The 67,270-nt window shown below is 48.2% G+C and overlaps 3 protein-coding genes across 5 annotated transcripts in view; all 3 read left to right on the top strand.

Moving 5' to 3' along the window:
• The window catches only part of LOC111158764 (purinergic receptor P2X 1), a 22,754-nt gene extending 12,225 nt beyond the window's left edge, over positions 1–10,529 (top strand). Inside the window, exons 2-12 of one of the 2 annotated variants that reach the window (XM_022521020.1) lie at positions 3,681–3,828; positions 4,129–4,200; positions 4,636–4,705; positions 4,957–5,053; positions 5,386–5,466; positions 5,754–5,895; positions 7,616–7,743; positions 8,150–8,240; positions 8,670–8,735; positions 9,078–9,179; positions 9,294–10,529. In XM_022521020.1, coding sequence (XP_022376728.1) covers positions 3,681–3,828; positions 4,129–4,200; positions 4,636–4,705; positions 4,957–5,053; positions 5,386–5,466; positions 5,754–5,895; positions 7,616–7,743; positions 8,150–8,240; positions 8,670–8,735; positions 9,078–9,179; positions 9,294–9,359 — 1,063 coding nt within the window. In that variant the 3' untranslated portion in view covers positions 9,360–10,529. Of the gene's footprint in view, positions 1–3,680; positions 3,829–4,128; positions 4,201–4,635; positions 4,706–4,956; positions 5,054–5,385; positions 5,467–5,753; positions 5,896–7,615; positions 7,992–8,149; positions 8,241–8,669; positions 8,736–9,077; positions 9,180–9,293 lie in introns of those variants that run through there. The other variant, XM_022521021.1, reaches the window with a different exon arrangement.
• Positions 10,530–14,167: 3,638 nt separating this feature from the next.
• LOC111158800 (calcium/calmodulin dependent protein kinase kinase 1) lies at positions 14,168–41,169 on the top strand. The gene is made up of 16 exons (XM_022521060.1): positions 14,168–14,246; positions 20,788–21,185; positions 22,158–22,205; positions 22,638–22,691; positions 23,106–23,157; positions 23,419–23,552; positions 24,218–24,254; positions 25,021–25,042; positions 26,222–26,310; positions 29,482–29,681; positions 31,617–31,670; positions 32,389–32,462; positions 34,233–34,320; positions 34,550–34,678; positions 36,819–36,922; positions 39,116–41,169. Exons 2-16 carry the CDS (start codon positions 20,826–20,828, stop codon positions 39,186–39,188), a joined length of 1,518 nt encoding a protein of 505 aa, XP_022376768.1. The 5' UTR covers positions 14,168–14,246; positions 20,788–20,825; the 3' UTR covers positions 39,189–41,169.
• A 7,953-nt stretch (positions 41,170–49,122) lies between these two features.
• Positions 49,123–67,270, top strand: part of LOC111158756 (nuclear cap binding subunit 3) — a 34,341-nt gene continuing 16,193 nt past the window's right edge. For both annotated transcript variants that reach the window (XM_022521012.1, XM_022521011.1), the window contains exons 1-6: positions 49,123–49,305; positions 51,219–51,284; positions 53,170–53,275; positions 64,160–64,285; positions 66,221–66,349; positions 66,571–66,647. In XM_022521012.1, coding sequence (XP_022376720.1) covers positions 49,123–49,305; positions 51,219–51,284; positions 53,170–53,275; positions 64,160–64,285; positions 66,221–66,349; positions 66,571–66,647 — 687 coding nt within the window. The remainder of the gene's footprint in view (positions 49,306–51,218; positions 51,285–53,169; positions 53,276–64,159; positions 64,286–66,220; positions 66,350–66,570; positions 66,648–67,270) is intronic.

Genomic DNA, 67,270 nt, shown 5'->3' with positions numbered 1-67,270 from the left:
AGTGGTAATTCCATACTTAACTTTTTGAGGAATTGCCAGGTTGTTTTGCAAGGGTTTGAGCTGAATTTGAGGTACCTGTATGATGTCTGCGGTGAGGGACCAGGGGAGGGAGAAGGAATGGGTATCACAAAACATTGTGTCATATAAACATGTATGTAAGACTGTTGAGTGCAGAATTTTGGTTGGCTTTGTTCACTTCTGTATTTTTAGTGCCTAGAACACTGCTTGGCACATAATAAGGACTCAATCAATAAATACTTGTTGAGTGGTAATTCCATACTTAACTTTTTGAGGAATTGCCAGGTTGTTTTGCAAGGGTTTGAGCTGAATTTGAGGTACCTGTATGATGTCTGCGGTGAGGGACCAGGGGAGGGAGAAGGAATGGGTATCACAAAACATTGTGTCATATAAACATGTATGTAAGACTGTTGAGTGCAGAATTTTGGTTGGCTTTGTTCACTTCTGTATTTTTAGTGCCTAGAACACTGCTTGGCACATAATAAGGACTCAATCAATAAATACTTGTTGAATCACCAAATGAATGTGTGGAATTAGATCTCCAGGGAGAGTGCAGAAGTGGAGATAAAAATCTGGGGCTGAGAAGCCAGGGGGATGAGGGCAGGTGAACATATTAAGAGGAATTACAGACTCAAGACAGTGAAAATAAGAGGATTATTTATTATGTGCCTACTGCATGCTAATTTCCTTAATGAGAACTCATGGGAAATCCTCCAGTCATTTAGACTTGCTTTCTTCCTGCGACCCAGCCCATAGCTCAGTACATAGGAGGGTCTTGCTCATTTTTATTGAATGAAAAGCAGCATTTTTGAGGTAAGTGCCATCACATCTGTTTTATTGAGAAAGCCAGGACTCAGAGAGGTTTAGCCTTTAGCCTGGTGAGGCTAAAGTCACACAGGTGGTGAGTGGCAGTGCTGATAACTGAATCATGGCTTCTGTTACACTTTGGGGGCCACACTCTTGGTTACTCCACTATTTAGAGGGGTTCAGAACATGGAGAAGCTCCCCAGAGTCCCCAACAGCTCCTCTGAGCTTGGGCATGGAGTCAGGATCCTCCTTGGAGGAAGGAGGCTGAGGAGGGTAGGGGTAGGTGATGCGCCCAGTCTCCCTGATAAGGCTGGAAGCACTTAGGACTGGAAGCCTTTGTCCTGCCTTACCTGGTGCCATCTGGGACCTGCAGGGGGCAGCAGTGACCATGTTCAGGCTTGGGAAGGGCGCCTCCTGGTCCAAGCTGGGGGATATGCCTGGAGAAGATAAAGTGGAGACCGTGGTGGGGGAGAGGAAAATCTGGGTAGGCTGACTTCCTGGAGCCCGGGGCTGGGAGACCACCCCCAGAGACCTAGCACTGACTCTGAGATTAAGATGTCCAGAGAACTGCAATGAGACCTGAGCTCTGGGACACAGGCGAGGGTCTTTGAACTCTGCTTGGGCAGTCAGAGCCACAGATTTCCCCCAGAGATACAGAGCTACACACTCTGATGGGTACCACAAATGGTCACACACACTCAAACACAGTGACACTGCATCTCCATTCAGTCTTTCCTTTTTTTTTTTTTTTTTATTAACATTTAATGTATTATTTGCTTCAGGGGTACAGGTCTGTGAATCATCAGGCTTACACAATTCACAGCACTCACCATAGCACATACTCTCCCCAATGTCCATAACCCAACCACCCTATCCCTCCCCCTACCCCCCAGCAACCCTCTGTTTCCTGAGATTAAGAGTGTCTTATGTTTGGTCTCCCTTCCCCATCCCATCTTGTTTCATCTTTTCCCTCCCTACCCCGCATGACCCCCCTGCCCTGCCTTTCAAATTCCTCATATCAGAGAGATCATATGATAATTGTCTTCCTCTGATTGACTTATTTCTCCTAGCATAATACCCTCTAGTTCCATCCACATCATTGCAAATGGCAGGGTTTCAGGGTTTTTGATGGCTGCATAGTATTCCATTGTGTGTGTGTGTGTGTGTGTGTGTGTGTGTGTGTGTGTGTATCTCACATCTTCTTTATCCATTCATCTGTTGATGGACATCTAGGCTCTTTCCATAGTTTGGCTATCGTGGACATCATGCAGTCTTTCCTGAAGGAAATGGACCATACCCAGGACTCTCAGTTGTTAACAACAAAAACCAAACCCAAACTGCCTTAAATAAAGAAAGGGAATTTACTAGCTCGTGTAACAGGAAAGTCCAGAAGTAGATTTTTTTTTTTTTAACATGTGTCAGGCTTGACTAGATCCGGGTCCTCAACCATTGTCAGGAGACTGCCCTCTTCCATCTCCTGGCCTAACTTTCCTCTAAGTTGGCTACATTCTTAGACTTATCTCTCTGTGAGATAGCAAGATGACTAACCATAGTTTTGGTCTTATGGCTACCTTGCTTAGTTACCTAACAGAAAGGATTCTTTCCCAATAATTCCCAGAAAAATCCTAGCCTCATTGCTGAAACTCCCCAGGTTGTGTGTCCATCTTTGGACCTATCCCTGTTGCTAGGGCAATGGAACAGTGGTTGGCAAATCTTGGTAATGTGCCCCACCCTCCCTACACCCAAAGCTAGGAGGGAGGTTAATTTCATTGACCCTCCCAGACAGAAAATGGAGAACCCAAAGGAACAGGGGTTCTTCATGCTAGGAAGGGAAGGCCAGAATTTTCTAGGAAAGCTGGGAAGTGGGGCACCAGGGAGGCTCAGTGGGTTAAAGCTTCTGCCTTCGGCTCAGGTCATGATCCCAGGGTCCTGGGATGGAGCCCCACATCAGGCTCTCTGCTCAGCAGGGAGCCTGCTTCCCCGTCTCTCTCTGCTTGCCTTTCTGCCTACTTGTGATCTCTGTCTGTCAAATAAATAAATAAAATCTTTAAAAAAAAAAAAAAAAGAAAGAAAGAAAGCTGGGAGGCCTCCATCCTGAGTCACTCCACAAGGGCCTCAACTGGGGCCACATAATGCAGAGGCCACTTACCCCTCTGTTTCCTTCCTGTCCCCCTTGCCAGGAGCTCCCAGCATGGCTGAGATGATCATAGCTAATCTCTATGTAGTGCTTACTGCATGCCAGTCCCCGTTCTAAGTGATTTACATGCAGTAAATCACAGCAAGTACAAATAGTACTATTATTGTTATTCTCATTTTACAGATGAGGAAACTGAGGCAGAGAGGGATTGAATAGTTTATCCAAAATCACGCAGCCCATGAGTAGTGTAGCTGGGATTCCAATCCATCCTCTCAGGAAACAAAGGCCAGGTTTTCGGCCATCATGCTCTGCTAGTTCTCAATGGAAGAATCTCAAGAAGGAAGGAGCACTCTGGACATGAGGATTATGGTCCAAGAAGCTTGGTCTCTAGGCCTCAGCAAATCCTGCTCTTGGAAAAGGATCTGAAAGAGTCCTTCAGTGGATCTCCTCTCCAGGAATTAGTATTTTCCTAGTAAAAAGAGGGGGGGGGACATTAGGTACAGGCCAGCCCGGGGAAGCAGGTGAGGCTCTCCTGCCCCCAGCCCAAGATGTAGCTTTAGAAGCAAAGAATGGCTCAGAGACACATCTGGAGAAGGGAAGGGAAAATATTTGAAATGTCTAGCTGGTGCCAGAAAGGGCAGCAGCCCATACAGCCTCATGCCATCTTTGAATGGCCTGGCCCAGCTCTGACTCCTTTAATCCCCAAAACACCTAACAGGTGGGTGTTTGTCTACGAGAAGGGCTATCAGACCTCAAGTGGCCTCATCAGCAGCGTGTCTGTGAAACTCAAGGGTCTGGCTGTGACGCAGCTCCCTGGCCTGGGCCCCCAGGTCTGGGATGTAGCTGACTACGTCTTCCCCGCCCAGGTAAGCTTACTCAGGGGTATACATTCCACCCACAGGGCCTGGCTCAGAGTAGGGGTTGGACTCTGTCCAATCTCCATATTGGACTAGTGCAGCTCCCTTCTCCCTCTGGGCCTCAGCTTCCCTGACTATGAATGAGGGGCAAAAATAGGTTGTAATATCAACCCATTCTGATGTCACGGGGTATGGAGGCTGCTGGGTACCATGTGGATTTCAGGGGCTTGTTGGGCCAGTGTTTGTGTTCTTGGAGCTGTTCTCCCAACTCAGAACTCCGCGCTTCCCTCCCCTACTCCTCATTTCCAGGGGGACAGCTCCTTCGTGATCATGACCAATTTCATTGCGACCCCCCACCAGGTTCAAGGCTACTGTGCAGAGGTGAGGACTGCTATCCATCCCCTCTCCCTACTCCTTACAGGGGAAAATATCATGGAAGAGGAAATCGCCTTGGGCACTGAAGATAGGCTTTCTCAGGGCAAAGCTATGGTGGAATTTTAGGCATAGATTCACACAAAGTAACAGTCTGCTTTGACAGTGATGCTTCCCTCCCAGCTCTGTGTCAAGCAAGATGCTGAGCCACGGTTCCCACCCAATCCACAAGCCCTAACGTCTCTGGTCCCTGCCAGGTGACACTGGCATAGCTTGGCATGAGCCCAGAGGGGTCCTGGGAGGGTACTGGGGAAGAAAGCTGTAAGCAAAGTTCACCCCAAAGCTAACACTGCCTCATGATTTCCCTAGGGCTCTGGTGGTGGGAGGGGCTCTCCTTAGGACACTACTGAGAGGCCTGGGATCAGCCACTCTCCCTTCCCCTAGCACCCAGAAGGGGGTACATGCACAGATGACAGTGGCTGCACTCCAGGGAAGGCAGAAAGGAAGGCCCAAGGTAAGGTTGGCCTCCTCCTGTCCCCCTGCACAAGCTCTGTTCTGCTCCAGGCTTCCTCCACCAGGAAGTCCTTCCTGCTCTCTCCCTTCCTGCCATTCTAACCTTGGCCTGCCCTGTCCCAGACCCAGCCACATTTCTGTCCTCAGGCTTCTGCTCTTTGTTGTCCCGTCACTGGGGGCTCTCAGGGATGAGGGGCCTCCTCTCTATCCCCAGCTTGGAGTGGACACCCACGGGCTCCTCCTTTGCTCCAGGCATACGCACAGGCAAGTGTGTGGCCTTCAATGACACTGTGCAGACATGTGAGATCTTTGGCTGGTGTCCTGTGGAGGTGGATGACAATGTCCCACGGTAATGCCTTATCCATCCAGGTAGCTGGGAGCAGGTTCCCCCGCCCAGACAAAGGGGCATCTGGATCCATGTTCTGGAAAGGATCTGTCCTCCCTTCTTCCAGCCCCACCCTTACTCCATCTGTATGGCCCAAGCCAATGATCCCTCTGGCCCCTGGTCAAGGGACCTGAGAGTCCATCATTACAGCACACCCATCGCCCCCCACCCCCGCCACCACTCCAGGGCACCAGGAAGATCCCATAGGTTCTCATACCCCCATACCCATGACAAACACTGTTGGGCACATGGGGGACTCCTGAGGAGAGACAGTAAGTGAGTACGGTGTCCTCCAGCCCTGCCCTTCTCCAAGAGGCCGAGAACTTCACACTCTTCATCAAGAACAGCATCAGCTTTCCACGCTTCAAGGTCAACAGGTTTGTGGGAAAAGGGGGCAGAAACGCAGGCACCCACCTCCCCTCTCCAAGCCGGCTGCTCCAGCTGGTCTCAACTGTCTCTGTCACCTTCCACTTCAACTGATTTCACTTTGGGGGAAGAAGCCTGAGCCGGGCTCCTGGGATGGGCCACCTTTAGTCTCAAGGGCTGTGGAAGGGGGGGGTTTGTGGAGCTTGTGAGGAATCTCCAGAGCTTTGGGACATGGTGGTCCCCCCAACCCCGCCCCGCTGGCATCCTGCCGCTACCGATGTTCTCCACCCCTATGTAGGCGCAACCTGGTGGAAGAGGTGGATGCAGCCTACATGAAGACCTGCCTCTATCACAAGATCTCGCACCCACTGTGCCCCGTGTTCAAGCTCGGCTATGTGGTACAGGAGTCAGGACAGAATTTTAGCACCCTGGCTGAGAAGGTACAGTGCCAGGTTAATGAGGAGGGCTAGGTCCTGGAATCAGGAGGTCAAAGAAGGCTTTTCCATCCCAGGTAATGCCCCCTCAAGCCTCTCAGGTATGGGCTGAGTATATATGTGGATTTATTCCCTAATACGGGGGAGTCTGAGGGTCAGGCCTGAGTCCTCAGCAGAGCCTGGTTGGTATGGATCTGACACAGAGGAAGTTTCCAGAATGAATGGTTATGGGCAGACATTTTCACCTGGATGTTTGCTGAGGTCACACTGTTTTTTAAATATGGGATGAAAGCAGCTTGGATTCCATGCTCTATGGCCCTGAGAAGGCCTGTGCCCTGCTCGGGAATCTCGAAAATTCCAGAATCTGGGATCTGTACAGTCACCTGGGGTTCCAAGAGAAGCAGTACCTTGTAAGGAGCACAGACCTGTCTGACTGGGTTCAAATCCTGGCTCTGCTCCTAATGAACAATGTGGTCTCAGACTAGTTAGTCTCTTACCTTGAGTGTGTCTGAGCTTTTGCACCTACATAGTGGGAATAAAAATAGTACCAGGCTTGTGCGGTTGTCTCGAAGATCGAGTGGGTTCGTGCATAGGATGGCACTTCAGTACCGCCCGGCCGTGTGGTGACTCTGGGTACATGTTCCCACATGATCATCATCAGCCTTTTCTTATAGTTGCCTATTTAGGGATGGAAATCAGCTTCTTTTCTGTGATATCACACATACACACAAAACTTGCTCACAAAACATTTATCTAAAACAGGGATCAGCAAAGTTTTTCTTTAAAGAGCTAGAGGTTTCAGTTTTGCAGGCCATATGGACTCTGTTCCAACCTTATTCAAGTCAGCTGTTAGAGAGCAAAAGCAGCCACAGAAAATATGTAAACAAGTTCTGCCCTTTGGCCTCAGTTTCCCAAACCCTGGAGGCGGTTTATACTGGAGCAACACTTACACAACCAGAAAGCTGAATGTTAGACTTCCCTGTTCCTAAAATCTCCCTGCCACCGGTACTAGGAACTTCTCACCCCTCACTATCATCCAGACCCTTGCATACCTACCTCCTGCCTAGTCGCCCAGCTCCACTCCTGCTCTGACCACTTCCCAGCTCTCCTGTTGCTCAGCCTACCCCGACCTGTCCCCGATCCTCACCTTGCTCAGAGAAGCTTCACTTTCTCAAGTTTTCTCTTCCTAACCCAGGTCCTTACAGACTCACTCTTTAATTCAACATTATTTAATTGCCTTCCACACTGTAACTTTCACTAGGAACTCAGGAGTCAGTGACAAATGAGACAGACAGCCCCACTCTCGCAGAGTTTATAGTCTTAGAAGAGATGGGTTAATAATCACACAAAATGAATATATGATTTCAAAGTGACAAATGTTCCAGGAGAAAACAGAGGGTCTAACAGGCACACATTTTTAGACTAGAGGCGGTCATTAGGGAAGGCCTCTCAGGGAAAGTGACCAAAGGATAAGAAAGGGTCAGCCTCGTGGAGCTGTATATGCAAAGGCCCTGAGGTAGAAAGAACCTGGTATATTCTAGAAAGCACCAGAAAGTCAGCGTGTGATGGGTGGGAGGTGGGGCCAGAGGGGGCAACAGGACCTTGCCCTCAGTATCTCTTCTCAAACAAAAAAAATGCTCCCCACTTCAAGAGATTGCTGGCACCAGCATAAGACAGGAGTTTCTTGATCCTGAAGCCTGGGTTTTAAACACCGGTTTCCCTGCAGGGTGGGGTGGTCGGCATCACCATTGACTGGAACTGTGACCTGGACTGGCATGTGCACCACTGCAAACCCATCTACGAGTTCCATGGACTGTATGAGGACAAAAACCTGTCTCCAGGCTTCAATTTTAGGTGCCTGCCAGGACCCCACCGGTCCACCCTTCCTTGGGCTCCCAGAAGGTTGAGGGTTTTCATGTGGGTCTTCTACTCCCAGAACCCCTTGAGGCCCAATAAGTGTCCCCAGGAAGAAAGCAGAGGAAGCTGGGCAACTCCCACTGCAGGGAGCCTGCAGGGAACAAGACCTTGGCACCCTGAGCCCCACCCTTTGAGGCCCACCTGGCCAGGACTGGCAGGGGAAATCACTGACATCAAGAGTTAGGGTGAGGATTGAATACAGCATTCCTGGAATGAGGCCTGGGGTGTTGGGGGCATGGAATTGTCCTCATGGACCTCTAAGGGCTCCTGCTGAACTCCAAGAACACTGGACCCAAAACTGTTCTCCATCACCCTCTTCTGCAACCTCACCCTTTCCCCCAAGGTTTGCCAGGCACTTTGTGGAGAACGGGACTAACCACCGCCACCTCTTCAAGGTGTTTGGGATTCGCTTTGACATTCTTGTGGATGGCAAGGTGGGTGTCCAGTGTGAAGGACAGCAAGAGACATGTTCTTAGTTCCTGTGAGTGCTTATCGGGTGTCCATGGTTATAGACAACAGGAAGTTGACTGGGTTTCATTCAGCAGTTTTACTGCTGATAACCAATGGGCCTGATAACCATAGAGGGCAGGTCTTTCCAGCCAGTGACCTCACCTCCTCCACTACCTCCCTCTGTCCAGGGAAGCAGAGCCAAGGTCAAAACCAAGGACTTCTAACCAGCAGCTGAGACCCCACATAGAGCCAGAGCTGTGCGGAGCAGGCTGTGGAGCCGGCTAATGGTGGGGGTAGAGGGTAGAAAGGGGGAGTTCCTTGACCCAAGTCTGGCCTTGGGGTTTCTGAGGAAGGCCTTTTCTACCTGGCTCCTTCTGACTGTTAATCCTTCTTTCCCTGGACCCTGCCACCAGGCTGGAAAGTTTGACATCATCCCTACAATGACAACCATTGGCTCTGGGATTGGCATCTTTGGGGTGGTAAGTGCTAGGGTCACAGGGTCACTGTACTAAGGTCAGTCCCTCCCCTTCCACATCTCAGTGGCAGCTTACCCCATCCTTACTGAGCCCAGCCCACCACCCCAGACCCACAGTATGTCTGAAGAAACTGAGGCCCAGAGCTGGGGCAGGACCGAAGTGGGATGGGGTGGTCTTGCTCTCCCAAGGGACATGCAGTGCCTCATCCCCCCTTCCAGAATCTAAGGTCTAGATAGAGCAGGGTTGAGCCAGGCCCCCCAGCCAGAAAGGATTGAAGTGGGACATGGAGGGTTCTGTCCCTGCCCCAAGACTCCCATGCTCTATCTGTCCCTTCCTTGCCCTCAGGCCACGGTTCTCTGTGACCTGTTGCTGCTCCACATCCTGCCCAAAAGGCACTACTACAAGCAGAAGAAGTTCAAGTATGCAGAGCACATGGGGTCAGGGGCGGTAAGAGATTTCCCTGAGTTGGGGCCTTTCTGAGGCCTTAGGTCCACATGTCTGTGTTGGGGGGTCAGCTGCTTCCCTGAGGCTGACTTTTTGTTCCCTCCAATGCTTACACAGGGCGAGCGTGACCCCGCAGCCACCAGCTCCACCCTGAGCCTGCAGGAGAACATGAAGACATCCTGACCCTCACCCCCTGACTCCTGACTGGACACAGCATGAGGCTTCAGGCAGGGGCCCTGGAGGGGTCCCAACCAGGACAGAATGGTCTCTGCAGGAGCTCTCCACCCTCTTAGCCAGGCAGACACTAGGGTCTTATCAGCTCAGTGGGGACACTGGGAGGGACCTGTTCAAGTCTGGGCTCTGGCCCCAACTCCACAAGCCCCAAGGGAGCTTTGCTCCAGCCTCAGCCACTCTTAGTCTAGAGAGCCTGGGGTTGGGCCAGGCTCCTCTCACACTCCTCTATCAGAGCTGTGTGCTTCTCACTCTGGGCCCTCAGCACTGCACTGCCTCGTGTCTCTAGATTCATGCTTTCCCATATGGCAGACACTAGTCACGATGAGATGACCATTTAAATTTATATTAATTTAAACTGAATAAAATAAAACAATTCAGTTCCTAAAACTAGCCGGCCACATTACAACTGCTAAATAGATACGTGTGCCTAATAGCCGCCATATTGGACCACACAGAATATTGCAGAGAGTTCTACTGGGTGGCTCTGCTTGAGCCCTGTTTCTTACTGGCCCCAGATTTTCCTAGGGAGCTTGTCAACACTGCAGGCACCTGGGCCGACCTCAGATCTCCCGAACCAGAATCTCTAGGGCTGGCCATGGAGATGCAAGGATGGCAAACACTCCAGGCCATTGTAAAGGCTAAAGTTTAAGAACTGCTCCCGATTGGGTATCAGATTTTGCCTGGGCCTGCCTGACCTGGCAGGTGCAGGCTTTGAGTAGGTGTGTGGTGTATTTACAAGCCACATGGTCTCATGTACACACCCCCATGGACACTCTCATCTACATGCACAACCCCCTCCCATCCACACTCCGGCTTTGAACAGCTGGGGCCCTGCAAACACAGCCATCTGGACAGACCTATGCCCTCAAGTACAGACACATGGTCCACGCAACAGCACCTCCACAGAGCTAGGCTTCTTCCTAAGTGTGTCAGGCCAGGACAGTCCCTTCTAGCCATGAATCCTCACTCAGCTACCTCGGGTTGGGGTGGAGCCCTGGCCAAATCCTGCGCTCCCTGCTTATGACCCAGCCTCAGCACCTAAGGCCTGACCAATTCTATCTGAACACAAGGTCTGGGGAAAGTGAGGGGTGGAGTACAATAAAAGGAATGAGGACAAACTTCCGCCTTCTGTACTTTTCCCTCTCTGAAACTAGGTGTCCCCATCTGTGGAATGCAGGGTTGAGCTGAGAGATCTTTGAGGTCCTCTGGATCTCTTGTTAGACAGTGGTGAGTCGACACTTAGGCCCTGAGCCCAGCAGAGTCAGTGTTGGCGGTCAGCTCACCTCTGTCCATGGGCCACTGTACCCAAACACTGGAGCTCCTTCTGGTCCTCCATGTACCCCTAACACAGCTTTGGGAGGCCTGGCACTCAGACAAGCAGATATTCTCTGGAGTGGCCTCAGGAAATCAGGAATAAGAACGGGGCTGGCTGCTCCAGGAGAGAGACTTGAGGGAATCCCAAAGAGGGGAGGAAGGTCTTGAATGGAGATAATGTGGAAGGATTCTCCAGGGGCCCTGAGTGGGCAAGACCTGCAGTCTGGACCTGTGGCCAGTTAGGGTCTCTGGGAACCCCCCCATCACCAAATTCCATTTAGACCAGTGCTCCCCAATAGCAGTGATGGAAACATTCTCTATCTGTGCTTTCCAAAATAGTAGTCACTAGCCACATGTGGCCACTAAATGTTTAAAATGTGGCTAGTGAAACCAAGGAACGGAATTTTTAATTTTATTTACTTTTAATTAATTTAAATCACCACACATGGCTAGTGGCAGTAAGAAATGATATTGAACAGCACAGGCCAGCCCTCTCCCTGTCCTTCAGGCCCTTGACTTTCTACCCTCTTCCCCAGCTAAGAATCATCCTTCAGATTTTACAAGACGGGAACTCCTTCTTTTTCCCTCCCTTTGTTCTCCAGTCCTACGTGCTTTTGCACCTCCTGCCCCCTTCCTTCCTGAATGATCAAAGGATTCCTCCTTTGTATCCAACACTTCTATCTGGCCCAGAAGCCTCCTAGCAGAGGCTGCCTCTCCTCTCCAATACCTGCATTTGCTCCTCTCTTCTGCCCCTCCTGGCCCTTGTTCCTCTGCAGCTCTTCCTGCTCTACCTTCCTGTCACCATTCCAGAAAGACCTACACTTCTATACTTCCCTCTGCATCCCACCCTTTGCAGCTGGCTGCCAGCCCCCACCGCCACTTCTCCTAAATGCCCTTGTCAGGGTTACCAACAGTGTCCTTGCTGCTAGATCCAAGCAGATATTTCAGCCCATATCCTGCTTGGCCTGTCAGCCTCTGACACTGTTGACCAAGCCCTCCTTTGTTGAAAGATTTCCTTCCAACAGCTCCTAGAACCCACCCTCTCCTGATTTTCCAGCCAGACCAGTATATAGGGAAAAGAGTTTTCAACTGCAGCTCTGCCAAGGGTCACTGTATGTCCGTAGGCAAGTTGCCTAACTCTTCAAGCTTCTTGAGGAGTCAGGGATAATAACAGCCTCTACTCAGATTGGGATAAGATACGTATATGTAAAGTGCCTGGCATACCAGTAGCACTCTCTCTGCCTCTTCATCCAGCCTCCCTTTCAATGGTGGAGTCAGCTGGTTGTCCCTGGGTATCTATCCTCTCTGTAGTGATGCAACCCTTGGTTCTTCACTGGGTATGTGGCTGCCTAGCATGGAAACTGCATTTCCCAGCCTCCTCTCCCTGCTGGGTCTGGCCATGTGACTAAGTCTTAGCTAATGGGATATATGTGGAAGTATCATGTGACACCTTTTGGGAACTTTCCTTAAAGGAGAGCTGCTGCAGATCCTTTGCTCTCTTCTTCATCCTTGTCTTTATCCACTGCCTGGAATGCATATGTAATGGTTGCAGCTCTAGCCACCACCCTGAACCATGAAGACGAGAGTCACACCCAGAGGTTGCTGGCGTAGTAAGTGGAAAGAGCCACATCTGGAAGGTCCTTGTGGAGCAGAGCTGACCTACTTACCTTGGGTTGTCTTCTCTGAGGCTCTTATGTGGAATTTCTGTTACCTGAGTCAAAATTGATCCTACTTGATACAGAAATCTTTCCACCTTAAAAGCAAGTGTTCTGTCCTTGGTCTCTGCTTTAGTTGCTCTGAGTTATCTCACCCTTTCCCATGGCTATACTTATAATTATGGGTCTTTTCTGACAACTTCCAAAACTGTCTCTCTGGCCCAGCCCTCTTTCCTGAACTCTAATCCCACATATCCAACCCGAATGCCGTATCTAATTATTCATTAGACAAACCTCTTTTGAGCTCCTACTTGCTCATGATGTGTCAGACTGTATGTTGGGTGCATTAGACACAGACCCTGTCCAGAGGGGGAACACACAGGTAAACGGATGCTAAGTACATGGAAATCCCTAGGAGGGGCTGTTAACCCATGCTGGGCACTGAGGACATCATAGGGAAGGACTCCTGGCAGAGGGACATTGAACCAAAACTTGAAAGGAGTTAGGTAAGGTGGTTAGGACTGAGATCATGGAGGGCTTGTTTGGACCTATTCTCAGGGTACTGATGAGCCACAGAAGATTCCTAAGCAGGAGCTGACTTAGTTAGACTTGGGTTTCTGAAAGATTGCTCTGGCTTAAAAACAACAACAACAACAACAACAACAACAACAAACATTGCTCTGGCTGCCAAGTGGAGAAAGGCCAGTAGGAGGAGTGAGACTGGGTGGGGATGGGAGGCCAGTGAAGAGGCTGCTGCACAATCAATCAAGGTACACAATGATGGTGGCCTGAGCTAAGAGAGAGGCAGAGAGCTGGAGAGAAATGAATGGATTCCAGCGATATTGAAGAGCCAGCATGAGTAGGGCTGGTTGGGGCTAGAGTGACTCCTAGTTTTCTGGTCTCAGACTAGCTTTCTGGTCCCAGACAGGGACACAAGAGGCCAGGTCTGGGGAATGATATGGAACTCAGTTTTGGGCAAGTGGTGGGGTGAGGTGCCAAAGGGTTCACAAGTGAACTTAGCATAATTGAACCAAGAGTTGGTGAGCAATCCAGAGAAAAGGTACGGGGATGGGCAGAGTCCCCAGGAATTGCCACCGTGAAGGTCAAGATGTCCTGACCTCTGTCCCAGCTAGGCCATTCCTGCTTCCTGTTTCATAGAGCTCTTCCCCAAACATGAATCCGCTATGACCCCAGCACTCTGTGATAAACCCCTTCCTCTTTCCCCCACCCCCCCCCCGCCCCCAGCAGAAGGCTAAACTCCCGAGTCTACCATTCCTGGCCTTTCTCCCTGGCGCTCAGCCTCTACCTCATCCTAGCCGCGGATCTCACTTTGCCCCCCTCCTAGCAGGCACCGCGCATCTCCACCCCCGCCCCCAAACCCTCACCCACGTTGCCACCTTGCCCCAGCCAGGCCCAGATGGAAGGAGACAAAGGATTTTGGGGAGACAAAGGATTTTGGAGAGTAAGCACTCTCCAGCTCCGGCTAAAAGGCCCAGGCCGAGGGTTGGAGGGATTTGGGGGGAGCCCAGGTAGCCTTCTAATTGGGGCGTCGGGGGCGTGACAAAGTCCAGACCCGCCACAGAGGGAGGGGCCCCTCCTGAGCCACTGCCCGCCGTGGCCCCTCCCCTCCAGGAGCCGGGCGGGAGTGCTGGGCACTGATTGGGCGGCGTCGCGGGCCGCGCAGCACGACCGATGAACGAGGGCGGGGCGCGGCGGCCGGCGAGGGAGGGAGAGCTCCCGGGAGCCGCGGCGCCTGCGGTCTGAGCTCTGAGATCCCAACCAGAGAGAGGCGGGTGGGGCGGGGCGCGAACCTCGGGAGCGAGCCTGACCGCTCGCCGGGCTGCGGAGACTGTCGCCAGGCGCCGAGGTAGGGGTCGGTGGGGAGGAGACCTGGGGCGGGGAGCGGGAGCGGAGGAACGGTCTGCTCGGAGCCTGTAGGGAAGAGGGATGGTCTACGAGGCCGCGTCTAACGAGGGCCTCTGGGACCGCATTGGTGCGGGGATCCTCCCCCTTTTTGGGGGGCCGGATCTACGAGGTGCCTGCCGGAGCCCGCTTCTGTCTGCGCCGGCTGCTGGAACCACATCTGTACCGGCGCTCAGCCATCTGCGTCGCTTCCCCAGCTCTAGTCTTCGGGACTGCTTTCATACCCGGCGCACTTCCCACGCCCTCCCCAGCCGTGGGTGGGAGGCCGTGTCTCTGCAGAGTGGGCCCAGACCTGTGCACCCACGTGTGGATCAGCGCAGAGTGCTCCTCCTACACGGCTCTCCGCTGAGTCTTCCTGCAAATACTGGAGATGGCGGGGGGGGGGGTGGATGAATGGGACAGATGTGTCGTGTGGCTTTAGCTGCGCAGTTGGTCCCCTGGATGGGGCCTGGGTGGAGGGGTTGGAAGGAGCGGACACTGCGGCTTCAGGGGCCTAATTATTAGGCACAGAATTGGTGGCTCAACGGGAGCACACGTGCGCGGGGACCTGTGTGTGGTGTTTGGAGGTGGGTGTGCGTGTCACGTGGACAAAGGAGTGTGCCTATGTGTGTGAGGAGAGTGCATGACTGGATGGAGTGGCGTGTGAGGGCCGATCACATGGACGTCTGCGTGCGACGTTGGCGTGCGTCTCTGGGAGGGGTGCGTGTGTGTCTCGAGGGTGCAGAGGTGTAGAAAAGGTTATGTTCCAGGCACAGGACAGTGCCTTTGTGCGTGTGTATGAGGCTGTGTATCTGCCAAGTGGGCTAGGGCCTCGGGGATCACACAGCTTGTGTCCTTGAGGATGCACTGGCGCCCAAACAACCCTCACTCCTTCATTCAGCAGGTACAGACTGAACACCCACTGTATGTCGGACCGTGTCCTAGGCTCACAGACTCTGGGACCCTTGCCTCCTCCTTGGTCTCTCACCCTCAGTCCCCACAGTGGGCAGGGGGATAATTTTTAAACCTCATCCAACTGGTCATTGCCCTGCTCAAAACCATCCTCTGGCTTTTGAGGCCTCATGGTCTCTGTCCACAAACCCCTCCAAGGCCAGGCCCTGAGTCCCAGCTTGAAAATGGCTCTCTGTCATGCACAGTGAGAGCTTCCATCCTCTCCCCCTCTAAAATCCTTACTCAGTGGTCATGAAAGAACTTACATACCACCTCCTCCAGGAAGCCATCCCTTGGGCCAGGCAGAGCGAATGGCTGGGCCTTCTCATCCTGGAGTAACTCTGCTTGCCTGGGTACCTCTCACATGCAGAGCCCCACTCCAGCAACAATTATCCTCTTGCTCTTCCTCAGACAGTGTGAGCACTATCCCTCCTCACAGCCTTTGCAGATGCTGGTTCCTCTGTCTGAAATGCCCTTCCCAGATGTGCACACTGCTTGCCTCCTCACTTCCTTCAGATTCTTCTCACATTCTATAGAAAGACCTTTCTGACCACACTGTAAATAGTACTCCCAGCCCCTCACTCTTGATTCCCTTTACATGGCTCCATAAAAATACATGACTGTATTTTTCTCCATAGCACATAACCACTCCACAAATATCATCTGTTAATTACTGCCTTTCTTGTTTGTCACTTCTTGCCCCTACTAGAGATTAAACTGCATGGAAGCAGGGACTTTGTCACTGTTTTATTTCCTAGCACCTAACACAGGCGGTGCTTATGGACTATTTGTTGCATGAATGAGTGACTCTGGATTTGCCTTCCAGCAGTCTGTGTCTCTGGCTGCTCCCTACCCTGTGAGCCCCCCAGTCTGGGGCTAGGTCTCCTCTTCTTTTGTCCTCCAGATTCCAAGTTCCTGGAAGGCCAGGTGTGGGAGAATTGTGACCACATTTGCATGTTCGAAATATTCCCTCTAGCAACTGGTATGGAGGAGGACATGGGGTGGGGTCGGGGTAGGAGGCTGGAGGTGGGGGTGCTGTGTGGCAGAAGCAGTGGGAAAGAAAAGTAGAGGTCTAAATCCTGACTTCGTAAGGATTCCCCAGCAGTGGGGAGATCAAGGAGGGCTCCCAGAGGAAGAGATATCTGAGCTATCCTCCAGCAGCAAAACAGAAGGAGGTGTGTCCCTGGCAGAAGGCACAGCTTGTGCAGAGGCCTTTCAGCAGAACAGAGTCTGCAGTTTGGGAAGCTGCGAGTGGTGTGATACAGCCAGAGTAGAGAGTAAGTGTGGGGCTAGGGGAGCAAGGATGGGTGAAAGGAAGAAGATGGGCTCCTGGGTTTCTGAAGAATTGGGATGAGGACAGTACCTAGCTCTGCAACAGGCAGAGGAGGAAGGGCAGACTTGGGTGAAATGCTAAGTTGAATGAGAACCCTGTGGGTCTGAGCTGCCTGGGGACATGGTGGGGAGGAGGCAGCTGGCTAGAAGGAATCCGGCTGGAAGTGCAGACCTGGTATGGAAGATGAGGAGGGGCAGAAAAAGGAGGCAATGCCTGGAGCTCGTCAGCCAAGATGTTCTGAAGATGCACTGAGGGTTGCCATGCCAAATTGGGCACAGAGCCCACTGCAGTGCTTGGGGCCTTTCCAGGGATGACGGGAGGGGGCGTCCTCACAGTAGGCATCCTCAAGCATGACTTGGCACTAGATGCCTGGGCCTCCCTCAAGGAGAACTGAGTCATCCTGGGCAAAGGCAGGAGCTGCAGAGGGTACCCGTTGCCAGGGCTGTCCAGACACTTGTCAGGAGCATAAACACGGCTCTGGTCAGGCAGCCTGGCGATGTCAGGGCCACCTTCTGTGTCTGGCCTGGATGGCTAGACTGCCTCCTTGCAGCTTTTCCTTCTGGCCAGTTTTTGGATGGCCAGGCCATGTCCTCTTACCCTGCGTGGTAGCTGCTCAGCCTGGCCCTGGGAGTCACAGCAACCTTCCAGAACTCAGAATGAGGTCTGAGTGGTACCTGAAGTCATTCCAGGAGGGGTTCCTTGAACATCTGGTATCTCTCCTGCTCTGGGCCTCCTCTGAGTGACCCAGGTGGATGGGGGCATATCCTGAGGCCAGGACAAAGAGGCATCTGGAGCCAGGGTCTGTATGTTGGAAGTAGTCAAACACCTTGGGGAGAGGGGCATAGCCTGAGGGGGTTAGTGTGCCAGGCCATCCTGGAACCAGGGGGCAGATATGGGGTTGTACATTGTACATCAAGGCTCTCTCTTGGTGGCTTCTAGATATAGATACACCCTAGCCCTACATCACTCAGGCACAAACTGTTTTTCTGTCCTCGATCTCACCTACTTCCCTCTGTAGCTCTGGGAGTTGGCAGGATGGCAGCCTCCTGTTTGATTCACATAGGAGAAAACTGAGGATCCAAGAGTCCCAGTACTTTTCTAAGGCAACACGGCCCAAGTCTGGGAGGACAGAATTAGGATGGCTTTTCCCAGTGAGAGAGGGCCTGAGTCTGGTCATCTTGGCTACAAGACTAGGCTGGTCCCTGGGAGGCTCTCTATGCCCATAGAGTCCATGCTAGGCCCTGAGGCTGGGTCCTAGCCTCTCTGTCTGTCCTTCTATTTGCCCATGTAGTCCCTAGTTGCCTACCCAGGCACTAGGTGTCTACTGAGGCCTCGGCGTGGGGAGGACCTTGAGAGCCCCCCTGGGTGATCCCTCAGAGAGGGGTAGCACCTGCCCAGGACACACAGCCCATCCTGGTGGACAGGTGTCCAGTGGGAGTTCAGACTTGACCTTCTGAGATCAGGCTTCCGTGGTCCCCACGCAGACCCCACCCCCCCCATCCTGGAGCACACGTACATGAAGACCTAAAGGCACCCCAGTGTACATTAACACATTTACATGTCTGTGTTGACCACACCACTAGAGTTCTGTCTCCATGCAGATGACCTTCTCTGTGTGGACTCTTTTCCCCCCTGCCCCCACATAGACACACACCATGACCCCAGTCCACATCCCTGCTCGCACACATTCTCTTATGTGTGGACACAGGCCCTCAGATGCATAGCCTCAAGTGTTGGGCCCTGTCGCCTGGACATGAGGCTGGAACTTGGGGCCTCCCTGCTGCCTCCCTCGCAGACATGCTTAGTCACCTGAATTTGATCCAGGCAGAAGGGAGGGTGGAGGGCCTGACGTCAGCCTTCATAGCCGCCTTATGCCGCCCGCACATCCATCTGGGCCACAGCGTGTCCTAGGCAATCGCAACAACAACAGCACAACAAGTCACTTTTACGGAGCTTCCCCAGTGGCAGACTCAGTTCTGAGCCCAGTATGGGTAGTGTTCACACCTTTACGCCCCATGACTACCCAGTGAGGTGAAACTCCTATTAGCCCCATTCCATAGATGAGGAAAACTGAGGCACAAAGGTGAAGTCACCTGCCCGTGGGCCCACACCTGGAAGAGATGGAGCCTGCAGCCTGGCTTCAGAGCCTGGGCCCTTAACCAGGGAACAGGACCCCAGGTTGGAGGAGAAAGACTTCTGCCTTGACTTACTGTATAAGCCTGGGCCCATCCCTGGCCCTTGCTGGGCCTCGCTTTCCCATCTGAGAAAAGGGAAAGAAGGGAATTAGAGGAGGATGGCTTCTCCCTGGGATAATAGCCTCAGGGAAATCATATGCAAATTGTATGAGCCAGGGCCATACAAGGGGGCTATAGGCGGTGAGAGTGAGGTGCAGCAGAGTGGTACATCTACAGGGGATAGTGGGATGGGCCAGCCAGGCTTGGAAGGCTCCCTTCAGCCTTGGCCTCTCCTTTTGCAAGTGGCCTGATTTCTAAAGCCTCCCTGATACATCAGCTACATTCACTGTCCCTGCCCCCCCCATCTGTTTTATGAAGGACTCCTTGATGCTCCAGCCCTACTCACGCTCCTCCTCTCCTTTAGAGAGGCCCTCCTGTTGTTCTAGCCCTACCTGCCTCCCTCACCTCCTCCAGGGAGGTCTCCCTGGTGTTGCAGTCCTACTCATTCTCTCACTTCCTCCAAGGAGGCTTCCTTGATGCTCTAGGCTCACCAACTGCCCCGTCATTCCTCTAGGTCCAGCCTTCATGTCTTCTATTGCCAGTCTGAATTCCCTTCCCCCTTCCTTTCTCCATATCAATATCAGCTCTACTACCTCTAGGTTTTCCCTCATTTAACACCGTGTGTGCCAAGCACAAGGGTTCTGGATGATGACCTTGCCCACTATCCCTCTCTAAGCCTTGTGGCCCTAGGGAATCTGCATCCATGGTACAGATGGAGAGACTGAGGCTCAGAGTCAGGAAGGAGCCTGCCTCAGCAACCCCACAGTAGGTTGGCAGGCAGGATTGGAACCCAGTCCAGGATCCTGTGTTCTTTGACAGAACCCCAGTGGGTTCTATCAAAGCAAGGTGATGGGGGAACAAGGGCTATGTTCTTAAAGTCACTGTGTGAGTACAGAGGAAGTTAGCACCAGACAGGAAGGGCATAGAGTCAGGAGTCCACTCACTTCCTTTTCCTTAGAAGATGCGGAGTCTGGCCCAGGAAGGAGGAAGGACATTGGGCTGGGGTGGGGCCAGTGCTCGGCCTCCAGCAAAGGTGGAGTCCCAGTCTGATACCAGGATTCAGCCTGGAGTCAGGGTTCAGCCCAGGGTTGTGGTGGAAGGTGAAGGCTGGGGCTGGAGTTGGACGGTGGTTTGGGATTCAAGCTGGGCTCAGTCCTTAGCCTGGGGCCTGGTTTGGAACTCAGAATGCAGTAGGGTCCAGGGGTGTATAAGGCCTGGCCATGGGGAGCATTTCAGCCTGAACAACTGTGACAAATATTTTGGGCACACAAATAAACTGGAAGGAAAAACAGGAAAAATAAGGGATGACCTTTTAGTTTAGTGGTTTGTCCTAACACCCGCCAAAGCATCAGCCCCTCCCCTAATGAACACTGTCCTAAGCTACAGTCTCTGCTGAGGCAGGAAAGGGAGTAATGGGAGATAGCAAACTTGCTTTGTGGTCCTGGAGAGGTCTTCCTGGAGGAGTAAGTGACTGGCTTGAAGTATCCAGGAGACCTCTGCATGACCAGCGCCCAGCTCAGCTTCCAGGCAGCAGCATTGGAATGCTCTGCAGTCAAGGGTGGGGCTGGTGAGTCACTGGGCTGTCTCCTGGATGGGGCCTGAGTTGACCCTGGACTCTCTTTCTCCCAGTGCTGCTGGGCCTCCAGGAGTCTGCCCATGTCTGTCTGTCCTGACTCCAGAATATCAGCTTCTTGCTGCTTCCCTGTGAAGCCGGCAAGGCAAATGTGACCATACCTGTTTTATAGATGGGGAGACTCGGGTCTAAGGCCTGCTCTGCAGCAGAGCCAGATGTGTTTCTAGAATTCCTTTAGTTAGTAGGGACAGACTTGACTTTGGATGCTGGCAACTCAGGCAGAGGAAACAGGTAGGGCAAAGTCATGAAGGTAGGACCTAAAGATTGTGGCTGCAATCAATAGGAAAAGGGCCTGGAAATCTGACTTCCATACTCCATTGCCAGGATTGAAGCCTTCTCTGTCCTCTTTTCTCAGGTTCCCAATAAGGCTGAGGACCCATTGAAACTGTGGCAATGGAGGGGGGCCCAGCAGTCTGCTGCCAGGATCCTCGGGCAGAGTTGGTGGAGCGAGTGGCAGCCATTGATGTGACCCACTTGGAGGAGGCTGGAGGTAGCCCAGAGCCTGCCAGAAATGGTGTGGACCCTCCTCCAAGGACCAGAGCTGCCTCTGTGATCCCCAGTGGTTCTTCAAGACCCTCCCTAGCCCGGCCCAGCCTTTCAGCCAGGAAGTTCTCCCTGCAAGAGCGACCAGCAGGAAGCTGCCTGGAGGCCCAGGCTGCTCCTTATGCCACAGGGCCATCCAGCCACATCTCCCCTCGGGCCTGGCGGAGGCCCACCATTGAGTCCCACCATGTGGCCATCTCAGATGCAGAGGTTGGTGGGGCAGAGCTAGGGGGTCCTCCTGAGCTTTTCTGTAGTCCTCAATGAAGATGCTTTTCTGTCCCAGCCCCTGCTACACAGCTGCCCAGCCTTTGCTTCTGCATACTCTCAGAGTTGAGGAGCTTGCTGTCTCATAATATGGCTCTTCCTACCAGGGAAGCTCCGTCTGAGCCGATCACGGGAGCCAGTCACTGCCTCCTGGAAGTCCCACCATTCCTGCCCTCAGGCCAGGCCTCAGAAATAGGCCTCTCCCTGGTCCCCCAAGAAGTCCTCTTAGAGAGTTGAAGATAGATAGTATGTCTGCCCTCCCCACCATAAGTCTAACAGAGCTTTAGCCCCTGCTTCTAATCCTGCTCCTTAGAATCTGCTCTGACTCAGAAGCTGCCAGCATGCTTCCAGCCTCTGGTCTTGCTTCTGTTCTCTGTCCCAAAGGCTCTGTCCTTGCCACTTAGATCCGAAAGTGAATCCTAGTCCTGAGCAAGCAATCTACCAATTGCGGAGACTGGGCTTTTCATGGGCTTTTTCATGCCTGAGCCAGGGCTCTGGTCTCCTGTCCCTAAGGCTCTCCTCAGCTTTCTTGTCCATTCAGCCAAGACCTTGCATATAGCTGGTTCTAGAAATACTTGCTCATGTGTTTCTCACAGATGTAGGTCTCCCAGACGCCCGCGTTCAGGCAGGAGTCAGTGCATTTTTCCTTCACCACTTCCTAGGGAGTAAAGTACAGCCATGGCTCACCATTCATGTTTGCAGACACTGTCTAAGGCCTCTTGTCACTTTTGGTGGCATGGACACTGCCACGTTTCTCCCCATCCAAACTTGAAAGGTTGATGAAATGTGGGGTTTGAGAGTGAGGGGCCCAGAGCCAGGATTGGGCCCTGACCAGGCTCCTGGGGTGGGATCAGTACTGCCTCTGGGTCAAGTTTTACCTGATGCTCCCCTCTTTACCCCCTCCCCCTCCACCCCCAGGACTGCATACAGCTGAACCAATACAAGCTGCAGAGTGAGATTGGCAAGGTAGGACTGGGACAGGCCGAGGGGACTTTTCTCTCGAGGCTTTGTGGCGGCAGCCTGTCAGGACCCTCTGCTTGACAGTTCCTTCTCACCTGGGAGTGTGAGGCAGAGCGAGAAGGGCCCCAGCTTAGAAGTGAAGAAAGTTTGTCCTCTAGGAAATACCCATGGAGGGGTGGGAAATGACTCACCAGTCCTGATTCCTTCATTTTTGATAGAAAACAAAGAGGGACTGAGGGAGCATAGAGCTGTGTTGAGCCAGATAGAGGCAGTGACCAGGGCACAGGAGTCCTCTCCCTGTCTTCCAGAAATGTATGCCTGCTGGGGGCCAGCTGGTGGTGGGGGTGGAGATGGGCTGTTGGGGGAGACAGCTGGAACTGTTCAGGGTGGGGTGGGCATTGCCCTGTGCAGGTGGGGCTGACCGGTGCCTATTTCCAGGGTGCCTACGGTGTGGTGAGGCTGGCCTACAATGAAAGTGAAGACAGGCACTATGTAAGTCTGGGAATGGGAGGGAGGTGTTGTGCCAGCCAGGCCCCAGAAGCCCGGGAAATGGGCAGTGGCTGTGCTGGGAAGACAGAGGACAAGGCTGCCTCTAGAGGGAGTGAGTTCCTGTCCCTAAGGATACGCTTAGTAAAAAGAGTAAGCTTCTTGACCTTGAGAATATCCCAGCAGAGGCTGGACCCCTCTGAGGGGAGAGCTCCAGAAAGGCTTATCGGGGAAATAGGGCTGAAGCCTAGACTCAGATATGGTCACTTCCTAACCCAGCTTACCCACACACCTAGGCCATACCTTCAGTTCTGGTGGCCATCACAAGTGTTTCTTTCCGGACCTCTATCCACATATAACCAACCTGTTCTAGCTTCTGGTAGCTGCATTCAAGTGACATTTCTGCCCCTCCCTCCTCAGGCAATGAAAGTTCTTTCCAAAAAGAAGTTACTGAAGCAGTATGGCTTTCCACGTATGTATCTGCTGGGTCCTGTGCTTGGGAACTCCTTGCCTGGGGGCAAAGGAAGAAGGGACCTTGGTCTCTAGCTAGTTTTTTTTTAGGACACGGGTAGAAGTGGGGACAGCATGAGCAAAGGCCTGGTGGTGGGAATGCGCTTGGTGGGTTAGGGACAAGACCATGGTCTTACAAGGTTCTTGCTTGAGGCTGAGTGCAGGGCCATGGTGAGGCCCAGCCTCTTGCAACAGGGGGCTTGACTCACCTTCCTGGTCACAGGTCGCCCTCCCCCAAGAGGGTCCCAAGCCACCCAAGGAGGACCAGCCAAGCAGCTGCTGCCCCTGGAGCGAGTGTACCAGGAGATTGCCATACTAAAGAAGCTGGACCATGTGAATGTGGTCAAGCTGATTGAGGTAGGAAGCAGTGGTGAGTGGGTGAGAACTTGTGCCCAAGTCCTGTGCTTAGGAACACTCAGCACAGACCTAGGGTTCTCACAGTAAATGTGGCTAAGGCCTCCAAAGACAGAGCTAGACTTGGGGTGGGGGCTATAGGGAGGTTTCAGGGGTCCGTTTAGGCTGGTTTGGGATGTTCTCAAGGTCTCAGTGAGGGTGAAGGGCTACCTGGAAGCAAGAAGTGAGTCCCTCATCATAGCAGGAGGGGAAAAGAGCTGGGTGTCACTTGGCAGGCCAGGGTTGAGGATCAGTGATTATTTTTTTTTAAGATTTTATTTATTTATTTGACAGACAGAGATCACAAGTAGGCAGAGAGGCAGGCAGAGAGAGAGGAGGAAGCAGGCTCCCTGCTGAGCAGAGAGCCCCATGTGGGGTTCCATCCCAGGACCCTGGGATCATGACCTGAGCCAAAGGCAGAGGCTTTAACCCACTGAGCCACCCAGGTGCCCCGCGGGTCAGTGATTTTTGAGGCCTCTTCTATCTGGTGCCTGCACAGTTCCTGGTCCATTGTCTGGGGTCACTGCAGAGCAAACCAGGGGTCCTGGGGCTGGTGAGTACAAAGAAGTCTGGGACTCCAACCCCGTGCCTCCCCCACCCCTTTTCCCATGTCTGTTTCCTCTGACTAGGTTTTGGATGACCCAGCTGAGGACAATCTCTATTTGGGTAAGTGACCCAGCTTGTTCCCAAAGCAGCTTACCGGAGTCAGTCCAAGGGCTCCCCAGGAACACACATGACCTTCAGATGGGCTGTGTGAACATGTTCTCAAGCCCTGGATTCCTTTGCCCATCCCTGCCAATGCAAGCTTGGAATATCCAGTTAACTAGATTGAACAAATGTTCCTAGGCCCCCTCTCCACTAATCAGACAGACAGTGGATCAGGTAGATGCAAGAAGCAGGCTGTGTGATGCGGGTTCCCAGATCCTATCTGATAGTTCTCTGCCTCAGTTTCCTCACCTGTAAAATGGGGACAATGTATCTACCTCATAGGGCTGATATGAGGGGTAAATGAGTCATTATATACAAGATGATTGGGTTGTTAATGTTAATTTTATGGCTGGGTTTAGAGGCCCTGAAACGGCAGAAAGAACACTGGCTTAGCAATTAAGGCTGAGGCTTTAGTCTTCCCTCCCTGTCCTACCTGCCTATCTGCTATGATGTTTAGGAAAATTCCTGCCCCTTTTCCAAGCCTCTGTCACCCACCTTCTTCCCAGAAAAGGAACCCATGCTGAATCAGATGAGGCAGATCCATAGGAAAACTACTCTTACCCATTTACTTCCTCTGATACCCTGGAGCCCTGACCCATGCCTCCCAAAGGTATGCTTGGATGCCTGACCCTCTCCTACCTTCCAGAATAGGGAGGGACCTTGGCACCACCTGCTTTGCTAGCCTGGCTGCACCTTACTTACTTTTTCTTTTCTTTTCTTTCAGTGTTTGACCTCCTGAGAAAGGGGTGAGTTCCCCTTCCCAGTCAGGCAGGCCAAATCTAATCCAGGCCTTCTTTTCCCTCCCTGTGTCCCTAGTCCCAGGATTGGCTACTGTAGGAGAAAGCAGAGGCCAAGGCCCTGCCCTTGGGGACAGGGCAGGTGGTCTTGGGGAAAACAAGAGAACAAGAGGGCAATTCTTAGAAGTCTGGTGGGGGTCAGTGAGGCTAGAACATTCAGACAGTCCTCTGGAAGAGGTTTTGAGCCAGGTCTTAAAGACCTGGAAAGATTATGAGGGAGGAGAGGGAGAAGAAAGGAGTGTTTTTCAAGCAAATATGTAGAGATGGGGCCCTTATGTGGATTCAAATCACAAATAGTTCTTTCAGCTTTTGAAGTTTATGAGTTGAGTGGGTGCGACTCCATTTGCTGCCATTTACAAGAGGGGAAGCTGAGGTTCAGAGTGGGTAAGTGGCTTGCTCAAGGTTACACAGTTCTAATTCATGTCTGCCCTATTTGGCCTTCCCAGGGTATTTGCAAAGCAGCAGACATGGGGTAGTGGGCATAGGCCGGGGTGGACCAGAGGCCCTAACTGTCCAGACCTTGAATATAGGCTACGTATGTCTTGTGATTTTTCTGTCTTCGGGGAGTGGGGTTGCTAAGAGTAGCATCCTTCTAAGATTCAGAGGCTTTCAAACATTTTTGACCTTTATTCAACTTAGTATGTTTTACATTGCCATCCATATCTGTAACTGAAACCAAAGTTTTACAGATCTTTATTACATGTGATACACTCTGATAAATTCTACTTCATTAGAAAAATAAAGCATTAGTCAACAACTGAATTGATTTCATGGCCCTCTATTTGGTTAGACCTAAAGTTTGAAAAAACACTGCTCTGAATGGCCTTTTTTGCAACAGTTTGATTATGGGTAATTAAATACTCAGGAGAAGGAATACTAAGACAATCAGAAATTAAGATAAAGCTAATTTGAAATTATAGTGATTGTAAAGGGATATTTGGGTCTGTGTTTTAAGTGTTTCATTATATGGGAGAAATAGCTAATGTCTTGATTTCTGGGGAGCAATTTGAGCATAGAGGGCTCCCCAGAAGTCCCGAGGGGCCTACATGGCCCAGCCCCTGTCCGCCTTCACGAGCTGTCTGCTTTTACTCATTCTGATTCACTGCTTCTCTACCTCCCTTCCTGTAGACCTGTCATGGAGGTACCCAGTGACAAGCCCCTCCCGGAGGAGCAAGCTCGTCTCTACCTGCGGGACATCATCCTAGGCCTTGAGTACTGTGAGTCGGGGTTGGGGGCGTGCTGCTTGCCGCCTGGAACGGGGGACAGGAGGGAGACACCAGAAAGGGTGGAGCCCAGACTGAGTTAGCTCTTTGTAGTTCTTGTCTGTCAGCGCTGATCTACCAATCAGTTTCATTTGGGGGGCGTGGCAGGGCTGTGGGCGGGGCTAAGTTCCGGTGGGAAGGGGAGGGGAGGGAGTGGTGGCTGCCTTCCCTGGATGCCTGCCAGTTGCTTCGTGGTGGCTAGTCACCATAGAGTCGGGCTGTACCTTGGGAGTTCTCTGCCTTTATCTCTTCTGATGAGTTCTTAGGCAAGGCTTAACCTGTCCACAGGGCCTTAAGAGATATAGGAAGAAAGAGATTTATGTCCAGCTGTCTTGTCCTGTCATGGGTCCTTTGGGTGAGGAAGGGTGTGTTTAACTGTGAGGACCCTAAGGTGATGAGAGCTCAGGAGGGAGGATGGTAGGGTAGCCTCTATCTCTGGAATTCACTTATTCACTCATTCATTTATTTCACTTACTTCATTCATATATAAATATCTGCTAAGTGACAGGTAGAGGCAAGGAGATGACAGACACAGATGTGAACTCAGGGAGGGACCTCACGGCCTAGTGAGAGGAACGAGAAACTAAGCAGGCAGATATAGTGCAGGGCCTGCTAAGGTCAGGGAGGCACAGGGCTGTCAAGAGTACTGAGAGGAGGTTTCCCAGCCCTGAGGGATGGGCGGGAGGAAGCATGCCAAGCAGAAAGAACTGTGGAGCAGAGGCACAGTGGGGAGTGGGCATATCCTGTTTGAGAATGGGAAGAAGTAAAATCTGGTTGAAGCATGGGGCTGAGGAGGGTGAAACATTCAGGCCACACGTGAAGGCTGGAGGTGCCTCCACAGAGGATTTTCCTGATTTTATCCTGTCAGCATCGTAAACCCCTGAGGGCTTTGAGAAGGGAGGGGCATGATAGGATTTGCATCTTAGAAAGCTCTTTCTGGCAACTGTGTGGTGGCTAAATAAAGGGCAAGAAGTGGCCAGCTGGTTAGGAAGGAGGCTTTTTCTACAGCCCAAGTGACAGATGGTGAGGCCTGGATTAGGACAGTGTCAGTGGGGAGGAGATATGAAGGAGGTGAGCAGGAACAGCACTGGATGACATACTGGTCGTGGGGACGGGAGGGCCCTCAGACACCTATGTTTCTGGCCTGGTTTGGGGAATAGAAGTGGTTCCCAGCTCTCTAAAATCTTAGCTTGGTTTATCAGGAGCATATTTTCTCCCTGGGTGAACAGAGTGAAGACCTAGCTGAGGTGACAGGAACCAGGGTTATCTTTATCTCATTTGAGTCACTCCAGTGCCCTCTAATTAATACTGTCTTTTACATATGGAGAAACTGAGGCACACAGAAAGGAGGGCTTTGCAGAAGGTCCCTGTCAAGGGTCTTAGACTTAGGGAAAGGAGGCATTTCACTCTGAGTGTGACAAGTGGCAGCCACAACCCTGTACCAGGTTGGCTTCCACCCCTTCCTGTCCTGGGCCTTTCCCTACAGCGAGGGCCTGTAGTCTCCCATCCTCTGTCCCCACCCCCACCGACCCAAAAACAAGCTAATCCCATCTGGCTTTTGACTAAAGCCTTATCAAGACCCAGTTAATCATAGTGAAGGCCTTCCGGGATCCCGTTGGTCAGAACCAGGGGCTGGACAGGCAGATGAATGGAGGCACCAGGCACTGAAGGTTTATTTCTGTTGGTGTGATTCTGGTCCTCAGAAGGGAAGACTTGGGGAAAGCTCTGTGATCAGGGAGCCCCAGGTCTGATTTTTAAAGATGGGGCAAGTGCAGCAATGCAGGTATAAGAAGCAGTCAGATCTGGAATATATCTTAGAGAAGCTGAACCCATGGGACTTACTGATGAATAGGATATGGTGTCTGAAAGAGAGAGACGTTGGGAATGATCCGGAGGTTTTTGGCCTGAGCAACCGATAATGGCCATTAACTGAATAGGAAAGACTAGAGGAGGAGCAGGGGTCTTCTGTTTTGTTTGCTTGGTGGGGGGGGGGGTACGTTGCTGACAGAAAAATCAAGTTCTGAATTAGATGTGTTATTGAGAAATATTGAGATCTACATTGAGATGTCTGCTGGATATCCACATGGATAAAGAACCCAAAGTTCAGGGGAAAGGTCAGATTTTGAGATAAGAATTTGAGACCACTTTCCATGGTCAAATACACAGCCCCTTGAGCCTCTGCACTCCAATGGGTGTGAGTTAAATCTCTCCTGTGCATCAGGCACATAGGAGGCAGTCACTATAGGACCAATGGTTTGGTTGTTACTGTGTGTGACACTCCCTTTGCCCCTAGCCTTCCTCTCTTCCACTCTCCTCTCCTCTTTCTTCTTGCGCTTTCCATCTTCCCATCCCAGCATCTTGGGATCTGTTGGTCCAGGGGAAGGTATTCGCTGAGTGGGGAGCCCATTAGTGGGTGGCTGGGGTAGAGTCAGTGCCTGCTGTCAGCTGGGACATCTCTGGCCATCTCAGCCTGAGACGCCCATTTTTCCTGGCAGTCCCAGAGCCAGGAAGCAAGGTGAGCTCTCAGCCTCCTGGAGTAGGCTGCTCCTTACCCCAGCCATGTTCATCCCAGCAGTCCCAAGGCCTGGAATGCCCTCTCTCTGAGTCCAGAGTCCCTAAACCTGAGGCAGTACTTCTGCAGGATACCTTACTATTCCACCCTATGTCCAAGAAGGAAGAAATCTCTGACCAGGCTGGGTGGGGGAAGAGACTGGAGATATGTTTTGATAGGCTTTGGGACTGCAGATAGCATGAGGGAAGGCTAGAGATGGCCAATGGAGAGCCTCCCTTCCTGATTTCCTCTGAAGGCCCCCTCAGCAACAGGTGTCTCGATTGCTACAGAGAGCACTCCATTTGGAGTCCAAAGAGTACTAAGAGTCCAGTCCTGGCTTTGCTTCTAACAGCCTGGGATGGCCTTGGTATCTCCACGGCATAGTGGAGCAGAGGGGCCTAAAGTCCCTTTTGAGGTCCTGAGAGGAGTGTGTGCATGGGCTGAGATGGCTCTGCTTCTTCTCACTAGAGTTTGAGATGGGCTTCCCTGGCCAGGTGAGGGCAGGTGGTGGTGGTGGGGGGGGGGCTCCAGGCATTGGTCCCCCATGCCAGCACTCAAGCTGCCTCTCTCTGCAGTGCACTGCCAGAAGATCGTCCACCGGGATATCAAGCCATCCAACCTGCTCCTGGGAGATGACGGGCATGTGAAAATTGCTGACTTTGGCGTTAGCAACCAGTTTGAGGGGAACGACGCTCAGCTGTCCAGCACAGCCGGGACTCCAGCGTTCATGGCTCCTGAAGCCATTTCTGATTCTGGCCAGAGCTTCAGTGGGAAGGTGGCTTCTAGGACCTAGGCTGAGTTGGGATTCAGGTGGAGGGGTGGGATAGCTTGCAGTGGGGCCTTTTTTCTAGCCTGAGGGTGTCAGGGTCCTTAATGTCTCAGAAGTGAATACTGAACATGGTCCTCTCCTTCCTGTTTGCCTCTTCCTGGAGTCTTGAAAAACTCCCCAACGTTGGCCGCCTCTCATTTTCCAGCAAAATGGCCCCAGGTCTCCCCTGCAGATATTTTCTGCCAGCTGCTCTGTGCTGAGTACAGGTCGGGCTGTGGAACAGACAGAGCCCAGACAGCCCAGCTCTCTGTCCTTCTGGAGATGGTGGAAAAGAGCAGGGGAGCTCATGTTTGGGAAGAAGTTGGATGCTCCCCTCAGACTCTTTGGAGATGGCAGGGTTTGAACTAGGCCTTGATGAACGGGGAAGATTTGAGCATGAGGTGGAGTCCAGAAAATGTATGAGGGCACTGAGGGGCACAGGGAAAGGGGGCGCGATGGGGCTTGAGCAGAGTTTAGAAGGCTTGGGGGCTTGTGGTTCCTCCTAACTGACAGAGGCAGTGGGCACGGCTTTCTGAGCAGGGGATTTCAGTGTAGTGTGTTCCCCTGGGCATGTGCCTGTTCTCACCTGCCAAGGAGGCTGTGGTCCAGAGGCATTTGGACATGTGTGGGTGTGGAGGAGCTCAAAAAAGAGGTCAGGGGTGTAGATAGAGTTTTTTTTAAGAACTTTTAATTTTGATATAATTCCACGTTTACAAAAAATTGCAAGAATAATACAAAAAAACTCCCATGTATCTTTTTACCGAGATTCACCAATTATTGACATTTTGTCCCATTTACCTTTTCACCATCTCTCCCTATATTTATGTAATTAATATTCATTTTTCTGAACCATTTGAGAAGTTAACTTGGAGACATTATCCTCCTTTATCACTAAATATTTTAGCAGATACTTTCTAAGAACAGGGACATTCTCTTACATAATCTCAGTACTATTATCAAAATTAGGAAATTTATCATTGATACATGACTATTATCTAAACGACCTTATTCACATTTCATCTGTGGTATGGATCCTGTCCTTTAATGCCCCCCCACCTTTTTGGCCCAAGATCTGATCCAGGGTTAGTTACAGCATTCAGTTGTCACATCTCCTTGGGGTCCTTTAATCTGGAAGATTTCCTCAGCCTTTCATTGTCTAGTCTGAACTTGACATTTTTTAAGAGAACAGTCCTGTTACTTTATAGAATGATGTCAGTTTGCATTTGCCTGGTGCTCTCTGGTTCCCTGGTTGGATTCAGGTGAAGCATCTATGGCAGGAATATGTAGACAGACGTTTGAGAATCATTCACATTCACTCACATTCACATGAGAGAAAGTGGAAACCAGGAGAGGAGATAGGATTCCAGAAGAGGAAAATGTAGAGAGAACACACATTAGAACCCAGGATTTGAGGGAGCTGTGAGCAGCTGTGGAGGTGACTGAAGGCCAGGGCCTTAGCACGGACAGGGTCCATTTCTAGTGTTAGAAGAAGATAGATGGTGACTTCTCCAGTAGATTATCAGGAAAAGGGATGAGGATCTGGTTTAGTGAGTCTAAGTTTAGTACATACCATGGTTTCTGGGGTGCGCCATGGGTACTACAGATGTGACCCTGAAGGTAAAGGTAGTTTTGCACCTGCTGAGTTAGAAATGTGTCCAGTTTGGGTCTGTTACAAGGGAACTTGGAATCCCTGAGAGGTAGGGGCCCTGTTCTGGTCATCCCTGTATCCCTAGTGCTCAGCACAGGGTCAGACAGAGAATAAGTGAGTGGGAGTATTTGTTGAGTGACTCCATGACTGAGGAAGGAGCTTCCCAGTATGCCTTCTCCCATAGCGCATGGGAGCTAGGTGAGTGAGGGGCGTTGGTTCTTTTTGAGGGACTGATATGAGCTGTTTCTTCATAGGCCTTGGATGTGTGGGCCACTGGGGTGACGTTATACTGCTTTGTCTATGGCAAGGTGAGTGCTGGGTGGGCTGGCGGAGCTGGGCAGGCCCAGACCCTTGGCACTGTGGGCTGGGCCAAACTGAACCAGGGTAAATGACAGCTACAGTCCCTTCCTTTGTGTCCTAAAGCCAAGTGACTTCTGAAAGGGCCCACCTGGCCCAGAGAAGACTAAAGGAAAAGCTTTTTTCTGTTTTCACCTAAGTCATGTGAAGAAGTCCGGGGACAGCAGACAGCCCCGGCGTTGCCACCTCTCCACCAGAGCACGCCCTGCCCTCTGGCCCTTGATGCCATCCATTCTTTCATTCATTCATTCCACAAATTGTCCTTGACTTTTGCTCTGGGGCAGGCTGGGCCTGGGGAATGCTCAACACTGACTTGGCGGAAGTCCCTGTCCACAGGTGCTCCCACTCTAGTGACTGCACTGAGAGGTGGGAGGGCATCTCAGTGAACGTGTTCGCAGACTCCAAGCCCTGGGAATGGAGGCCCTTCTGCAGGTGCCTGTTAAGCCAATGCGCAGCCTCATAGTTCCTTCAATGATTCATTTGTTCAGTCAGTGTCTCTTGAGTACCTGCTGTGTGCCAGGCCCTAAACAAGTTAGACAAGGTATCCCCCATCTGTTAAGGAGCCCAGAGCTGCCCCCCACTTCTGGCAGCACCAAGAGATGGGGTCAGTCCCCTAGGGGCAAGTTGAGGCCCTGGGCCTGCATCCTTTGTCTGCTTCTCCACCCACAGTGCCCATTCATCGATGATTACATCCTGGCCCTGCACAGGAAGATCAAGAATGAGGCCGTGGTGTTTCCTGAGGAGTGAGTTGCCCATGAAGGGGGCTCCTGCCCACCCCCAGGAAGTCGTGTCTGAGTTGTAGCAGAGCCTTTGCCCTTTGAAGGCCCCCTCTAGCCTGCAGATCTGGAGGTGGGGGTGCTGTTTCCTGGGAGGGGCCCCTGGTGGGACGGTAGAGCAAGGTTTCAAGGACTTCTGATTGGATTCTATTGTAAATGGAACTCTGAGACCAGGAGTTGGGCAGGAATGACCCCAAGTCACACATTTACACTGTTCCTTCTCTAGAGGCTTCCGTGGGGTTAATGGTGTCAATCTGACGCACACGCTGGAACCACAGGGAACCTCTACTTTCCTTACATGGAGTAGGAAGGCTTCAAGATAGCAGTGTGCTTCCCCATTTTGTAGATGGAAAAGAAGACTTCTAGAGGAGACTTATCAGTGGGATCTGGGATTTGAAACCACTCCCTCCTCCCTATCCCTTTGTGACTAAGGTCTCTGAGCCGAGAGGGACTATTTAGAGCAGTCTCCCTGCTCATCTGTGCTTCTTCTGATTATGATATTGGCTATCACAGCTTCTTACTTTAAAGGGCCCTTCTGCCATCTGATCAAAGTCCCCTGGACAGGTCAGAAACCAACCTGGGTATTGTCCTCAATGACTCCTGCTCCCTTATGCCCACTCCCAATCCGGTCCCCAAGCCCTATTGAATCTACCTCATATATCTCTTGACTCCACTGATACCTGTGCCCCTAACTGGTTCTGTCCTTGGCCTTGTCTAGCTACCTTTTCTGTGGTCTCCCTGCTGCCAACCTCCTTCCTGTCCAGCCACCACAATCAGGTCAGGTTGACCCTAATAAAGCACAGAGCAAGTTATAGGCAGTGGCAATGCTCCCCTTATCTCACCATGTCTCCTGCTTAAAGTTTTTCCAAGGCTTCATGGATCCCACATGAAGAGAGGCCCTTTCCTAACCCTGGCATTCAAGGACCTCTGCCCCCTCTAGCCAACTAGATTCCAGCCCTTCCCTATAATTGCCTGTCTTTGTGCCTTCCCTGCTGCTGTACCCCAATGCCAGAGGTCTCTTTCTTCCCAGCCCAGGAGTTGTAAAAGGGATTACATGTCTAGGACAGCGGAGGGATCCAAGGTCAACAGTCCCAAGAGTGAGTTCCTTCTCTGCAGGCTTGGACAGATGGGCTTCCCAAAATTCTTGGTAGCAAAGAAGTCTGGAGTTTGGGGAGAAATAGTCCAGGTTAATGTGGAGCTGAGAGTCCTGCTCCCCCTTCCCCTGAGTCTCTCATCCCTGCCCTCACTCCTCTGGTTAGCAATGTGTCAGCCCACTAACCTCTCTGGGCCTCAGCTTCCTCCTCTGTCAAATGAGAATCTTTCTTAGCTACCCCCCAGTCAGAGGAGAGGATAAGATGGCGAGTGGGGCAAAGGCTCCTAGCGTCCCATAAAATGCCTCTTCTCACATTATCCTCACCATTTCTGCCACCCGGGGGTGTTCAGTTACCCCTGGTACCCCTGGTATTGCATTTGTGTTTGTGGCCCCTGCCTCCTGAGGGAGATGGCTTTATTTCCTGTTCAGGAAAAAAGGATATCCATCTACTTGTTTTGAAACTCTCCCCTTCTGCCTTGGTACCTTGGGGTATCCCTCTTGCTCTTGAAGAAATGAGGGTTGGGTGTGTCTCTGCCCTGGCATGTTCTGTTGAGGGAATCCCAGAGCAGGGGGGATGGAGAGGTGAGTAGGAAAGAACCCTCACTAACTACCTCTCCTTCATCTTCTTCCTTCCCCCCTTTTAGGCCAAAGGTCAGTGAGGAGCTCAAGGACCTAATCCTGAAGATGCTGGACAAGAATCCTGAAACAAGGATTGGGGTGCCAGACATCAAGGTTGGGGAGCCAGAGGTCTTGGGCTGAGCTGGTCTTGGACACAACAAACAGGCCTCAGTTTCTCCCTCTAGAAAGCTCTACACCAAGATATATAAATCATATATTGGGTTTGGATTTGGGGTTTGTGGGCTTTGGGTCCCCTCAAGGCAATTGTGGGTTGAATGCCCATGGTCCTTTGCTGACTGGGTGTCTGTCTATCTGACCTCTCCCTGCCCTCCCAACTCCACAGTTACACCCCTGGGTGACCAAGAGTGGGGAGGAGCCCCTTCCCTCAGAGGAAGAGCATTGCAGTGTGGTGGAGGTGACGGAGGAGGAGGTGAAGAACTCAGTCAAGCTCATTCCCAGCTGGACCACGGTGGTAAGGGGCTGAGGGGCAGAAGGCTCCTTTGTCTTGGGAGGGCCTTAGGTGGGCATTGCCATTGCCTGAGACTTGCTGTGTGCTGGACCCTGTTGGGGGACAGAGGGCCATCTGGTCAGCCAGTCCCGAAGGTGATCTGTACTGAGACCCTGCTGGAGCGCAGTGGGAAAAGGGGTCATGTTATTTAGCCTCATGGCAGGGAGACCAGGAGGCCTGGTGAGGAGAGTGAATGATTTAAAGAAATATACTGCCCTCACTGAGTGTCAACATTCATCATGACTGGAAGAAGCATTTCGTCCCTCTCTCCCTCTCTTCCTCCCTCCTTCCCCCCTCCCTTCTTTCCTTCCTTCCTTCCCTTCTCCCCTCTCCTCTTCTCCCTCCTTCTTCCCACTCCTCTTCCCCCTCCTTCCCCCTCCCTCCCTGCTTCCAAGCATTCTAGTAGGTGCCAAGAACATGATGGTAAGAAGGCCTAGGAAGCTTTTGGATTGGAGATGTGGCCCTGTGCTCTTGGATCCCATCCATGTGCTCCCTGCACTTTCCTCTCACAGTTTAGTTTTTTTCATCTTCCTTTGGACAGGTTCCATATTAACTATTGGAAGTTATTCATGTAGCCCGTAGTGGCCACTTGGGATTTTGGGGGGACACTGAGAACCATGATCTGCCCTGCACTGAAGTATCACAGCAAGTTGGGGTAATTACAAGGCAAAAGGAGAGCTGGTACCTGTGCTGTAGGTGACATCAAGCCTGTGCACTTTGGCCCTCCCCACTGGGTCCAGGCCCAGCTAAAGCCAGTGGCCAAAGTCCTGCTCATTTCTATGATCTGTAGAGCTCCAGGACTCTTATGACGTCCCTGGAACCAGCCAGCTCCCACAGGGTCTCTACTGCTATCTCTACTGCTATCTCCTTGGTCTTAGCCACCAATGTCTCTCTCCTTAACCACTGGAATAGCCTCCCAAGTTGTCCCCTGCTTCCACCCTTACCCCCACTACGGTTGCTGCCCAATTCAGTAGGCAAGGTGGTCTTAGTGACTAATCATGTCCCATTTCAGCTGAGACCCTGCTCACTTAGGCTACCATGTCACTCAGAGGAAGAGCCCCAGCCTTAACCACCCTAGAAGGTGCCACACAGACTGCCCACCTCCCATCTTCCCACTGCCTTAACTCTCCCCTCCTCCCTCCATTTGCTCAGCTCTAACCACATAAGCTGCTGCTCCAGAACCTTCCTTCCTGGCAGATGCTCCTGCCCAAATATCTGCAGGGTTCACTTCCTCACTCCCTTCAGGCCTTTACTCCAAAGTCACCTCAGTGAGAAGTGAGCCTTCCCTGGCCCCTTATCTAAAATTCCTACCTCCTCTTTGCCATACTATATCCTGCTACCTTGTTTTCTTTTTCTCTCCTTAGCTCTTACCACTAAGTAGCATATGTTTTACTAATTTGTCTTATTTACTGCCTGCCCCCCGAACTAGAACACAGGCTCCATGAAGGCAAGAATTTTTGCCTCAGTGTGGTGCCTGTGCCTAGAATAGTGTCTGGCAAATGACCAGCACTCGATAAATAGTTGTTGGTCGCATTCAATGAATGAATAAATGAATGAGTAGAAGAAAAATTGAATGTAGCCCCACATTAGGCGTGTGTGTGTATAGGCAGGGGCCTAGAACTGTCCGTGTTGTGGGAGGAGGGGCGAAGTCAGCGAACCAGGGTACAGCATCTCCCCATCCAGGCATCTCCCCCAGGCCACTGTGCAGCTTCCTTGCTGCTCTGCCTGCCACAGCTCTCCTCCGCTCCACCCTTCCCTCCTCAGCTATAAGGCATTTCCTGATCCCACTCCTCATGTCCTCAGGATAAAGCCCCCGCTTTCAGCTTGGCATTCCAGACCCTTCACAATCTGCTTCTGGCCTCTGGGCACCGCCACACACCAGCTGTGCTGAGCTCTTCACCATTCCCAGAATTCACCCTTAACTATCACCCCTGTGCTCTTGCCATTTTCTCCGCTGGTAATACTCTTCTTTCCGCTGCTTACTGAAAGGGAGCCTCAGCAGGGCCCACCCAGGAGTCTTCCCCATAGGGAGTCAGAGAGGAGGCTGCCAGTGTGTCTTGGAGCCTGGCATCCTCTGTTCCTCACTCTGATGTGTCCTCCCCAGATCCTGGTTAAGTCCATGCTGAGAAAGCGTTCCTTTGGGAACCCATTTGAGCCCCAAGCTCGGAGGGAAGAGCGATCTATGTCTGCTCCAGGAAACTTACTGTCGTAAGTACCAGTGGGCTGAGGCCTATAAGGTGCTCCCTGGGGTGGCGTGGGGGCTGGGGTGTATCCCTGCAACTTTCACTGTCACTGGGCTGTGCAGGCTGAGCCTGGAGCCTGGGGACTCAGCCAGATCTCCGAGGAGGGCCCTGTTGGCACCTCTGTTCTCAGTGCATGGCAGCCTAGTAGAGGTTTGCAGGGCTTGTGTCTGCTCCTTGTAGAAGGTTGCCTGTCTGTGAAAAGAGAGGCACATCTACGGATTCTTCCTGGCCTGGGGGAGTGTTAGCTTTCCTGAGTAGCTTGATCCCTCCAGCCATTGCTGAGGCCATGTTCTCAGGCAACACTTTGGAAATGCTCATCCAGCGAGTAAGGAAGACAGGCTGGCTGGCTGATAGGGCCAGGGAAGAGAAATTCCCATTTGCCGAAGGCTCCCTACTGTGAACCAGGCCTGTGCATTCACCGCCTCCTAGGAGAGGTGGGAAAAGTAGTTCACCAAACCTCTGTGAACTTTGTCCTCCGCTTTTCCACCTTCTTCCATTAAAATAAAAGTGCGTTTGGGGTGCCAACAAGGCCTGCTGGAGTTTGTGCACTGACCCATAGAGAGAAAATCGTGGCGGGGGGGGTCCTGGACCAGAAGGTGGTCCTGGGACACTGGTTGCCTTCCTCCAGCCTGTGAAGGGTACTGCAGAGGGGAGACACTGCATACCTTTCCACACCTTCTGCCCCTCCCACCCGCTGTGTGGGAAAGGCGTGGTCCCTAGAGAGGGGGGTGCCAGACGTCCAGTATTTGAGCCTCTCCACATCACTTATTCGGTGCAGGGGCCCAGACATTGGTTTCGTGTGAGGCTACCCTTTGGTAAGTGGTCTCTTCAGAGCATCAGGTCCCATTCAGTAGACAAGCTGGTGTCTGCTCCAGCCAGAGGTTGCTTGCCCGTGGTGATGTCTACATATCAACTGCTTGCCCTCCATTTGACAAACTTCCTGGCCAGTGGAGGTTGAGGGATGGGTCTTTGGAGAGGCCTTGACAGTACTGAGCTTCTTTTTAGTTCTGTCTCTTCAGTGAGGTGGCCAGAGTGAGGAGAAGGAGTTCCCCAGGCTCCTCTAGGTCTGCAGGCCTCGATGATGGAATTGGGCTTAGTGTAGGGGATCACATATGTAGCACCCAAACAGAGCCAATTTTGAGAGTGAAAGAGGAAGCTGTTACTAAGGCATTACAGAAGGCATTAGGTAGGACCATGAGGATGAACAAACCTGGATGGCTGGTTAGTCCAGCTCATTGCCCATGACTCGGCGCCCCCTAGTGGTGGCACGGGGAAGTCACGATCTAAAGATACAGGTATCTGGCACAGAACGGGTCCCAAGAACACCGCTGAACAAAGTAGTCATTAATCACTGTCCTTTCATGGACATGTTAATGGGGAGAAAGGCCAGTTTACTCACCTGGACTGTGATAGAATTGGGCTTAACCCTTTTCAACTATAAAATTCTATAATTCTGTGACCCAAGTTTAATTTTGAAAAGCAGGTTTTACCTCATCAAAGTCCCAACATTTGTCCTAGATAGACTCTGTTTTTTATGCTTTGGGATAATTGGTGAAGCTCTACAGTAGAGTTAAATGGTACTGATTTTGTTTTTTGCACTGATTTTTTAGTAACAAAATCTACTCATTGGTCATTTTAAAAAGAAAAATCTTTGGGGAATAATCAAATACAGGAATGCATTAAATACAGGACGGAATTCCAAGACTGAGAGATAGACTCTGCCCTATGAACAAGGCAAAGAAAATACAAAACCAAAGCCTCTCTACCCAGGATGATGGGGGCTGAGCTAGGCCACCATGGAAGACCTGACCTAGCTGGTACTCAAGGATACAGGGGAGTCAGCTGGGTCAGCTTGTGAGCAGCTCTGGAAGCCAGGCTGGGAAGTCTAGACTTCATCTCCAGGCAACAGGGAACCACAGAGACTTGTGGACTGAGACCAGGGTTAGGGAGACCGGCCAGGGGCCACAACGCAAGGGGCAAGCCTGAGGGGAACTTGGGGAAATGGTGGTGGCAGGGTGCGGGGGGCAGTGGTTGAAAAATTGTGGAAAGGAATGGCTCTGTGTGTGTGTGAGAGAGAGCGAGAGAAAGAGTGTGTGTGTCTTCCTGAGTGCATGTGCTGACCCCTGAGGTCCCTCTGCCCCTGGTGTCCCCTGAACAGGAAAGACAGGTGTGGTGAAGGGGGCAAGAGCCTGGAGCTCCCCGGCGTCCAAGAAGATGAGGCTGCATCCTGAGCCCCTGCATGCGCCCAGGGCCACCGGCAGCACGCTCATCCCACGCCTCCAAAGGCCCACTGCCCTCATGCTGACAGCCGCCCCCGCAGGCAGGGGGCTGAGGACTGTGGCCCCTCTTCCGGCCCCCCTCCTTCTGTCATGCTGCATGACCTCAGCGCACAAGTCCAGGGACAGGATTGCAATGTTTGTCATCTGGGGTTGGTGGGGGCAGGGCTCCCATGAGGCCTTTCTCCTTGTCCTGGCTCTCCCTGGGGGGACCCATCCTGTAGGAAAAAGAGGTACCCATGGTGCCTTAGAAACCCCACCTGGCTATCTGGCAAAGCAGGAGGTAGGAAACCCAGCTAGCAGGTGGAGGCCTGGTTTATGACTACGGTAGAGACGTCCCCATGGGAGTCAGGCAGGCCTGGCTCAGTTGCCTCATGAACCTGGAGGGCTGTACTGTATCCACCTCAGGGGGATCCTGCAAGAGCTCTTGTCTACTGAGAATGCTGATATGGAGGCTCTGAGCCCCAGGGGGTTTTCCTGGGCCTCCTGGAGGCAGGGGCCAGCATTAGAGAATTCAGATTCCTCTTTTGCTGTCTTCAACTTTTACTTTTAACATTGTGGTGGAAGGGTGGTATGTAAAGGCCTGCTTGGGAATGACTATAAAGCTCTCACACAGTTTTGGGTGGTCCCCAGCGTGCTCATCGTTATTTGGCAGCCAGATGGGGTGGACTGACCTTCCTTGATGGTTTCACACTCAGCGCATCTGGAGAATGGGATAAATGAGCGCTCTGGGCAGAGGCCTGAGTCAGGAGCACCCACCTTCCCTGCCCACTTTACTCCCTCCCTGCATGGTCCCCTGTGGAAGAGACACCAGGGGCAGGCCCAACCAAGGGCCCTGGACTCACAGGGCTGTGGCCTTGCAGATGCTGAAGTAACTGGAATCCGACCACCAATCCTGCACTGGCCTGCGCATCTGGCCTTGGAAGCTGCCCTCCTGTTGCTACAGTGAAGGACAAACTGCCCAGATTGGAGGCAGCACTGGAAGGGGGACCCAGGTGGGGTGTGCTTGTTGGCCAGTGGCCACAGAGATGTGGGCTCCTGCCACTGCCTCACCCCCAAGACCGTTGACATTTGGCCTGCACAGAGCTGGTGTGCTAGAACACATGTGTGTGGACCTGGCCATGCTGGGGCGGACTTGATCTTCACCCTGAGATCTGTGCCTGGCTGGCTTGGCATTTACTGACCAAATCCTCAAGCGATTGACCCCCAAAGGAAAATAAAACAGGCCTCCAGTACCTCCCCTGAAAGTATGAGCCAAACAACAAGGGATTTCAGTTGCCTGTGTGGGGCTCCTAGGGCAGGAAGGCTGGTGCTGAAGAAGAAAGCGAGGCTGGGCTGGAGGAACGTCTGTGTCCTGCTCATCTCCGTGCCTGTGGGTATGTGTTGCACCTGCACGCACAAGCATGTGCGTGCCCATCTGCTGCACACAGCACACCTGCATGTCTTGCACTGGCACATGCATCTGTAATATAGTTTCTATGTGTCTTTAAGGCTCTGAGCCGAATGTGGCTCATTGTCAGTGGGCCCACATTTCTCCCTGGCTCCTCTGCAACTAAGGCATTATAACCCAGGGGTTAAAAAATAATTCCGTACTGTTTTTAAGAATACTTTTTTTAGAGTTCATGGGAGGCCCATCACAGACCCACAAGTTTCCTTGAGCGTCTCTGCACTGGGGCCTGGAGGGTGGGAGTTTCAAGGAGGCATATCAGTTGGGTCTGCCCTCACAGACCTCATAGGTGGGCCTGGCTCCACAGCCCATGTCAGAGTCTGGATGAGGTGCTCACCCCATCACTGGGGGTTTTGGTTGGCATTATTGTTTCTGAATGTAGCACAAGTGATGAACAAACCCCATAAGAGTGTTTTAAAAATTAACTTCCCAGGAAGTGAGTTAAAAACAATAAAAGCCCTTTCTTGAGTTAAAAAAAAAAAAAAAAAAAAAAAAAAAAAACTTTGTGTGTACATTTTCAATATCTGGGTGTGTGCTCTTTCTCACCAGCTGGACCACTGGCTTGGCTAGTTGTTCTGGAAGATTCTGTGCAGGGCAGTGGTGAGAGGAGCTCTGGGGTGGGGGTGGGGGTGGCAGGGAGTAAGAAGGAGGCAAGGAGGGAGAGGGAGGGAGAAAGGCTGGCTCTGGAGGGTGACGAGCTACAGTCAAGGATGTGACTCAACCTCCTGAGCAGGTTCTGTGCCCCTTCCTTGGAAAGAACAAGACATTTAGGAGCCAATGCAATGCCCATGTTTCACAGGGATCCAGGGAGCCCAAGGTCTGGTCCTTGGGAGCCATCACCACTCCTTGTGGGGCGAAAGTCCCATTGGAGCAGCACACAAGTCCCTGCACTACAGGTCCAATGTCTTTACTGTGCCCCTTTGTCCTTGAGCACCGGCATGGGCTTTATGTACCCTGTAGCTCCCTGCTTGTAGTAGGTCCTCCATAGCCACCATGAAAAGAGTCATCAGTGAGGTCAGACAGCCTTGAGCTTGAATCCAAGCTTTCCCATTTAATAGCTGTGTGTGACCTTTGGCAAGCCATTGGAGTCTTGGTTTCCTTGTTGCTAGAATGTGAATAATATCAGCACCTCCTCCGGGGCTTCTTGTGAAGTTAAATGGAGTCCTTGTGCCAAGCATCTGATACAGTACTTGGTATATAGTAAGTACTCAGCAAGTGAGGCCCTTAAAAGAAAAAGAACTTTGTTTCTGGGGCTCTCTGAAACCATGGTCTTAGCGGCCATGGGCTTAGCAATCTTGCATGATTGGTATTTACCTGTCTGTCGAGTTCCCAGCTGGGTGAAAGGAGACCAAGCCAAATGCTATCCAGTATGCTGAACAGTTGTTCCCTCTGAGAAATGGGTACCAAAGCTGTTCTTGCATGTTTCATGGGCAAGGTCCTGGGAAGGTCCCATGAGGGACTGTACCAAGTCTTCTCTAAGAGGGGCACTGGTAGCCAGGCAGAAGTTTCCCAAATACCAAGGCCAGTAAATAGGTCTGTCCCCCCTTCCTCCCCACCATCTCTCACTTCCTCACTGGTCTCCTGGCTTTGGTCCTTGGGACTCTAAGCCATCCTCTTACTGGCTACCAGAGCAATCTTCAGTCACCCACCTGACGATGCGCATCACTCAGACCCATTCCACATTTCTCCAGTTGTCAGTCTGGCATTTGAGGCCCCTGTCATCAGCTCTGCTACCCTCTGGTTGCTCTCCAGACCATGCCCCACACTCCATTCACTCCTTACTCTCCACGACTCTTCAAGCCCACCCACTCCTCTAGAGCACTGCTTTCCCCCATCCCTGCCTCTGTCAAAGTCAGCCCCACATCCAAGGGGCTGGTTCATCCCAAGCATTGCTCACCAAGCCCTGGGCCTGGGTTTGACAGGCCAGATCCTCATGCATAAGAGCTTTTAGGACCATGGGTGCATGATGTCATTTCCCCTCAAGGACAACCACTCTAAGAGGCAAACTGTGGTAGAGAAACTGAGGCCCAAGAAATAGTCTCACTCAGTCACATAGCAAGTCAGGGAAGAGCCAGACTAGAGCCTAGATCCCCTGTCCACCCGCCCCACCCAGGTCTTTGCACATCAGCGGTCAGGAAAATGGAGAACCCTATACAGGGAAAGGACATCTAGGGAAACCAGAGACAGAGGCTGCCTTTCCAAGCCTAACCATACAGGAGAGCTGAGCCCAAGCCAGCGGGGTCCAGCTGGAGGCTAGGGGGCAGTCGGGTTTTTCCTCAGAGGCCCCAGTTACTTACAGAGAATCTTTTTGGGCTCTGAAATCTACAGGCACTTTGGTCTCTGCTCTTCCCAATCCCTATCATCCTATATGGTCTCAGCCTGAAGGAGAAGGGAGGGGGGCTCAAGGCAAATGGGGTTTTTCAATTTTCCAGGAGGTCACCCAGACACATACTGGAACCCATATAAACACCCCATAGATTACTTTGTCTCTCTCGCTCTCTCTCTCTCTCTCTCTCTCTCTCTCTCACACACACACACACACACACACACACACACACACACAAGCCTCCGCTTGGGCAAACAAGCAGGCCTGCCTCCTGGGCCATTGGGACTCTGCCAAAGGAGGCCAGGGGGAGCCATGCAATGGGTGGTGCTGGACCCTGGACCTTGGAGGTCAAATGAGGCTCAGAAGGAGACCAGGAGGGTCTGGGGAAGGGTGTGCCCAGCATCTGGCTGGTAGAACAGTCTCTTGCCTGCAAGGACTCCCTGCACCCCTCCCGCCTCCAGCTAGACTGCATGGCCATGGCTTAAAGGACCATCTCATGTCCGGGTCCCCTCTGTCAAACACACACAGACCTGTATTTTCCCTCTGGGATCTCAGACTCATTTATTTCTCTAGCTAGGATGTCCCAGGGAGCAGTCTCAATCCTTTCATTCTCCAGGGCAGCTGCCAGTCCCCTCCCAGGACAAGCTGACCAGTTTGTCATTAGCCCATCCCAGCTTTGTGGTCGACCTCCCTGCCCTCCCCACTACCTAGCCCCCACTCCCCAATCTCCAAATCACCTCCTCCAGGAAACCTTCCCCGGCCACAGCCCCAGAGACACCCTTGGCACATGGCCTGGTGTCTAGTCCATCTCCTACAAGACTGGGATTCAGGGCCCAGGAATTGCAACCTCACCCACTGACTGATTCACTTTCTTAACCTATATCTGCCCACTGACTGTTCCACCATGATGAAGTCCATTCGAAGAGCATCTCTCAGCTGAATCACAACATGGGGTCTTCCCTCTCTCCACTTGATCCCTTGTAAGGCTCTTCTCTGGCCTGTATCTCACTGACTTTTTCTGGTCCCCTGTTCCTGTTTCCCAGCCGGCAAACTAGTTCAGGCCTCCCCTGTAGCTATAACCCAGATTTCCACCCCTGTGGCTTTCCAAAGGCTACTGCCTCACACTCCTGGGCATATAGGAGGAAGCCCCTCCTGCCTTCTCTCTCAGATGCCCCCTACTCTGACTCCTTCTTTCCTGTTACTGCCTGGCTCACTCTGTCCCATTCCCAGCAAGACAGGTCACTTTCCTAGCCATGGTCCATGCACTTGGCTGATACTGTCTGCATTAAGAGCCTTGTGACACCCCCACCCCACAAACCTTTGGTCTCCTCAAGAGCCTACCTTCCATTGCCTGGACAGGGTTCTATGCCAAAGGAATGGAACTGGAATAATGGGGAACTGCAACACAGGAAGGAGCAGGTTAAGCCTGTATACTTGGTCTCCGCCAGAGTCCAGGGGACCATCACTAAGGCCCTGGAACTTTCACAGAAGAGGATCCCCTTACCCTCAGGTACTCCCATTTCCTTCTTTAAGACAACCTGTCCCAATATCTACCCACCTTCCTGGGAAACCCACCCCAAAGCTGAAGGAAGGCTCCCAGCTCTGGCCTATCCCTCCCATTCCCATTTCAGTCTAAACAGTAGTTATCAAAGTGCCTACAGGAGCTTTGGGAGAAAAACAAAACAAAACAAAAACCCTGATGCCTGGGCTCTACCATCAGAGATTCTGATTTAATTGCTCTGGGATAGTCTGAATGTCAGGATTTATTTTTTAATTAATAGGCTGTATTTCGGAACATTTTAGGTTTATAGAAAAGTTGAGAGGAAAGTACAGAGTTCCCATATACCCTCTCAGCCTCCTCTCCTGCCCCCAAGTTTCCCCGTTAGTAACATCTTGCCTTATTGTGGTGTGTTTGTTAAAACCAATGAGATAGTAAAGACCACAGTGTACTTCAGAGTCCACTCTTTGTGTTGTACATTATGAAAGTTATGTAAGTATGATAAATATAAATAACGTATCACCCTTACAGTTTCATACAGAGTATCTTCACTTCCCCAAGAATCCCCCATGTCCCACCTGTCCATCCCTCCCTCCCCCCAAACCCCACCCTTCACCTACCCTCAACCCCTGTCAACCACTGATCTTTTTACTGTTGCCATACTTTTGCTTTTTCCAGAATGTCATAGAGTTGGAATCATATAGTATGTAATCTTCTCAGCTTCCTCATTGATTTTTAAGTTTTTTCATTATTTTTAATTGAGATGCAATTGACGTGTAATATTCTATAAGTTTAACAACATGTTGATTTGATACATTTGTATTGCAGTATGATTGCCACTGTAGTATTAGCTAACATCTTTGTCTCTTCACATAATTATCATTTCTTCTAGTGGTGGGAACAATTCAGATCTAGTCTCTTAGCAAGTTTTATATTTATAATAATTTTGTTGTCTATAATCACTGCACTGTGTATTACATCCCCAGGACTTATTTATCTACTAGTTACAGGTTATGTATCTTAACCTAGGTGATTTTAATGAACAGTGATGGTCAGTATTGAATAGCCCTGGTCTAGAATTTGGTAAAGGTGGGTGTAGATCTGATGCTCCATGTTTTTAAATTTAACGTGGGCAAAAGTCTCGTTTTCTTTTGATATGCCCATCCATCCATCCATCCATCCATCCATCCATCCATCATTTCAGTATATGTCCAGGGCCTTCTATACCTAGGCACTGAGTTAGACAATCAACTAAATCAACACTGTTCCTCTTCTCATGGCTCTCACAGTCCATTGCCGGAGACAGACATTAATCAAGTTGCCATGCATGTATGTGGATGATTTTAAACTGATATGAGTGATATATAGGAACTATGTTGTGGTGGTGGCTCTCTAAGAGTAGTTGGGAGGTTTCCCAGAGGAAAGGAGATCTGAGCTGAGATCTGAAGTTAAGGAAGAACTAGCTAGGCCAAGGAGGAGGAAAGAAAGCTCGGGAAAGAGACCAACCTGTGCAAGACCCTTGTGGTAGGAGGGAACCTGGTGCTTACCAAGAACTGAGGTGGTGATGTTGGGAGTGAGGAGGTACACAGTACAAAATGAAGCTGGAGAGGAAGGCAGGCCTGGATAATGTGTCCTGAAAAGATCAGTCTGCCTATTGTGTAGAGGAGGGATGAGGGTGGAGAAACCAGAAAAATGGAGAAATCAGTGGGAAGGCCACTGAGTGTCCAGACAAGATAGGATATGATGATGGCTGGGATGGAAAGAAGCAGAGGAATGGTAACCACGAGGATAGAAAGTAGCAGATGGACAAGAGGGATATGTAGGAGAAGACAGGTGCCTTGAGACATTCAAGGGAAGATGTGCAGTAGGCAGACAGACATGTGGTTTGGAGCTCAGAGGAGAGGGGAGATTTGGAGATGGAGATGTGGGCAACCTAGGGGTATATATGGCGGGGGAACTGGAAGCCATGGATATGATAAAATGGCCTAGACACTGAGCATGGGGTGAGAAGAAACAGGGTCTAGGACTGAGTCCTGGACAACTGTTAATATTGGGTAAAGAGGAAAACCCCAAAAAGGCACAGGAGCAGGATCAGCAGGGAAGGTGAAAAAGGAAAACCAAGTGTGGCTTTGTAACAGAAGAGTGTGTGTGGTTTCAAGAACTAGGGAGTGACCATCAACATCTATGATACAGAGTGGTCAAGTCAGATGAAGAAAATGCGGGAAGATAGTCCTTTCAAGAATTTATCTGTGTAGGCGGTTGGGGAACATGAATACAACTCCCTTACCAGGGTCAGCTGCCTCATGAGCTTTCCTTTAACTGTGGAAACTTTTCCTTAACTAACAACCTGCACATGTTCCAACAATAGACATAAACTGAGGGGGCGGGGGGTGTGAGGCATGGGTTGTATGTACCCAATTTAGAACTGCATTAAAGAACATCTCTGAGTAAGCATCACATCCAGTGAGTGGACCATGTTACCAGTCCTCAGGTAGCATTTGATTTCACCTTAGAAGCTTATATTAAGCTTAAGACCAGGCACTGGTCTCCTCAAGGTCACCAACAGTCAACAAACCTCTACACCCAAGCCAGGTTTCACTGAATTTGACACTTGATCACTTCCTTCATGAAACTCTCTCTCCTGTCTCCCTCAGTGTCCCACTCTCCTGGTTTCTCCTGTTAATAAGAAATCATCCAGACTTTGGAAATAGGAAAAAGGAATAGGAGAAAGCCCAGCAGTGATGTCCTCTCAGAGTAGTGTCAGGTGTTATTCAATGTGTCAGTTCCACCTGGGGATCATTGATTTTCTAGGGATGTGTACCTTTGCTTGACTTCTGATTTACTAATGAGTATTTTACAACTCTGTAAGAGTAGAGGCTAATTCATAGGAAACTTATAATGAGTAAATGATTCTTGTCAAATAGCAATGCAAATATTTTCTGTCTGATAAAGGGGAATCCCAAAGGTTGCACTTTCTTGCATTGTAGGGCTCTAACCTTTATTGTCAAGTTCATTTCAGCATTCCTTTGACTGACCAACTCTGTATTCATTCTCAAATTCTCTTATAAATTAGTATTAATATCTTACTGATGTCTACATTAATCAGTGAATAAAAGCTTTGACATGTGTATGTTTTATACTTAAGTCACTTTTTTTTTTTACTTTTTGAAAATTATTCTTACCCCTCTTAATTCTGTTAAGTGGCTTGCCAAAGTCACACATGGTATAAGGGGCAGAGCCAGTCAGTTTGAAACCCAGACATGTGTGATGCTGATTAAGCCCACCCTTGGTTTATAATTATTTATTCCTCCATTAATAGAGCTATTAGGGCCTCTGAGAACCTAGGGTCCCACTTACACCCTCTTCAGATGGGAAGACCAGCCCAGAGAGTGGCCAGATCTAGCCCAAGGTAACACAGGAAGGAAGGTGCAAAATCAGGACTCAAAAGCAAAAACTGACCAGTGGTGCCCTCTGGAAGCCTGTCTTCCTGTCTCTCCCTGTCTCCCAACCAGGATATCAGAAATGTTGCAAGAAACCATGCTCAGGAGTTCACAGTGAACTGAGCCTTGGAGAGTCAGGAAATTTGGATTCAAGCTCTGGGCTTTGTGCAACTCACTACTCTTCTGGAGTCTCAATATTTATGTATTTCAAATGGGCCAATTATTGGGAGACTTGAAAGAGACACCAAGGTTGGCAAGGCAAGGAGACAGTAAACCTACCAATAGGCTAGAAGTGAAGGACCAAGGCTCTGGAGCCTTAAGCTCAGATTCAGGTTTTCTTTCTTAAATAGCCTGTCACCTGGGTACCTAGGTGGCTCATTCACTCAGTTGAGCATCCCACTCTCGATTTCAGCTCAGGGGTCTCGATCTCAGAGTTGTGAGTTTAAGCCCCACATTGGGCTCCATGCTGGAGTCTATAGAAAAATAAAAAATAGGGACGCCTGGGTGGCTCAGTTGGTTAACCGCCTGCGTTCGGTTTGGGTCATGATCCCGGGGTCCTGGGATTTGACCCCTATCAGGTTCCTTCCTCCGTGGGATCCCTGCTTCTCCCTCTGCCTCTGCCTCTGCCTGCTGCTCGCCCTGCTTGTGCGCACTCTCTCGTTCTCTGACAAACAAATAAAGAAAATCTTAAACAATAATAAAAAATAAATAATAGCCTGTCACCTTAGATAAATTTCTATGCCTCAGTTTCCTAATATGTGAAATGGTGCTAGTAATAGCACCTATTCAATAGGGTTGTAAGATATCAAGCAGTCAGAACAGTCACTGACATGTAATGATCATTTAGTAAAGCTGACTTTTATAACATGTTTAATGCTCAAGGCGTACCTATTCTCTAAGTGAAGGAAACATCCATCTCCCCCAGGCCCCGCCCCCTCCGGCAGGCCCCGCCCACGTCCCCCCCTAAGGCCCTCCTCTTCACCAGGCCTCGCTCCAGCTGTCCTGGGTTCCTCCCGCCACCAGGGGGAGGGGGCGCTGAGGGGGAGGGGTGTGGAGCTTCTTGCCGAAGTAGGCGACACTCTAGAGAGCAGCGGCGACTGCTCTGTGGCCAGGGGCGGCGGCGCTCTAGCCGGCGAGTGTACGAGGCGGGTTCTCAGTGGTGCGGCCGGCGGGAGGCTATGGCGGCCGTACGGGGCCTGCGAGTGTCGGTGAAGGCAGAGGCCCCAGCGGGGCCGGCTCTAGGGCTCCCGTCGCCTGAAGCGGACTCTGGTTTGGAGCGTGGCGAGCCGGAGCCCATGGAAGTGGAGGAGGGCGAGCTGGAGATTGTGCCGGTGCGGCGCTCGCTGAAAGAACTGATCCCGGTAGGGGCGGGGGGGCGGGGGCGAGGAGGAGGTCGCCGAGCTACTTCCCCGCTGCGGAGCCGGCCCGCCGGAAAGGGAGACGGCGGGCGCCTGGGCCGGGGGAAGTCAGGGGAAGGGGAAAGGGGAGTGAGCGCTCAGGGCGCGGAGGCGCCAAGCTTGAGGAGAGACGGGGGGCGGGAGAAGGGACGCCGGGGCGCCCGGAAATGGGTGTTGAGGGGGCTGGAGAAGATGGGAGAGACTAAGGGGTATTTGAGGACACTCCCTTTACTGCTTCTTTGAGCCAAGCTGTGCAGGAGTGTGAGCGAGGAGGCGCTGGAGTTGTCTGGGGGCTTGAGATAAAGGCGGGGCCCGGGGCGGGAACGGGAGGAACTGTCGGGTGACGCCTGCATCAGGGTCTCCGTTGGAGCTGCTGTTTGTTAAAATATAACACTCGCGGTTTTTCTTAGAGGGTTGGTCTTGTCAGCAGCCGAAACTCGGTGTTTCTTTTGTGACTTGGGAGTCCTCTTGTCCCCATTCCACTTGATCTGTAGCACCTACACCGTGGCCTCAGCATGTGACCCTTAGTGAGACCAAAACATAAGCAAACCAGCAGTAGTCCTTGGTCCGTCTTTCGTCACATGGGGAGGGGCGGGGAGAGGTGTTTTGCTTTTGGTCTCATGGTCCTATGTCCCGTTCTTAGGGCCGGTCTCAGGCCTGCATGGGTTTTATGTACTTAGTTTCTCATCTAACATGAACTACTTTTTAACCACATGTCAGCAAGTCTGGGTTTTAAACTGAAGTTGTGGGAAAAGGCGAAGAAGATAGGATCACTAAAGATAGCAAATGATGACTCTGGTAACAACAAATAACATAGTGGCATTTTACCATTTACTACATTATGTTGTTTAAATTTCACTGCAGCTGTGAAGTAGATATTATTCCTTTAGTGCAATATGGAGTTATTGCATCCCCCACTAGGTGCCAGGCATAATCCTAGGCACCTGATCAAGGTCAAGATCAAACTGCCTCGGGAGTTTGTTTTAGTAAGAGGACACAAATACAGAATTTCTAATAGTGGTAAATGCTGTGAAGAAGGTAAAACAAGTTAATGGGACAGAGAGTGCAGAAAACAGGGTAAGTGTGCAGAGCCAGAAACCAAATGGGATAGGATGGTCAGGGAAGTCCTCTGATAGTGACATTTAAGATGAAGCCTGAGTGACAAAAAGGAGCCAACCAAGTGCAGGTTTGGAAGAAAGTATTTCCAGCAGGAACAACAGTAGGTGCAAAGAATCCGAGATGGGAACAAAATTGTTTTGTTGGAGAAATGTAAAGTTCTGTAGAGCAAATGGGAGAGCAGTTAAGGAGGTCAGGAAGGTAGGCAGATACCATGGAGGAAACCCAAGCCCAGAGAGGCCAAAGGAGTTGTACAGTGGCAAGTAATTAGTGAATCTCAGAGCTGTGACTTCGGTCTTTGGCTTCCAAATCCCATCCTCTTCATTGCACTGTGCTATGTTTTCCCAGGAGGTCTAGATGAGTCTGGACTTTCTGTATTTTGGTAGACTTGTGCTCCACCTGGTGGCCTTACATGATGGATTTGTTTTGTGTGTGGCTGGGGAGATGAGTGAGTGTGCCTTACTTAACTTGGACATTTTTCATGAAAGCCTGTATTTTCATTTACATAAATACCTTCAGCAAATGGACTTAGTTAAGGTTTGGGACAGGGTCTGATCTAGATAAGACTACTTCTTAGAGTGGTTGATTGTGCATTACCTGGTGTTACAGAGACAGGCTTCCTCATGAATAAAGGGTTGCCAGGGTGAGGAAAGATTGCTGAAAGGAATGACTATCCAAAAGGAATCTGTTACAGGGCTGTCTTTTATCACAAGTTTTTCTTCAGTTCCTGTTAGCATTTTTCACTCTTCCCCTCGTGTTAGGACACAAGCAGAAGGTATGAAAACAAGGCTGGCAGCTTTATCACCGGAATTGATGTCACCTCCAAGGTAAGACAGACCATAAATTATTTATTCATTTTGATAAGCTGGTGAACTTAATGAACTTGGTCCGTAGGATTTGTGAAACAGCAGTTATTCTTTACCTCCTTTTTTCTTTTGTTGCTTCATTAAGGCCTTTTTTAATTTAAATTTTGTATTACACAATAATGTCTTCATGCATCCTAAAAACATAGAGGCAGCATTTGTGTTCTTACATTTATGAAAAGATAAAATCCATGTACCTAGTTGCCTGTGCTTAGCCATATTTAAGAAAAAGTTCTTCACTGGGGATGCTTTTTTTATGTTACCTCAGCTCTTTAAAAATGTGTTTTTAAATACTGTTTTTAATGCTATTTCCACTTTAAATGAGACAGAACATGAAAAGTACCTGGCATATAGTAGGCTGATAGTAAATGTCTTTATTCTTTACTGATTGCAGGCTTAGAAAAATAGGATGTCCTGATTGTGTGGCTGTCTAAACTTTGAAAGCCAAGTCAGCTGAATTACTCTCAGTACCTGGGAGTATTGCCTTTTTTCTAGTGACTGCTATTACTAGGTTACCAGCTTTCCCATAACTCTTTACAGAGCCTAACCTATTGTTTTCCTTATTATAAACAGTCAGGATACATTTGTTGCTTTAATTGGTGGTATCCAACTTAAACATTCATTCTGATTTTAATGTGTGCAATTAAGTTTAGAACAGAATTTTGAATTATAATTGAGTAATGTTTAGCTATATTGGGTGCATAAAAACAAAAATAAATATGTCATGCTTACCTTTTTGTATTTTATCGGGTCTCATTCTCAGATTGCTTAAAAGCCAAAAGAAAGAACTAGTTATCTTTTAGACAGGCAATGAAATAGAATAAAGTGAAGATATTTTCTTTTTTTTTTTTTTGAAGATATTTTCTTACTGTAATTGAAAAAGAAGTAGATTGTTCTGTTTACTTTTGTACAGTTAGCCATTATGCGAAACATGTATGAGGGAAAGGGTGGTAGCCCCAGAACTGGGACTTAAGTTGTTACTAAGGAAAGCTAGATTTGTTGTTTGCACTGGGAAGACTTTCAGTGAAGAAAATTAGCATAACTGTTGGGAAATAACAAAGTGTTGCTGCTTTACCAATCCCCACAAGCTTTCTTGTAGTCAGACCTTCAATTAGTGTGGCAAAGTCAGTGTACAATTAGTGAAGAGTTCCTAAGAGCTATCAGAAACCCATAGTTGGACCTGGACTTATTTTAGCTCTTGGAGAAAAACTTATGAAGCTGATTATTTTTTCAGGGAAGTATCTGTGCTTCTTGTCACTTAAAGATGAAAACCGGCAATTCCATGGACACAAGCCTAGAATAGAGGAGAGAGTTTTTTTGCTTCAAAATTATTTTTAAACAGGGAAAACGCTTTAGGAAGTGGACTGCTCAGGCAGACATAATGTGATAGATGTGATTACCATGCACACAGATGATGTGAAATGGGGGTGGTGGTGGGGCTTCTAGAAATAGTACTGAGATCAGAAGATCTGCACCCCCACCACCAGCCAGAGTATCTCCAGCAAACCTTTTTACTTTTTTGTATCTCAGTTTCTACACCTGGAAGATTGGAGTGAGATTGTTTAGTTGTAATTTGTTTGCATGATTGCTAATAATCAGTAAAATGTCAGAGAACCAAAACATTCATTACTCATTGAATCATGAAGATTATTACAAATTATAGCAGTATTAGTATATGCTCTGCCAGTCATTGACTGAATATCCATTTCTCTGCAAAAATTATTAAAGGCACAGTGTTGGTTATTTCTTCTGATTTACTTTAGGATTGTCACTGAAGCATTGTGTTGCATTTATGATTTAACTTTCCTCCTCCATGTGTCACTTCTTTGGCCTTTTCTGTACCTCCTAGGAAGCAATTGAAAAGAAAGAACAGCGAGCCAAGCGCTTCCACTTTCGATCAGAAGTAAATCTTGCCCAAAGAAATGTAGCCTTGGACCGAGACATGATGAAGAAAGGTACAATGTGTTGGGGGTATTTTTCTGCATTTTCCCAGAGAATGGGTTTTCCCTGCCATGGCCTTGTGCTTCTGGCCTTCCAAACACTCTGAAGAGAAGGGACTTGCCAAACCTCCATTTCTGAGTGATGTGTTTAAAGTTGAGCTGCTGGGGTATCTGGGTGGCTCAGTCCGTTAAGCATTTGCCTTCAGCTCAGGTCATAATCCCAGAGTCCATGATTAAGCCCCACATCAGGCTCCCTGCTCAGCAGGGAATCTGCTTCTCTCCTCTGCCCCTCACCCCACTCTCATGCTCTCTTTCTCTCTCAAATAAATAAATAAAATCTTAAAAAAAGAAAAAAATGAAGTTGAGCTGCTGCTAGCTGTGTCTTAGATGCTATAGCTGGAAGAGAGATCATCTTGTCAGAAAGCCCAGAGATGATTACCCGGTTAGTGGCAGAGCTGAGATTGGAACCTGTACTTCTACAGAATCTTACTCATTTTCTGCTTTTATACTGGAAGTGTCAACTTTTCTTTGCCTGTAAAAGTGTGGGATGTCTGGGTGGCACAGTTGGTTAAATATCCGACTCTTGGTTTTGGCTTAGGTCATGTTCTCATCTGGTCAGGAGATCGAGCCTCATGTTGGGCTCTATGCTCATTACAGTCTGCTTAAGTCTTTCTCCTCCTTCTGCCCCTCCCCCCCACATGCTTGTTCATGCACACTCATTCTCCCTCAAATAAATAAATGAATCTTTAAAAAAAATGTAATGGAAGTGTATCACACTGATGGTTTTTTTTTAAGGGGAGTCAGAGGAATACTGGGACTTTAGGGGAAAGCCATTAATATTTGTGTGATTTTTGTGTTTTATTAAGGTAAATATTTTGCTTTCTAGAGCTCACCCTGAGGTATATATAGTAATCTGCCCTAGTCTTCAAAAGCAATTTATAAAAAAGGAAAAATTAATACTTTTTCAATTCACAGCCCATATTATTCCACTCTAATATAAATGCATCAATACAAATGGTCTCCTTCTCTAGTATTTGCAAATTTGGGTATTTGAAGGGCTTAATAGGCATCCCTCTAAATGCATGTTAAAGGTCTCTGCTTTGATGTGTGAGTTTCTCTTGTTGGGAGCTTGCTGTCTTACCAGGCACTACGTTAATTAGCACATTACACATTTGTTTCTTAATCATTTCTCACAACAACTCTATGAGGAATATATTTTTATCCCTATTCTACAAAGAAAGAAAGAGGCTCAAAGAAATTTAATAAATGCCCAGGGTTACACAACTAGTACAAGTAGAGTCAGGATTTGAACCCCGGTTTTCTGACTCTAAAGCCTTGCCCTTAATTACTTTGCTCTTTTGCCTTATAGTATGTATATGATACCATAAACCCAAACCTCCTCAGTCCATCCCACTGGATAGAGTAGTTTGGATACACACTCAGCTCTGGATGCTGCTTTACTCTTTTTCTGCATCATGAGTTCAAGTTGGAAATATGACCTTGGTTCCTGTGCAGGCTGGGTTTCCAGGCATCTGCTTGAGTGGATTTCTGTTTTAGGAAAACAGAACAGCTGTGCAGCTTGGCATTCATGTCTGTACAGTCTGGGCTCAGGTAGACCTCTGAGGCCTCTTAGAACTCCACCTTTAAACACCATAGTTTTACCACAGCTGTTTACTTCTAGTCCTGTGAACATTTCTTGTGATATCCTTTTTTTTTTTTTTAAGATTTTATTTATTTGTCAGAAAGGGAAAGCGAGCAAGCGTGCACACAATTCAGGGGGGAGCTGCAGGCAGAGGGAGAAGCAGCTCCCCACTGAGCAGGGAGCCCCATGTGGGACTTGCTTTCGGGACCTTGGAATCATGACCTGAGCCGAAAGCAGATCCTTAACTAACTGAGCCACCCAGGTGTCCCATCTTGTGACATCTTGCTCTGATCTTATTCATGCCTTTCAGTCGGGTGATTAGCCCTTCCTGTCATCCCATGCTTTATCATGTTTGGATGTCACTTCCTCCATAAAGCATCCCTAATCACCCACTCAAATTTCTCTCCTACTTCTGTTGGAACTCTTTAGCATGCTAAGCCCTCCTGGAATTCAGTCTCAGTTTCTTTGTGAATGTGGGCAGATTATTGAACCTTTTTAGGTCTCAGTCTCCTTGTTTATAAAGTGGGAAAATGATACCTACCTGAAAAGGATCACTTTTCAGAGTTAAGTTTTAATTTAAAAAAAAAAAAAAAAGTTTTGTTTTGCTTTTCTGGTTTTTTTTTTTTTTTTTGGAAGAGCAAACCTGATTTCGTGGTTCTAAAGATACTTCTAAAAAGCAATAGATCTACCTCAATGTCCGCTAGAGCAAGTTGCTCATTACAACATGATTCTCATGTAGGAGGGAGCACCACCTAGGATAGCATTGCTGAACTCTGGAGAACTCTGGTGCTTATCCATATCAGTTTAAATTAGAATGGGGGGTGGGTTGTAAAGGTCCCAGAGATAGTTCTTTCTTTTGTGTCTCCCCTAGTAATTCTACTGTATAGTCAGGATCGAGAGCCTTTACTCTTATGGTTAAGAGCCCGGGTTCTGAAACCTAACCTGTCACTTTCTAGTTCTTTGACCTCGGGCAAGTTATTTAGCCTCTAAACCTGAGTTTCCTTATTTGGAAAGGCAGATTAACAGTAATTTTTATATGGTTATTGAGAGGCTTTACTAAAATGTTACAGTTCTTAGGATGACATATATAGTAAGTGCCCAATAAATGTTGTAATTATCTAATGTACTCCATCTCAGGCAATCATCTAAGTGGCCTAGCCTCTTGGGAGAATGGGGACGTTGGAATAAGTATCTTGACTCCTGCAGCTCCACCAGGTGTCAAGTTATTTTTCCTCCTCTTCCTCCCTTTCCTCTCCCCCACCTTCTTCTTCTTCTTACTCCTCTTCATTCCAATAATAATAAAAGATACCACTTGATAAATGCTTATTATGTGCTGGTCACTCTGCTATGTGGTTAACTTATCCTTTGATGAATGCTGTGAGAGAACAGTATTCATCGTTTGTTTTACTGATGAGGAAACTAAGGTGCTGAGTTTGAGAAGCTCACTCAGATCCCACAGCTAGGTAAGTAGCAAGACTGGAATTTGAAGGCTGGTCTGACGGAGGCCTGTGTTCTGTGACCTTTCTGCCAGCATTCAGGGACATAATTTGGGATATATTGCACTAGACCATTCTGCATCAGGAGTTCTTGCTACTCTTGAGTGATTCGGTGTCAAGCAGCTTTAGTCTCCTTATCTCCAAGATCAAAGCTCTCATGTTTGGAAGGGACTTAGAGGTTATCTAGACCCAACCTCCTACCCAGTGCTGCAGGCCTTTTGGCAAGATTCTCAGTGCTCTTTTGACCTTTGCCTGAACATTTCCTAGTGGTGGCGCAAGAACTGTTTATGAAGTGGTCAGTCTTATATTTGGATAAGACCTTGTATTGAGCAGAAATTGCTTTCTAGTAATTTCTGTTAGTTACTTTGTGACTCTTAGAACAACATTAAGTCCTTTCCTCATTCACACAGTAAACCTTCTGGTGAGGGAATTGGCAGGCTGTGCCCTAAACTCTCTTTATGTGACATGACTTTCTGGTCTCCTTCCTCTAGACTCTTTCCAGTCTCAAAATGCCCTACATAAGGGGAGGTGTAGATTCCAGACATGGTTGGATTCTGGGGAGTGTGGCAGGACTGTTACTGTAGTCTCTGTCCTACCTATTTCATAGTGTTGTATTAATCTTCTAGTGTGCCTGAGCACCCAGGGCTTTTCCCCAGGGATCAAGAGTCTTCCCATCTTGTACTTGAAACATTTTTTAAGAATTACCTTTTTATTTATCCTTACCAATTTACATCTTGGTGATTTCAAGACTGTTTCAGCCTATTGTGTTGATTTTATCATAACTACCTTTAAACATTTTAGCTATACCTAATCTACACTTTGGTATACATGGCTTCTGCATCTGCATCTGTTGGTAAATCTTAAACAAGATAATCCTGATGTTAGTTGTTTAGATTTTTATGTTTATTACATTCATTCTCTTACATTAGTCATTAGTAACTTACTGTTTATCTTCCATGTTTGTTCTTTGGCAGGTTGTGCTCCCCTAAACTCTGCTGCCTTTTCTTTTTTGGGGATCACCTCTCATACTTTGAGTTATTATATTTAGTGTATTCCAAAGTTTTTGATCATTTTATTTTTATTTTTTTTTAGGATTTTATTTATTTATTTCAGAGAGCGAGAGAGAAGGAGAGTCAGGCTCCGCAGGGAGCCCAACACACAGGGCTCTATTCTAGAACCCTGGGATCATGACCTGAGCCCAAGGCAGATGCTTAACTGACTGTGAGCCACTCAGGTCCCCGAAGTTTTTAATCAAAGGCCTTGGAATTGACTACTTTTTCTCTGGATTTTCAGAAATCTGCTTTCCTAAAAACCTGAGTTTTGTGTCCTACTATCTGTCATTCTTTGTCTTCAAGTCAAAGATGATTCCCTCACCACCTTGCTTTTAAGTTAGTACTCAGTAAATGTCTAGTCCTCATTCCCCAGTGCATGTTTTCAGTGCCACATCAGCAATTAGCCCTTTCTCATTGGTTGGACATAAATCTAGGTGCCTTTTTTGTTGTTTTATTTTAGGCAGTGACACCAACAAGGTGAGGAAGTATTGAGCATCCTTTTTTTGGCAGTCTTCCATCAAATCTTGAACTTAACAAAGTTTCCATCTCCAGTGGATCTTGCTGCTGTCGTTGTCAGTCAGCTTGGTTCTCTTTTGAGAATGAACCTTTTTTATCCTCCAGCTGACTGAGAGTAGTTTTTGTCTGGCTTTTGCATCCCTTTTTTATATCTTTACCTGCTTCTTTTGACCAAGATTGTCCATTGCCCATTTCTAGATTTTTATGTCATTCTCTCTTCTTCAAAATATAAACATCTGAGCCTAGAAGCTTTGTTCCTTCTACTCTTTTCCTTTTGTTTGTAAACTATTTTTTCATTATAGGGTTTTTAAAAAATGTTTTAATGTTTTGACAGAACAGTGCTGTGATATTCTTGATACTTATTTTTGTCATTTTTTTTTTTGTTTGGTCTTTATTTTCTTTGCTTATCTCATTTATGACTAAATCCTTGTTATCAGATCAGCAAGTCTCCTACAAGATATTTTCTCCCAGGTTTGTCATTGCCCGTTCCCATATAGCTCTGAGGATCACTCAGTCTGTTCCCACTGCTGGGCCACTGCTCTCCCTGTTATTTGTTACCTTTTTCAGAACTGTGACTTTACATCCCATGGGATTTTTTTCTTCCAAAGTCCTGATTTAGCTAGAAGAACTAAGAAGGCTCCTATCCAATGTAGACAGCCATCTCAGTTGTATTTGGGCTCTGTTCACCATTGAACTGCTGGTCACTAATAATGACTTGCCAGGGCTCATAAGTCTTGATGGTATCTCTGTCTTCATGAATCTGGCTGGCAGGAAAACGCTCACCTGATTTAGTCTGACCATACTTATATGGTTTCTAATTAAACCTATCTTTCACTCTTCAAAATGACAAGTATTTAAACATTTTTTTATCTGAACGTGTTCACGTACTTTTAAGTAAATATGTAAATACTTTTAAGTTCATTAGTTTTGCTTTTGTTTTGAGTTTTTTTCAAAGATTTATTTATTTATTTATTGAGAGAAAGAAAGAGCACGTGCAAGCAGGGAAAGAGCAGAGGGAGAGGAGAGAGAGAATTCCAAGCAGACTCCCTGCTGAGCATGGAACCTGACATGGGGGCTGGACCCCATGACACATGAGGTCATGACCTGAGCTGAAATCAGTAGTTGGGGATGCTTAACCGTCTCAGCTACCCAGGTGCCCCTAGGTTCATTTGTTTTAGATAGATATATGAAAACGTACTTGAGAGTAATGAACATTGAATTCTTAACAAAATTACTTCAGAGAAAGGAGGGAGAGAAGGGATGTGGAGGAGTTACACAGGCCTGTTTTGTATGTAATGTTTTATTTGCCTCAAGTCTTTTGAAGAAATTAATTGTAAAGTTAGGTGGTGGATACGCAGGTATTTAAAAAAATGAACTGAAGTATTTAGTAAAAAAAATAAAAATAACACAATCCTGGTAAGGCTGAGGTTCTTTTTTTAGAGGATCTGACCTTTATTTATTTTTTTTCATTATGATACTTGTACTCTTTTTTTTTTTTTAAGATTTTATTTATTTATTTGACAGAGAAATCACAAGCGGGCAGAGAGGCAGGCAGAGAGAGAGGGGGAAGCAGGCTCCCCGCTGAGCAGAGAGCCCAACGCGGGGCTCGATCCCAGGACCCTGAGATCACGACCCAAGCCGAAGGCAGAGGTTTAACCCACTGAGCCACCCAGGCGCCCCGATACTTGTACTCTTTAATCCTTATCACCTATTTCACTCATCCCTCCACCCCATCCGATCTGGTAACCATTAAGTGTCTGTTTCTCGGTTTGTCTATCTCTTCTTTTTCCTTTGCTTGTTTCTTTTGTTTCTTAAATTCCACATATGACTGAGATTGTATGGTGTTTGTCTTTCTCTGACTGACTTCTTTCACTCAGCATTATACTCTAGCTCTATCCATGTTGTTGCAAATGGCAAGATTTCATTCTTTTTTATGACAGTAATCCTGTGTGTGTGTGTGTGTGTATACACCACATTTTTAATAAAGATTTATTTATTTATTTGAGAGAGAGAGGGAGAGCATGAGCAGGAGGGGCAGAGGGAAAAAGAGAGAGAAGCAGACTCCACACAGAGCCCCACACACAGCTCGAGCCCACTACCCAGAGACCATGACCCAAGCCAAAACCAAGACTTGCTCAACTGCGCCACCCAGGCACGCCTGTATACACCACATCTTTCTTGTCCATTCATCTGTCAGTGGACAGTTAGGCTGCTTCCTTAATTTGTCTATTATTAATAATGTTGCATGTATCCCTTTGGATTTGTGTTTTTGTTTTTTGGGGGTAAATGCCAATATTGTGATTATAGGATTGTATAGCACTTTTATTTTTTTATTTATTTATTTGACAGAGGGAGAGATCACAAGTAGGCAGAGAGGCAGGCAGAGAGAGAGAGAGAGGAGGAAGAAGCAGGCTCCCCGCTGAGCAGAGAGCCCAATCTGAGCCGAAGGCAGAGGCTTTAACCCACTGAGCCACCCAGGTGCCCCATGTAGGGCACTTTTATTTTTAACTTTTTGAGGAATCATCATACTGTTTTCCACCGTGGCTGCACCAGTTTGCATTCCCACAAAACAGTGCAAGAAGGTTCCTTTTCCTCCACATCCTAGTCAACTCTTACTGTTTCTTGTGTTTTTGATTTTAGCCATACTGACAGGTGTGAAGTGATACTTCATTGTAGTTTTGATTTGCATTTCCCTGATGATGAGTGATGTTGAGCATCTTTTCGTGTGTCTGTTGGCCGTCTGGATGTCTTCTTTGGAGAAATGTCTGTTCATGTCTCCTGTCCTTTTTATTTTAAGTTTTACTTTTAATTCCAGTGTTTCAGATGTACAATATAGTGATTCAGCAATTCTATACATGACCTTGTGGTCATCACAAGTCCACTCCTTAATCCCCATCACCTCTTAAACCCATCCACTGTGCCCTCCTCCCCTCTGTAACCATCAGTTTGTTCTCTGTAATTAAGAGTCTGTTTCTTGGGGCTCTTGGTTGGCTCAGTGGGTTAAGCCTCTGCCTTCCACTCGGGTCATGGTCTCAGGGTCCTGGGATTCAGCCGCACAGTGGGCTCTCTGCTCAGCAGGGAGCCTGCTTCCCTCTCTGTCTCTGCCTACCATATGCCTGCTTGTGATCTCTCTCGCTCTCTGTCTAATAAATAAATAAAATCTTAAAAAAAAAAAGAGTCTGTTTCTTGATTTGTCTCTCTTTTATTTTTTTCCATTCTTTGTTTTGTTTCTAAAATTCCACATTCAGATGGTATTTGTCTTTCTCTGAGTGACTTATTTCGCTTAGCATTAAAAAATATGGAAGGCTCCACAAATTTACATGTCATCCTTGCTTGGGGCCATGCTCATCTTCTCGGTATCATTCCAATTTTAGTATACGTGCAGCTGAAGCAAACACTTATGCCCATTCTTAAATGGGATTATTCATTTTTTGGATGTTGAGTTTTATTAATTTCTTTATATATTTTGTGTACTAACCCTTTATCAAGTATGTCTTTTGCAAGTATCTTTTCCCATTCAGTAGGTTGCCTTTAAGTTTTATTGATTGTTTCCTTTGCTCTGCAGAAACTTTTATTTTGATGTACTCCCAGTAGTTTATTTTTGCTTTTATTTTCTTTGCCTTGTGAGATATATGTAGAAAAATGTTGCAGCAGTCGATGTCAGGGATACTACTGCCTGTACTCTCTTCAAGGATTTTTATGGATTCAGGTCTCACACTTAGGTGTTTAATCCATTTTGAATTTATTTTTGTGTATGGTCAAAGAAAGTGGTCCAGTTTCATTCTTTTGCATGTGGCTGTCCAGTTTTCCTGATGCCATTTGTTGAAGAGACTCTTTTTTTTTTTCCATTGTATTCACTCATCCTTTGTTAAAGATTAATTGACCATATAATTATAAGTTTATGTCTGGTTTTTGTCTTTTGTTCCATTGATCTTTGTGTCAGTTTTTATGTCAGTACCATACTGTTTTAGTTACAACTGCTTTGTAATATGAGTTGAACTCTGGAATTGTGATACTTGCATTTTGTTTTTCTTTTTCAAGATTGTTTTGGATATTCGAGATCTTTTGTGGTTCCATACAAATCTTAGTATCGTTCGTTTTAATTGTATGAAAAATGCTGTTGGCATTTTGGTAGGGATTGCATTAAATCTGTAGATTGCTTTGGGTAATATAGGTATTTTAATAATACTTGTTCTTCCAACCCATGAGCATGGAATGTCTCTCCATTTCTTTGCATCAACTTAAATTTCCATCATTGGTGTTTCAGGTCTTTCATTAGGTTCCTTTTTTTTTTTTTTTAAAGATTTTATTTATTTATTTGAGAGAGAGAGTATGAGAAGGGGGAGGGTCAGACGGAGAAGCAGACTCCCTGACAAGCAGGGAGCCCAATGCGGGACTTGATCCCAGGACTCCAGGATCATGACCTGAGCTGACGGCCGTCACTTAACCAACTGAGCCACCCAGGCGCCCCATTAGGTTCCTTTTTGACAATAGCCTTCAACCTTTCTTCCTCCCTAGAGGTAGTAACTGTTATCAGTATGAATTGTACCTAGGCCTTTTTTTAGGTATTTGTATACACAAATACGTACCCTTAGAAAACGTATGGTGGCATTTCTATTTTATTTTTGTAATGTCATCATATTATACAGGAATACCTCATTTTATTGCACTTTGCAGATACTGCCTTTTTTTTTTTTTTTTTTTTTTTTTTTAAAACAAATTGAAGGTTTGTGGAAACACTGTTGATCAGGTCTGTTGGTGCCATTTTTCCACATCAAATCTCTGTCACGTTTTGGTAATTATTACAATATTTCAAACTTTGTCAGTATTATTGTATTTGGTATGGTGATTTGTGATCAGTATCTTTGATGTTAACAATTGCAATTATTTTGAGGTGCTACAAACCACTCTTATAAGATGGATAACTTAATCGACAAATGTGCTTGTTCTGACTGCTCCAACAACTGGCCAGTCTCCCGTTTCTCTCCCTTTCCTTGGGTCCCCATTTCCTGAAACAAAACAATATTGAAATTAGGCCAGTTAATAATCCTACAACAGCCTGTAAGTGTTCAAGTGAAAAGAGGGTCCATGTCTCTCACTTTAAATCAAAAGCTAGAGGTAATTAAGCTTAGTGAGGAAGATATATCAAAAGCCAAGATAGGCCAAAAGCTAGGCTTCTAGTGCCAAAGAGCCAGGTTGTGAATGCAAAGGAAAAGTTTTTCTCAAAGAAATTAAAAGTGCTACTCCAGTGAACACACGAATGATAAGAAGTGAAACGGTGCTGATATGGAGAAAGCTTTGTGGTCTGCATAGATCAAACCAGCCCATTCCCTTAAGCCAAAGCCTAATCCAGAGCAAGACCCTGACTCTTCTGTGAAGGCTGGGAGAGGTGAGGAAGCTGCAGAAGAAAAGTTTGAAGCTAGCAGAGGTTGGATCATGAAGTTTAAGGAAAGAAGCCATCCATCTCTATAACCTAAAAAGCACAAGGTAAAACAGCAAGCATGTAGAAGCTGCAGCAGACTATCCAGAAGATCTAGCCAATTAATGAAGGTGGCTGTACTAAACAACAGATGGGCAGTGAAATCTCGTGTTCTGTTTCCCATGTGCACTTTCCTGATACTGGTGAGATCAACCATCTTCTCATATGTTTATTGGCCTTTTGTATTTCCTTTCGTGTGAAATGTGTGCTCATGTTCATTTTTATTTTGGGCTATCATTTTATTATTGATTTGTAGGATTTCTTTACTCTAGTTTCATACTTTGCTTTATATTCAGGAGCATCGTCTCTTCCGAATTGTCTTGGCTATTGCACATCTCTATTTGACATACATTCTAAAATTACAGAATTAGCTTGTCAGGTTGAAGGAGTAACCCTGTTGAATTTGGTATTGCTTTAATTACTACAGGTTAATTTGGGGAGAGGTATCATCTTTTTAGCAATACCATTTGTTTAATCTTTCTCAGCCTAATATACCTTTCTGAATTAGATCATTTGTTTAATGCTTTTGCTCTGTGATAAAAATTAAAATAGCATACCTTATTGTCATATCTTTCTCTTGAAATAATTGTCATCTCTTCTAGCACATTTCTTTTCTAAATACAGGTTATCTGAACTGTTACAAAGGGCTGCTGGTGGGATGTGCAGTAGCAGGTGAGAAAATTCTATCATCTTTTTTTTGTCTTGTTTTTCTAGCAATCCCCAAAGTGAGACTGGAGACAATCTACATTTGTGGAGTAGATGAGATGAGTACCCAGGATATCTTTTCCTATTTTAAAGAATATCCTCCTGCTCACATTGAATGGTTGGATGATACCTCCTGTAAGTACACTCAAGTTTTTTGTTGTTTTTGCCATCTCAGATGGTGAATATTTGTGATTGAGACTACTGTCTGTTCCCTAACCTCTGCCTTTAGCCTAGGGGAGAAAGAATGCCCATTGATGAGAATCACAGTGCCTTAGCTAGTCTGCCAGATCATATTCCATGAGTATTTCAAGTCAGCTCAGATGTGATGACCAGGAATCTAGGAGGTTGGTTGCTGGCCTCTGAGTCTTGTGTACATGATTGAGGCCTCTTTAATTCCCACAATTTCCCAACAAAGGGGTGGATCCAACTATATAGGCTTGGGGCTCTGTGTTCAGGGCTTTAGATTTTGTCATTGCACCTTCCCATATTGGTCTTCACAGGCCTGGGTCTGCCTTAGTATCTGATCTAGACCTAAACTGGAACTTCTGATACTGTATGAAACCTCTCATCTCTGCTTGCTTTGAAACTTCACCTGCTTGAACTAGCTATTATTTTTACTTGCATCCCTACTCCCAAGTCTGATAGGACCTGTGGTAACCACTCTGCTGGCTTCTTGTCTTAATTCACTTCTAGTCTGGCTTTGCTTACTGCCAGCTTGCTGACCTGCTAGGCTGTACCTTGAATAGCTGCCTGGTTTTCCATGCCGCTTTTTTTTTTTTGAAGACGTTGATTCAGCATTGAAAGAAGAAACATGACAGAATTGAAGAGTTTTCTCCGTTTTTCCTTTTGCTTAACTTACACTACCTAAATCAAGGGTTGGCAAACTTTTTTTTATAAAGGGCTAGACAATAAATATTTTAGGCTTAGCAGGCCATACAGTCTTTGTTTTGTTATGTCTATTCAGCTCTGCTATTGTAGCATGAAAGCAGCCATAGACAGTATGTTACTGAATGAGCCTGTCTGCTTTCCACAGATTTTTTTTTAATAAAAAATATGTTGGATGTGTAGTTTATTATTTATTTATTTGTAGTTAGGTATGTATTTATGTGTAGTTTATTATTATTTATTTAATTAATTATACCTACATAAAGCTACATTTTAATACATAATTAATTATACCTACATTAAATATAAATAAATAAATGAATAGGTGGTGGGCTGGATCTCCTTTGCTAACTCCTGATCTATGTTACTAAAACTGTAGCTAAGGGATATTAGAATCAGAGAGACCCTTTAGACTTACCCATTTTTACTAACTCATGTTGAACATCAGAACTGAGAAACAGAGAAGGAAAATTGTTTGCCCAAGGCCACATCACGTGTTTGTAACAAAAGTGAGAATCTGTAGATCTTCATATCTGAAACTGAGAATGTAAAGGTAACTTTAGTTTGAGAAATACTGCTTTAAATAAAATTAAGTAGATTCATTTTCTATAAGACTTCTCAACATCTTTTTCTTGCTAAATTCTCTTGCTTAAAGAAGCAGATTAAATTAGTTGCTACAAAGCCAAGTGGCTGTCATGGCTCCACTGTATATATTCCACGGATACCATCATCACCCACACTTTACAGTAGGAAACAATCATTTGGCATGTCTGAATGACAAGGTACAGCAGACCACTTCCCTGAAGAGGGCAGTAGTATAAAGGCTAATCCAAATTTATTTGACAGTGGTCTTCTTGTTATCATCATCATCATCATCATCACAAGAATACTAACACTACATAATACTTACTGAGTCAGGCATTTTTAATATACAGAACCCTATTTTCATGGAATACAGTTATTTTGTGGAACCTAGTTTGGGAATGCAGCTCTAGGCTAATTTCATCAAAGAGGTTTTACTGCCACTTTCTGTACTGCTTTCATGAGTTGGTTCATACATTTACTGATACTGATCTGTAGCTAGATGAGGCCATAGCAATGACTATGTTGCAGTCTCTGTTTAAAAAAAAAAAGAAATTTACCATATGTGTATGATGTAATGTTTTATTTTACATTTTGTTTTAGGCAATGTGGTTTGGCTGGATGAAATGACAGCCACACGAGCTCTTATCAATATGAGCTCTCTGCCAGCCCTGGAGAAGCTAAGAACCAGGGATGCCAATGAGGACAGGTCATCTGAGAAAAGTAAAAAAGGTAACAACACAAAGGAGGGGCTTTAGGGCTGAAAGTCTTGTTCTTTACACCATTGGTTTGGGTTTCTCTGCAAAGCATTATATAGTATCTCATTGTCAGTTATTTCTAAGATAAGCTGTGATGCTTTGGATCATCAGTATATAGGAGAAGATAATGGATTTCTAAGTTACGTGAGATGGTGTTATGTTAAGTTTCATCTTGTCCCTTATATTGTATTTTAGACAAGCAGGAGGACAGTTCAGATGATGATGAGGCTGAAGAAGGAGAAGTTGAAGATGAGAACTCAAGTGATATAGAGGTTAGTAATAGGGCAAAGATATAAACAAGGTTATAGTGTAAAAAAAAACTGTTTACTTTCTTTTATTTAAGGCTTAAGGACTTACTAAGTTGTGTTCTTCCTTTGATTGAACCTTTTGAGATGATATCAGGCTCCTGGCCTTTAAATTCTTATGGCTGTAATGAGTGACTTTTCCTGAAATCTTAGAATAGTACTCATTCTTCTGTATAAAAGAAAATGGTTTTATTGAGAAATACTATGAGGTGTTACCTAATCAATAAAATTAAGAAAAAACAAATGACAGAATATTTCCTAATGGGGCATGTGCTGTTATTAAATACATTAAATATGTTATTAAATACATTAAAGTGTATTCATTTAAAAAATATTTATTGAGACCTACTATATACCAAATTCTAGGTCCTGTGGATATAGCATCAAACCAATGTCCTTCCCTCTTAGAACATACATTCTAGGGGTGCCTGGGTGGCTCAGTGGGTTAAAGCCTCTGCCTTTGGCTCAGGTCATGATCTCAGGGTCCTGGGATCGAGCCCCACATTGGGCTCTCTGCTCAGCGGGGAGCCTGCTTCCCTCTCTCTCTATCTCTCTGCCTGCTTGTGATCTCTGTCTGTCAAATAAATAAA

Source organism: Enhydra lutris, unplaced genomic scaffold (genome assembly GCF_002288905.1).
Source record: "Enhydra lutris kenyoni isolate GAN:26980312 unplaced genomic scaffold, ASM228890v2 scaffoldscaffold63, whole genome shotgun sequence".
NCBI lineage: Eukaryota > Metazoa > Chordata > Mammalia > Carnivora > Mustelidae > Enhydra > Enhydra lutris.
The sequence above is the reverse complement of the archived record's forward strand: the minus strand, read 5'-3'. Positions and strand labels throughout refer to the sequence as shown.

Excerpts from the sequence above, each read along its gene's own strand:
- LOC111158800 (XM_022521060.1), top strand. The coding sequence starts at position 20,826 with ATGGAGGGGGGCCCAGCAGTCTGCTGCCAGGATCCTCGGGCAGAGTTG. Across the intron at positions 25,043-26,221 it reads TTTGACCTCCTGAGAAAGGG|ACCTGTCATGGAGGTACCCA; the intron begins GTGAGTTCCCCT and ends CCCTTCCTGTAG. Across the intron at positions 34,679-36,818 it reads TTCCCAGCTGGACCACGGTG|ATCCTGGTTAAGTCCATGCT; the intron begins GTAAGGGGCTGA and ends TGTCCTCCCCAG.